Source organism: Oreochromis aureus, linkage group 23 (assembly GCF_013358895.1).
Source record: "Oreochromis aureus strain Israel breed Guangdong linkage group 23, ZZ_aureus, whole genome shotgun sequence".
NCBI lineage: Eukaryota > Metazoa > Chordata > Actinopteri > Cichliformes > Cichlidae > Oreochromis > Oreochromis aureus.
Window position 1 is genome coordinate 619,446 of NC_052963.1, and position 60,948 is coordinate 680,393.

At 39.4% G+C, this 60,948-nt stretch overlaps 1 protein-coding gene and 2 long non-coding RNA genes across 5 annotated transcripts; 2 read left to right on the plus strand and 1 right to left on the minus strand.

The window, feature by feature from the left end:
• Positions 1 to 15,062: 15,062 nt before the first annotated feature.
• LOC120436472 lies at positions 15,063 to 25,899 on the minus strand. The gene is made up of 3 exons (XR_005610468.1): positions 25,838 to 25,899; positions 16,233 to 16,679; positions 15,063 to 15,084 (listed from the first exon to the last, which is right to left on the minus strand). It is a non-coding gene; the product is annotated as an uncharacterized LOC120436472 (long non-coding RNA).
• A 24,265-nt stretch (positions 25,900 to 50,164) lies between these two features.
• urp2 (urotensin II-related peptide) lies at positions 50,165 to 53,309 on the plus strand. Its single transcript, XM_039607487.1, has 5 exons — positions 50,165 to 50,261; positions 50,551 to 50,874; positions 51,535 to 51,569; positions 52,177 to 52,333; positions 53,000 to 53,309. Exons 1-5 carry the CDS (start codon positions 50,189 to 50,191, stop codon positions 53,029 to 53,031), a joined length of 621 nt encoding a protein of 206 aa, XP_039463421.1. The 5' UTR covers positions 50,165 to 50,188; the 3' UTR covers positions 53,032 to 53,309.
• A 2,809-nt stretch (positions 53,310 to 56,118) lies between these two features.
• On the plus strand, positions 56,119 to 60,088 carry LOC120436470. 3 transcript variants are annotated; one of them, XR_005610466.1, is made up of 5 exons: positions 56,119 to 56,176; positions 57,069 to 57,180; positions 57,909 to 58,066; positions 58,503 to 58,558; positions 59,408 to 60,088. It is a non-coding gene; the product is annotated as an uncharacterized LOC120436470 (long non-coding RNA). The 3 variants fall into 3 exon arrangements; XR_005610467.1 differs by lacking the exon at positions 56,119 to 56,176 and adding an exon at positions 56,896 to 56,983; XR_005610465.1 differs by lacking the exon at positions 56,119 to 56,176 and having other exon boundaries at positions 57,000 to 57,180.
• Positions 60,089 to 60,948: the final 860 nt, after the last annotated feature.

Below are 60,948 nucleotides of genomic sequence, written 5' to 3' on the forward strand. Positions count from 1 at the left end.
ATTTTAAAGTTTGAATGGTTGTTCTACGTGAAAGTAGGAAAAAGTAGTTAAGTTTCAAAAACAAGCAAAATTTAGTAGGATTGAAGAAGTTTCCCATTCATTTCAATGGGACAAATTAAAGGAAAAAAGTGGAATATTTTAAAAAGTATAACAGTAATAAACACCAAAAGATGTAGCGATCATTAGCAGAAATAGCAGAATAGTTTAAAATTTGAACGGTGAAAATCGGCTGAAAATTGTGGAAGTAGTTAAGTGCCAAAAAAAGTGAAAAAGTGGCAACTAGAATAATAATAAAGTATAAAGAATAAAGAGAAACAGGAACTCAATAGTGTGGATGCTTAAAGCATCCACACAATAATAATAATAAAGTATAAAGAATAAAGAGAAACAGGAACTCAATAGTGTGGATGCTTAAAGCATCCACACAATAAAGAATAAAGAGAAACAGGAACTCAATAGTGTGGATGCATAAAGCATCCACACAATAAATCCGAGGAATAGTAATATGTGTGCCTCTTGTCATAGGCACACATAATAAATCCGAGGAATAGTAATATGTGTGCCTCTTGGCATAGACACACATAATAAAAGCAGTTGGACTGCTAAGTAAATAAAAGCAGTTGGACTGTTGAGTAAATAAAAAGCAGTTGGACTGCTAAGTAAATTTAAAGCAGTTGGACTGCTAAGTGAATTTAGAATAATAGGTAATTGGTCGTTTTGTGGATTACACTCCCAATTGGTTATAAGGTTGGACCTGCGTCGGTCATACACTTGTTCTGAGGTGTTGATTGTTGTTTCAAAGTATTACAAATTTCTGTAGAACGGCAGTTGGACTGTTAAGAAGCGCATTGTCGGAAGGTGACGCTTCCAATTTGTCGATGACGATCGACATCTGCCTCGGGGAGGGATAGTTCACTTGGCAAGTGTGGAGAACAACGACGCTCCAAAACAGCTACTGATTGGATCAGTTTACTGTTTGGAACGGTATTTGCGCTTTTTTGGGTAGTAAAGCTTGGAGCTTGGGCGTTGGACGCTTTTAAATTGAGTTAGGGATTTTAGAGATTAGACCAGAGACAGGTTGGACCTGATACTGGGTAATTGACAATAAAAAACTTGGAGTTTGTCCCTTGGAGGGTTAATTTAAATTTGTCAAAATTCTGTAGGTTGTGCAATTTCAGGCCTGATAATTGTTGTTATTGTAATTAAAAGACGTCTGTGTAATATAAAGGAGATTTCTGTGTGAAAGGAGTCTAAGGCAGTGCTGGTATTATTTTTAGACTGTGTGTGTGAAAATGCAAATAAGGCAGCTGCGAGGTCCCTAGAGTTTTAGGAAGTTTATAGAGACTGTTACACATTGCTGAATGCCTGTATTTAAGACGCTGGTTTTGTTTATTACAATACTGTAAGTAAAGTTTTATTTCTTGCCATGACTGTATGACTTTTTGCTGGGTTTTGAGATAGGGTACATAAACTGTTGATACTTAGGACCGTTATTTGGGGTCTGAAAACTGAAATTGACTTTGAAATAATTTCATTAATAAATATGTCTGTAAGTGATGTCTCTTTTCGTGTGTTCAAGTAAGATGTTTTAGAATTTTTAGATGGGTTTGTTTCAGTTTGAGATAATATATACAGTTACATTTGGTGTTTCTCAGGTATTGACGTAGACTTTGAGTGATAGATATAGGTGTAAGTCGTTTGATGTTTGTTGGGCAGAGGAGGACTTTAGAAGATTGTAAGTGGTTTTTCTTTTAGTCCGATAATATATAAGTAGTTAGATTTGACAGACTTGTTTACATTTTGGCTTTATGTTAATATAGGTTGCAGCGGGCACAGAGGAAACACAGCACAACATCTTAAGGGTTTAAAATAATAATAAATAAATGAATGAAGTTTCTTAAGGGTTCTTGTGTGTGTTTTTAGGGATAGTTTTTTGTGGGTTTGTAGGGGGAGTGTGTGTTTGTGGTGTTTGTGTGTGTCAAACGGAGATAACATGAAAACAGAGGAATTAGAGACTAGAATGTCCTAGAAGGCAATAAAATGCAAATTAAGAAGCTGTGAACTGCTTAAACCACAGTTGGTTTCACAAGTACTGCTGCAAACATTGTTGAATGCGTGTGTTTAAGACGCCATTTATGTTTATTAGAGGGTTATAAATAAAGTTTTGAGTTGCTGTAGTGGATGTATAGTAAGTGACTGAATTTTGATAGATGTATATATTTTGAGCCATAAAGGCTGGTGTGTTTTATTTTTCAGTTATGTGTGTGTGGTGAGAAGCTGTGTGTGTGAGAGGAAGGTGTGTGTGTGTGACTGATGATGTCAGGGGAGCACCCAGAGAAATAGGCAGACGAGTTAAATTCTAAGAAGATGAAGCGAATGCATGTTTTAAGAAAAAGTAATAAAGTAATAAAATTATATTAATTACAGGTTTTAGAAAAGAGACAGACTGAGAGAAATAAATACAGGAACTAACAATTACATTAATGAATTGAAAACGCACGTACACAAACTGTTACATGTGAAATAATAACAATTATTGTTGGAAAGTGATAGGTTTGTAGCTTGAACCTATTCGCTGGAACGTTGAAGGCAATGTGACCACACAGCAAGCAAGACACGAGTAGGCAACATTCCTTATGTTTCACGTGCACGGGAGAGAACTGGACAGGCGCCGTTCCTTCGCTTGACCTCAGTTGCTCTCATCCGCTCTCCCGTAGCACTGCTCTTTTATTGTGGTTACATGAATATGCATAGGTTCATTAACATATGACCTCTTTACATAGGTATACATGTGAACAAAGAATACCGTGTGTGTGTGTGTGTGTGTGTGTATATATGTGTGTATATTTGTGTGTGTGGGGTCAAACTGTGACCCCAGGAAGACTCCCCAGAGCCGTCCATCTAAACAAAAGGCTCTTCGACTCAAACAGATATACGTGTGTTTGCTATACCATATATCAGCAAGAGAAGATAGACCTCTCCTAGGAGGTGTGTGATCTATGCCAGAACACTCTGAAGAGGAGTGAACGCACTCCCCTCTTCATGCTACACAGAGTTGTTACAGACCTCCTAGGATGAGACATTCTTTCAATCTACAAATGATTATATACTTCTAAGCATATATGAGTAAATATCTCTAAGCATAAATGACAATCACAATACAAATCTAACAGAAAGTTTAATACACACATGAAATAAAGAAAGCAGTTTACACTCCTTTAATTTCCAGAACCAGTGTGTCCCCCAGACCTGATAACACCCTTGCCCAGTTGGCCCCCGTATCAGGCGAGCAGGGAAGGCTGGACAGCCCATGACGGGCAAGATCCCACCTCGAAACCCTGGGACAACCTAAGGCAAGGCGCAGTCACAATTGCTTGAACCTAAGTCCCGGAGTGACCTTGGAGTCACTGGAGGAGACGGGACTTAAAGGGTAAAGCCGCTGGGCACAGGCGGAGGGGAAATGTCATTAACAATGACCAGTGATGAGCCAGAGAGAGAAAACACACCCTGTCAAAAGGAGTCTGAAACACTGCAAAAGAAACATTTACAAGATCACAAAGATCACAAAGAAACATTTATAAAAATCACACATACAAACAGAAAATGCACTAACCTTACAGAAATAAGCTCATGAAGAGTAATGCATAGATAGTGATTAAAACCTGGCTAAGAACACAAACATATGTAATTAAATCAGCTTGCTAATTTCATGAGTGTTAAAATGGTGTGAATGTTGAAGAAAATACACTTAAAACACACTTGGATAAAATAGAGTTGTGGAATAACTCAAAAGAAGCTGTGTGACAAGGGAGTGAGTTATGGAAAAACAAACAAAAGAAAAGTGATTAAAGTAGTTTAAAAGGGTGACTTAGGAGTGCTTTTGCACTGATTGATCAAAGTAAGTGATTAGTATAGAAAGAAAATGAAAATAATTGAATAATGTGATAAGGTTTAAACATGTATTTTTCTTGCCAAGTTTACTTGTGGAGATATGATTCAGTATGTAAATTAGCTGGAGTGAGTGACGACAGAGGAGCTTCCTGTGTGTGTGATTGAGGCCTTAAGGAAGGGAAGCAAAGTAAACAGTTCAGAGGTGCAGATTTGGACAAGAAATTTATAATTTAGTGTTGACACATTGTTATAACATGTTTATATTTTAGGCTGAATCTAAGTATGGTGAAGTGTCAAAGGAGACATGGTTGTGTGTAAAACGGTGCAGCTTTGACGAGGTTTTCAGTGCGTTGAATGGGTGAAATTTAAGATTGCTTAAGATTTTTTGGGGCTGTTGTTTTTCATTTTAATAGAGGGAGTTTTGATAAACATGGACATATCTAAAAGGGCCCATAGTTTTTGTAACAGTGCACTTAGAAAAAAAAAAAAAAAAAAAAAACCTGTCAGGTGATTTTGTTTTGTACTTTGATGAGCTAATAATCAGCTCTCTTTTTTCTCATTTTTGCTCTAAGCAGGCCTGGAAGAAAGTGAACTGACAGCGCTGACAAATTTCCGGACAAACAAATATGAGGTGACTTTTCCAGATTTCAATGGGTGGAGGAAAGGCTACCTGTGGGGACCTGATCAGATTGAAAGTCCCTGTCTAAAAAAGATTGCCATGAGCCAATCCAGACAAAACCATAAAGAACTATTTTCTAAAAAAGAGAAAACAAAATAAAACAAATGAATGAGCTCATGTTGCTGAGAGTGAAGACTCTGATTATTCGCGAGGGAGTCCACACTATCAGCAAGACCTGATGTTAATGCATGTGAGTGAGTGTGTGACTGGACCAAGGTGGGGATGAATAAAATGTTGACAAACAGGAGGAGTGGAAGACTTAATTCTGGGGATGCTGATGTTTGCTTGGAGGGAATTTTTGTTTTATTTACTGGGGTTGGATTATGTTATTACATTATAAAATGCTAAATGCTAAAAGGGAAACATTTTTTGATATAACTCATGTTACCATTAACTGAAGAAACACATGATTGATAACTGTTCTGTTTTAAGTTTAGTCTTTGTTGTAACACAGATTGGATCATAAAGGGGGAGAGGTGAGTATGAAATGTAAAGTACAGGTTTTGTTTCCAGAAAATTCCAAGGATCCAGACTTTTGCATGGAGCAAGGACTTCGAGGAGATTTGACATAATGATTAAATTGATTTTATTCCTTAAACACAGGTTTACAGGGCTGGAGCAGATCTACCGGAGAGGAGGATTGCTGAGGTGTTTGGAGAGATGATATGACTAACTGTTTTCCTTTAATTTCTTAAGCCCGGGTGATGCATTTTGAGTTTTTGAGTTTTTATTTATTTGGACACATTTGGTGTGTCCAAATATAAAGGGGGAATTTAAGAGGTAATTTGAGATGGGTTCTAGGATCATTTTATGACTTCTGGGGTTGTTGATAATTTAGATATGGTAAAACTGAGGCAGAAATTGTTATTTTTAAAGTAAAATGAAACTCCCCTGCTTTATTTAAAATAGGCGAGGCCAAAGGCCTGTAGCTTTTAACTGTATAGCTCTTAACTTGCAGGGATGGCATGGAGTGTAATGAATGAATGCAAAACATGCTTACAGACACAAACATGACATAGATTTATTTTATAGGGCAAAGGTGGAACACATGGTGCTTTGTTTCTGTTTAGCAACTAGTGAGGCAGACGGTGTTAAAGATAAGTATGCAATAAGTGAACAGGAAACATGTGAGGGTGAGGCGGGTGAAACAAAATGTTGTAGATAATGGAAGCTTGTCTAACTGGCATTAACAGTAATTTTTGCATGTTATGTATATGCCTGAAGCAAAAAGAGGCATAAATCCTGATAGAAAGTTTGAAGCGTGCTTTCTAGCGCAGATTTAGGCTGACATGGGGATGGTGTATATTTTACCTGGGGTGTGTTTAATAAAACTAAAAGCGTTGCTCACACACATAAAGAGCATTGAGATTAAGTAAAGTTAATAAAAAGGATAAAGCCCAGAACATGATATTGTGAACCAAGTTTGAATAATTAAAGGAACATTGGATGAACACAGTAGATTAGTGAGGTGTAGCAGAGAGAGGCTTTTTGTTTTCTATCTTTTACAGGAGAAGATTTCAGGACCACAGCGACCATAGGGGGGCGAGAATCCTGGAAGCCCCAGACCGAACGGAACCAACCAGAGAAAGGAGAAGAACAGAGCACAAATACACCTAGTTGTTTATATTACAAAGAAGATCAAAAGCTTGTTAGACACAGGTTATAATGGAAGCATAAAAGGGATGAGAGGAACTTTACATAACATAGAAATCCTGCAACAATTCGTAAATTGCCCAAACACAGTGTTCAGACCGGATATGCGCTACCCGTTAAAGGGGGCGAAGAAATCAGGCCTAAGTTTGAAAAATGAAATGGGTTAACTCGATAGAGGATGAGTGGGGCTATGATTGTATGTTACAGTTAACTAGAAGTGCAGTGACTACTGGCAACTGTATTTTGTTGTCCAGACTTTTCCCTCCCATTTCAAAGCAGACAGCAGTGGGACCATTTATGCTAAAATAAGATAATTACATGTTTCAAGTTTTCTACAGATAATGAAAAGTACAAGGTGGGAGAGATCGACCCAACTAGGTGTGCGGTCACACTCACGGGACGAACCACCAGCAATGTAAGCGACTCTAGCACGATAATTGGAACATGGGCAAGAAGTGGGCTCTATTATTACTGTGGGGAAAATACTCGTGTTCCTATGGGAAGCGTAGGGACATGTGCGATGGTGCGATTGGGAGCTCCGCTCATGCTTATTGGAAACCAGGTAAAGGCTATTCCACAACATAACACGCGAACTTTAGTTGCCATACGTAAGAGATACATTTTGGCCAAAAGAGGGACCCAGGGTACCCATGGATATGATCCTCGTTTGAACTCGCCGACCTGGATAGACTCCATAGGAGTGCCCTGGGGAGTTCCTAATGAGTACAAGCTGGTAAGTCAGGTAGCTGTAGGATTGGAGAGTATATTTCTTTGGGTAACGCCTAATAGAAATGTTGGCCGAATTATGTTCATTACAACCTGCTGAGACTCTCTAACCAAACCAGGGACGCCATGATGGGGTTCGCAGAACAATTGGGTCCGAGTTCACTGACGGGAGAGCAAAATCGAATTGTCTAAAACCATGCATGAGCACTCAGGTATCGAAAATCTGCTGGCGTCCTGGATGACATCTGTGTTTGGACAATGGAAAGGTGTGGCTATGTCAGTGATGTTTTCTTTGACTGTATTTTTGGGAATACTGGTCATCGCTAGTTGTTGTATCATTCCTTGTGTCAGAGGATTGTTGGTAAAGATAATGGCAAGGGTTGCGAACCCTGGCTGGGTTGAGGGCATCTATTAGATGAACTTAGAACCCATAGAGCGGGGCAGGGAGTGATACAACATAAGGTGTGGTGACATTCCTTGTCGGAATGTCAGAAGAGGGAATGTTGGGATTCAGAAATTCTTTTATTCCTACTATATAATCTGCATTATTACGATTGCATTAAGAACATGTTTTACAGCAGTGTTTTTTATATAGTAATATTGTTTACAGGGTTCATATTGCATTGAATATGTTTGTCATCACATTCATTCTATTCACAGGTTTAGTTCATTTTATACACATTGCATATCTGTGCTTGTTTAGAGTTGATGTTCTATCCAAGAGGGTTTTAAGCTTCACTGGTGAGAGTGTCCAGGTGATACATGTTGAGGGAAGATGAGAACATAGCAGGTTAATTGCATGCATGCTTACAAAACACATAAATCTAGTAGCAGGCCTGAGCGAGGGCCCAAGTGTCTTCTGCTTCTTATTTGAGACCTGCGCCAATTCAGTTTACTTAGTGATTGATGACGAGGGTCCATTCCACTAGATTTCCACTAGAGAGGGACCCAGGAAAGGAGCAGAGACCACTTAAGCATGAAGTGTTTTCAAGTGGGAGCTGGCGTTTTATTACTGGACCACGTAGATGACATGAGGTTATTGTCTGATTTGCTGAGTCAGGGGACGGCTAGAGAGGGTCAGAGCGAAGGCAGTGGACCTGGGAATGGATGGATGCCATTAATGGATCCAGAGGTGACAGAGTGGGTCGAAGAGTGACACAAGAAAATGGTGTAGTGACGTCTCTGGAAGAGACGTCAAGAGAGGGAATTGTGGAATTACAGGGATTATTTTACATAACCATCATCTTTATCATTGCATTAATTATCATTTCATCCAAGCATTTATTGAAGTTGCTGGCATTATGTTATAATTTGTATTACAGGGGTTATCATAATCAAATATTAACATGTTTATTACAGGTGCAGTTATAACCACTTTAAATCGTTGAGTTAAATCTATAATCTTAAAAGCTTATATGCTGAGTATATTGCTACAGTAAAATAGTAGCTGAGCAAAGGCCTGAATGTATTCAGCTTCTTATTGCATTTGAGTTTGCCTAGCAACAGGTGACGCAAAGAGGAGGACAAGTCCATGGGGACCTCAAAGGCCTGAGATCATCACCATATTTGGATGGATGCCAGAAAGGGGAACTCCTGTCTCTGCATTTATCTCTTAAAATTGATCATTGTCTGTAAAAGAGGCAAATAATGTTCTTAAGATGCAAATTATGTGCTTGTAAATGCAAGAGGGGGCGTCATAATACCCTGATGTTATAAAAGCAATCTGAAGTGTATTTTTGGGTGGGGATTTACAACTGATGGTTTCCAGTGTACGTCTCCCCACGCTGCGTGTATTCATTAAAATCAGTTGTTTGATCGACCTCTTTTGGACCATCATTGTTTTACTCTCGTCCTCAATTTCGGACCCGTAACAATTCTTAAAAATTATCTTCTTGACAACACACATACTTTGTATCTTTTCTTTTAATTGTCCCACTTCTTTTTGGCCTGCAAGGGGGTTACTTTCCCTTGCAGGCCCATCTTCTCGAGAATAGTCCTGATCGCACACAAAAAAATATGATAATCCCTAAATCCAAAAGTTTTCACAGCAGATCACAAGAGGAATATCATCTGGACATCACAGGTTCTGTACAGTTATTGAAACCGTACTCAGATGAATATGACGTGTAAAGTGATTTATTCGTGTACCTCCATCCCACAGTCGCTGAATTTTTTACCCCGGTGAAGAGGTGATCGTTTTCTCCTCTAGTTTTAATGAAGTCTGCCGTTTGCTCTTTGGTCCCTATAAACATATCACAAAGAAGTTGATTGGGAAAAATGTAAGCAGCAATGAAAAACCGCGGGACCCACCATACAAGCTTTCAAACATACTGTCATACAGCCCCTCATCAAAAAGAACAACTTGGATTCTTCTGTTCTTTCTAATTTCTGGCCCATTTCTAAGCTCCCTCTTCTGTCTATGGTTTTAGAGAAGGTAGTATATACTCAACTAAACTGCATCTCCAAGAAGTCCCTCTCTGGTTTCAAATCACAGCATACTGGAGAAGGTATTAAAGGTACTGTATGCAAATGGTTCCAGTCATATCTGTCAGATAATTCAATTCAATTCAATTCAATTTTATTTATATAGCGCCAAATCACAACAAAAGTCGCCTCAAGGCGCTTTATATTGTACAATAGATCGCACAATAATAAATACAGAGAAAACCCCAACAATCATATCATATGACCCCCTATGAGCAAGCACTTTGGCGACAGTGGGAAGGAAAAACTCCCTTTTAACAGGAAGAAACCTCCGGCAGAACCAGGCTCAGGGAGGGGCGGGGCCATCTGCTGTGATTGGTTGGGGTGAAGAAGGAAAACAGGATGAAAGACATGCTGTGGAAGAGAGACAGAAATTAATAACAGATATGATTCGATGCAGAGAGGTCTGTTAACACATAGTGAGTGGCTGGAAAGGAAAAACTCAATGCATCATGGGAATCCCCGGCAGCCTACATCTATTGCAGCATAACTAAGGGAGGATTCAGAGTCACCTGATCCAGCCCTAACTATATGCTTTAGCAAAAAGGAAAGTTTGAAGCCTAATCTTGAAAGTAGAGATAGTGTCTGTCTCCCGAATCCAAACTGGAAGCTGGTTCCACAGAAGAGGGGCCTGAAAACTGAAGGCTCTGCCTCCCATTCTACTTTTAAATACTCTAGGAACAACAAGTAAGCCTGCAGTGTGAGAGCAAAGTGCTCTAATAGGGTGATATGGTACCACAAGGTCATTAAGATAAGATGAGGCCTGATTATTTACGACCTTGTATGTGAGGAGCAGGATTTTGAATTCAATTCTGGATTTAACAGGAAGCCAATGAAGGGAAGCCAAAACAGGAGAAATATGCTCTCTCTTTCTAGTCCCTGTCAGGACTCTTGCTGCAGCATTTTGGATTAGCTGAAGACTTTTCAGCGAGTTTTTAGGACATCCTGATAATAATGAATTACAGTAGTCCAGCCTGGAAGTAATGAAGGCATGAACTAGTTTTTTAGCATCACTCTGAGACAGGATATTTCTAATTTTAGAGATGTTGCGCAAATGGAAGAAAGCAGTCTTACATATTTGTTTAATATGTGCGTTAAAGGACATGTCCTGGTCAAAAATGACTCCAAGGTTCCTCACAGTGTTACTGGAGGCCAAGGTAATGCCATCCAGAGTAAGAATCTGCTTAGATACCATATTTCTAAGATTTTCAGGGCCGAGTACAATAACCTCAGTTTGATCTGAATTAAGAAGCAGAAAGTTAGCGGCCATCCAGGTCTTTATGTCTTTAAGACATTCCTGCAGTTTAACTAATTGGTGCGTGTTACCTGGCTTCATGGATAGATAGAGCTGCGTGTCATCTGCATAGCAGTGAAAATTTATGCTATGTCTTCTAATGATGCTGCCTAGGGGAAGCATGTATAATGTAAATAGAATTGGTCCTAGCACTGAACCCTGTGGAACTCCATAATTGACCTTAGTGGGTGAAGAGGACTCTCCATTTACTTGAACAAATTGGAGTCTATTAGATAGATATGATACAAACCACTGCAGCGCAGTACCTGTAATACCTACAGCATGTTCTAATCGCTCTAATAGGATATTATGGTCAACAGTATCAAACGCAGCACTAAGATAGAAGTTTCTTCGTCCATTTAGGCAGTATTCATCATCTGTGTCCCCACTTAGTTGTGGAGTACCTCAGGGTTCTCTACCTGGGCCCATTCTCTTTTCTTTATATATGTTTCCCTTAACATCTATTAGGATGGCCTGTAGTGACTAGGTTCAAATGGGAGGCTTGAGGCAGAGAAGGGATACAGACCCACCATGTTTTATTCATCAACATTTAAATTCCAAATGCATAACATAAAATAAAACAATGTAGCCCAGTGATGGGACATGGCTCCAGCAACACCCTCTGATGTTAAATGGTACCCCTTTATGGACTGCTGCTAAATGGCCCATACCATTATCTGGGGTTACGTATGAACCTAAACTACACACACATTTCTTATCTAATAACCTTTATTAATATCAAATCAATAGTGTAGGCATAATAACCGTAATTACAATTATTAAAATAAATATTTCCCACTTGGACTGCTGCCTATAATCTACAATAAACTAATCTATTCAATCCTGTCTTCAATCACTTGGTACCGCCAGGAAACTTTAAAAGGGAACTCGAGATGCCTGGGGACTCTTTTGGCTGGCACACCATCAGGAGAAACCACAGGTAAGATGATTTTGTCCAAAAGGTAAGTGTTAAAGTAATGTTTTCCACCAGCTTAAACAAACTTCCCATACTAATTGAAATTTCTTTTCTTGGGCAGACATTAAACAGTAGCCTAAAGCAGATGACTCGTAAGCTGGAGAGGAAATGGCGTGTCACAAATTTAGAGGATCATCATTTAGCCTGGAGAAATAGTTTGCTGCTTTATAAGAAAGCCCTCCGCAAAGCCAGAACATCTTACTATTCGTCACTGATTGAAGAAAATAAGAACAACCCCAGGTTTCTCTTCAGCACTGTAGCCAGGCTGACAAAAAGTCTACCTTCATTACAACATCCCTAAACATAGCATCTGTTGTCATTGCTTTGAAGATGGCCTACAGATATATTTGCCTATACAAACCAACAGATGTACAATCACGGTTGGAAATAACTGGTGGCTTGACATAAACGTCGTCAATCTGAACAAAAGTAAAAGATAAATTATTTTATTTTGGCGACCCAACCTGTTAGATGTGTATGATCGCGCCATTGGTCTTTTAGCCTCTTACTGTTGTCTGGTTACAAGGACCCTTGGTGTGACTTTTGACAAGTTTCTTTCAACTAAGGCTCCTCAGTAAGGTAAAGGCCTAGATTCTGAGATCCAGGTTTAAAAGCAGAGACAATCAAGCATTTTCAGTGGTGGCTCCTGATCTTTGGAACAACTTGCCTCTTCACATTAGTGCTGCCCGGTCTCCCAGTCATTTAACACTTTCAAAAACCTTTTTGTTCTCACTTGCTTTCAGGTCTAGTTGAGCAGAATACACTGGTGTTTTGTTTTATTTGTTTTTTACAGTTTATTTACTTGTTTTATTTGATTTTTAGTTTATATTCATTGTTAATTTAGTGACTGTTTTATATAGTGTGTATTTTGTATAAGTTGTACATACTTTGGTCCCTGGAGATTATTTAAAAATGTGCTATATAAGTAAGCTTTGACTTGACTTGATTTCTTCAGTTCAGATGAAGCTAAGACAGCCTATGTTGATTCTTACAGGTTTGTTGATGAATTGAAGAACTGTCCTTGGTCAACTGTCCTTTGCATCCAGAGGAAGCTGTGTCATTAAATAGGAATGAAGAATGGAACATTTTTTCCCTGATTCCCAGCAGTAACCCCTGGGGACCACCAGGTGTAGCCCATGCCGCAGGCCTTGGTGAACTCCCTCAGAATGGCACATACTGAGCACCAGGATATCTCTCTATTTGGGCCAGCTGGGTAAATGAATCCATAAAAGCAGTCATCATGGAGGCATTGAACAGTACTATTCTGAACAGTGAGTACATTCTTTTTCTTTGTGAGGCTTCTGGTTCTCCGTTGGCGTTGACTATCCCTTGTATTATTTGGACCATGGCAGAATTACTGGTACATGTCTCATTGTCACTTATTTTGCCTTTAGTCTGTTTTGCTTCTTGAAGATAGTGTTCCTCTTTCAGGATTTGACATCATTCCTGTTGTCTACTATGTGTCAGGGGAGTCTCCAGGAAACATTTGGCTTTGGCATTTGACTTGGGTCCAGGCAGCAGAGTTGCAGGCTTACACACCTCTGCAGCGTCTTTACTCCTGTCATTCCCCCAAACCCCATTCCCATAGAGACTTTGTCCACTCCCATGTAATCAAAAAAGAACCAAAAGGTAACAAAAAACAATTTAAGCATTAAAAAAATCACTAAGAACAATAAAGCATCATCAGCTGCACCTAAGAGTAAAATAATTAAACATTAGTTTTTTCACTTCTAAGTCTCTGTTAGTAAATGATTTATTAATTTATCAATATATTGATTTAATCTTCCACTCCAGCTTATTAATGAACCATAAACCCAGACAGATTTAATTCATTTGAAAGCCTAACTCTTAGCCTTGTCTGCCATAATTGGAAAACTCAAAAGCCAGTTATTTGTTATCTCTTAACCACGTCCACCTGGTCCCTACTCAGAGTTTCTGTCTGATTTCTCTATATTTTTTATCTGATTTAGTGCAAAGCTCAGATAAAATAATTGTTCTGGGTGATTTTAATATCCATGCTAATAATCACAGCCTCAAAACAGTAATTAATCTATTGTTTGACTACACCAGCTTCTCTCAAAATGGAAAAGAGCCCACCCATCACACTCTGGATCTTGTTCTGAGATATGGCATGGAAACCGAACATGAGGTGGCTGTGGGTCATCCGTTGAAGTTTCCAGTCTGCATTTCAAATATCGTTGGACAAGAATGTTAGATAGAAAGTGCTTGTGTTGTTTAAAGCGCTTTGAGCACTCTGGGAGAGTAGAAAAGAATTCCATGAAAACCTTCTTTTGTCTGCTCAATTGTTAATAACATTCATATTTACAATAATGGATTATGCAGTAGTGGGAACTGCATTTGATTACAGTAAATGTCTTTCTGAAAGTGCCATAATTAAGTTTAAGGATGTAATTTGTCCACTCTTCTTCAATGCCATGTGCCAACACAGTGCAGAGCAGATACCTAACCTCTTCTCCAATAGAGGCCAATTATCTCATTAATGGTGTTACATCTTCACTGCAGATGGCTATGCATACTTTTGGAGAGGAAATGTCATCTCACTAATTTAGAATTCTTGATTCGACCTGGAATAAATAAAGCCCTCCATAAAGCTAGAACATCTTACTACTCATCACTGATTGAAGAAAATAAGAACAACCCCATATTTCTCTTCTCTTCAATTCAATTCAATTTTATTTATATAGCGCCAAATCACAACAAAAGTCGCCTCAAGGCGCTTTATATTGTATAGTAGATCGCACAATAATAAATACAGAGAAAAACCCAACAATCATATGACCCCCTATGAGCAAGCACTTTGGCGACAGTGGGAAGGAAAAACTCCTTTAACAGGAAGAAACCTCCGGCAGAACCAGGCTCAGGGAGGGCGGGGCCATCTGCTGCGACCGGTTGGGGTGAGAGAAGGAAAACAGGATAAAGACATGCTGTGGAAGAGAGACAGAGATTAATAACAGATATGATTCGATGCAGAGAGGTCTATTAACACATAGTTAATAGACCTCTTCAGCACTTCAGCAATCTAACACTCTTCATTTTTTTTTTTTTTTTTTTTTTTTTTTTTAACCTGTCCCGTTTGGCTCTTTTGCCATCAGAATTATTGTCTAAAGGCGGAGAAAGATGCCCAACGGATTTACTTTTTACCAAATGGACCATCCCAGCCTTGCCGTAATGGTCCATTTGATTCACCTTTATTGTTTATTTTATTTTCACTTGCTGAATACGGGACAGACTTGACTGGTGGAAAGAAAGGGAGAAAGAAAGAGGAAAGAAAACAGCTGAGAAGAGGGACGGGGAGAAGGGCAAAACCAAAACCAACAGAATAAGCAGACAAAAAATACATATATCGATCACCTGGATCACCTGTTGAGAAAGAAAAAAAAGAAAGCAAGCAGAAGAAAACGAGAGTAATAAACAACATCACAATGATATATGGGAATATGACAGTAAATACTAAATATTAAACATTATTGTGCAGCACGTGAGATCGACAGCGCACAGTGTGCTTTGAGGTAGGAGCCAAAAAGGGTGTAGTTTGTGTGTGTGATCACCCGTGTGTGCACCTGTGAGCATGAACGCGCTTGTTTTTAAAAGGTTCCTTCATGTAATGATCTGCTAGACTGTTTGTCAGCACTGTAGCCAGGCTGACAAACAGTCAGAGCTCTACTGAGCCAACAATCCCTTTAACGTTAACTAGTAATGACTTCATGAACTTCTTCACAAATAAAATTTTAACCATTAGAGAAAAAAATGACTCATAATCATCTTAATGACTTATTATTATATACACCTACTTTCAGTCATATTTATATGTATTTAGACTCCTCTCAAATTGATCTTTCTAAGTTAACTTAAGTTAAATAAGAACTCAAGTTAACTTGTAAGTTAACTAAACTAATATCACTTCTTCTAAAACATCAGTGTGTCTATTAGACCCCCAGGATCAAAGATGTCCTGCCATTAATTAATGCTTCAATCTTAAATATGATCAACCTATTTCTGTTAATAGGCTATGTACCACAGGCCTTTAACGTGGCAGTAATTTAACCACTAATTAAAAAGCCATCACTTTGTCAAACAGCTAACAGATCATCTGCAGAGGAATGGCCTCAGCAATTGGTCAGCCACACTAGCCCACTCTCTATTGATGATACTATTTAACTCAGATCCCGTAGACCCGCTTCTTGACCTGAAACATTTCCATTTTCAACTCAATTAACACCATTTGTCCTCTCCTCACCTTCACAGAGCTCCCAGCCACTTGCCCAGTTAAACTCTCACTTCAGTTCTCAGTGCATTCAGACTCATCAAACTGTCTCACATTGTATTCTGTCGCCATAAGATTTTATCTATCCTATCAGAACAGCTGTATGATACAATCAGCTAACTCAAAACTGTCTCAGTTCACACTCGTGTAACCAGGTTAGTTCAACCCCACAACAACCTCCTCTGCAAGCTCCAACCTGGTCTCAAACCCATCATTCTCCTTTCCAGCGTCCCCCGCACCTCACCTTTTCGCTGAGAGTTGGGTCAGTGTGGCAGCTTCCTCTTGCAAAGCAATTTGTTGTTTAAAATGTGCCCACTACACTACAGGGTGGCTGTGTTGTGTGTGTATGCATGGCTGGGACTGGGGCTTGCTGGGACTTGGCCCCTGTGTAAGCTGCACCCATGTGCTTTTGGTAAATCTTCCGGTTCTTATATGGTACTTTTCTACTCTGCCTGAGCACTCAAATTAATACAACTTGCCCCATTTCACAACAGCACTTTAAAAAAACAAACATTTTCTTTATAAGTGCTTCCCAGCTAACATTAGAACACATTCATATCAGTCATCCACAATAGATGCATTAGAGAGAAAACTGGGATTAGTACCTTGCTCAAGAATATTTAAACCACCAACCTTCGAATTAGCAGACGACCTGCTCTACCTTCTGAGTTACAGCCATCATCTCTTGTTCCTGGCAGAGAGAACAGGAGTGCAACATAAGGGTTTAAAAGGAAGGTGACCCCACCCTGGTCCCCAAAGTCATACCCAGAAGCCAATTTACAAGGTAAGGTGATTTTATTACTCCCAAACTGAAAGCTTTAACTCCAGGGTGAACAAAGGCCAAAATAACAAACAAAACAAGCTTATTGAAAGAGGGAGGTGCTACCTAAACCCTGGGTGAAACAAAAACCAAACAAAAGACCAGTGCTACCCCTAACTCCCTAATTTAATAAACAAGAGAAAACAGTACTGTCAATGGAAAATTGTACTTAGTAGTCAGTATAAGCTTTTAATGATATAAGTTTAAATATGATAGAATATATGGAACGCCAGGACTGCCATAATGAATTACTTAAATACACCATTAAATAATTAATTAAATGTGGCAATAATTAATTAAAATGGGAATTAATTAATTAAATAAATAGTTATGACACATGTAATTAATTAATTATTGACACATTTTATTAATTATTTATGTATTTCACATTTTAATTAATTATTGACACATTTAATTAATTAATTATTGACACATTTAATTAATTATTTGTGTATTTCACATTCTAATTAATTATTGACACATTTAATTAATTATTTCATGATATATTTATTTATTTCATTTTGGCAGTCCTGGCGCCTGGCTCTCATCATGAAATAATTTTATCTGTCAGCCTCACCCATCAAACTCAGGGGGCGGGGTTAACGCTGATCGACTCAAAACCATTGCTTTGACCTGGTGGCCATTGTTTTTAGCCCACAACAACCGGCAGAACTGAACTTTGAAAAACCCTGTTTGTGTGTCACCAAATACAGTTTTAATATTTTTTTAGCCGAGAATGTAGTGGTTTAATCTTCATATGTCTGATCGGTTTGTCAAGATACAGCCTCTTTGCAAAAGTGCTTCGATGATTTCGGAGATGTCTGCCCAGTCTCACGGCAAAGCGTGGGATAGACCCGCTCGCCTCGCAAGCAATCGAGCTGTTGTTAACGCCGACAAAGCGCAGGCCCCGGTACACAGCTGTAATAACCCCCGCTGACACTGACTTCTTTTACTGAGGTTATATTTATCGGGGTTTTATTTCCTGATGTTCTTATGTGTCCTACGTGTTTCAGTCGCCAATTCTGAATTATAACTAACATTAAAAACATGTTTAAGGAGGAGAGAGAGCAAATAAATTCGATTAACAGCTGATCTTTGGGTTTCTGTTCAGTAATCAGCGTGACCTGCGTATAAACGCATAAAAGAGAAAACGTTGGTGTTTCCGTCATGTAGTAACTGCTGGCTTTAACTGTACAAAGGTTGTTCGACACTATGAAACACATACAGACTTCATGATGTTCGGCTAATATTTTTATATTAATCATGAGGGTGACCTGTACACCACGGAGCAAGATCAGCATCTCTCCACGATATCTTCAGATCTCTGAGTTAACACAGAGTTTCCCAGCTGACTATCTAACTGTCATCTACGAATATGTCACGGGTCATATCAATATGATTTTACAGAAAAGCATCCTTAATACTGCCAACTATTCCAGAGACGTGAAAATCTACAGCATAAAGAACACAAAAATATAGCAGTCTAACGCAACACTGTAACAGAGATGAACCGTCAGTTTGTCGCAGATCAAAGTGGAATGAAAGTGATTGGTTGAACAGGTGTTCGTGATCTGTGTTATCTGCATTTTCATCAGTGTAAGAGACTCAGCAGCAGATTAGACTAACAGTTATACATTTAATAAATCACCAAATGAATCCACGATCGAACCTGTTCCGACAATTTGAGTTTGTATTCCCTCAGCTGCAGACTCGCTGCTGTTTAAATGTTTGAGAGGAAGATTAGATATAAAGCAAACATCAAACATAGACTCAGTCTGCGGTCACATTTGATATGAGGCCAGCACGGATATTGGCTGTGTCCTGTTTTAAGATCATACATGTAAAATTGTTGTCTGACCTCCGTCGATCCAGCCGCTCAGAGTCCGTGGTTACCATGGTTACTGCATAAGCAGCTATAATGTAAACATTACGCAGCATGGGTGTTTATGTTTTCATTGCAAAAGAACTGTCTGAATGGTTAACTGACGTTAACTTGGATAAATTATAGTTAAGGAGTATCACAGATAACGCCCATGTGACCTGCTGAAATCAGTAGGCTATTACCGAAATACACGTGCTATATCATAAACTACGATATAAATAGGGAGGTCCTATTAACATGTTTAGTTTTAAAGGACACCTTCCTGCCTTTAGTCTCATTCATGAGCAGTATTAGTTTTCTTCTAACATCCAGAAGTCTGCACGATGTGTTTCATAGTTTGTAACAAACCTTTACAGTTAAACATAACATGACCGAAAAAGCAAAAAAAAAAAAAAAAAAGAGAGAGAGAGAGAGAGAATCAATCACACAAATTATATGTTAAGCTCATTTATTTTTAGTTAAGTAAACTCTAAAAATTCTAACATAGCTGGTGCTTAGAATACAGTTAAATAACTATTAAAAACAGATGATATAATATTTCTGTCCAGGTTGCAGTCTTCATCTTGAACATGCTGTTGCAAACTCTGCTCCTCTCGGTGGAAATGCGCCTTCTTTTCCTCTTTGTATAAAAACATTTTAAAAGTCAGTTTAATCTCAAAATTCACTGTTAAATCCAAAACACACCAGATAAAGAAAAGCGAATAGTTCAGTCTAACACATGTGCCAGTGAACCATTAAACGTCTGTAAAACTCTGCAGTTATGAAACATAACTTTAATTTGAGCCAAACCGATTTGCTCAGTTGTAAATAAAACAGCGAAGTAAACGTGACCCGACAGACAAAACCTGAGTGAATTAAGTCCAGCGTTTAACCACTGAGAGCTAAAACTCAGGTGAGGTTTCAAAGCTGTGTGCAGGTGATTGGACATCAGCTGCCGATGAAGTGGGTTCGCCTATAAAGTCCTCTGTAAGAAACAAGCTCCAGCAGCTCTGCGCTCGGGAAAAATACTATATTTACTTATGTTGTGCAGAAAAATGCGCTGACATTGCGTTATATCAAGCACCGGCTGCCCAGTTAAACTGTGACTATCACCAGGTAACGTGGGCGTGTTTCTTGAATTAGCAGCAGGTGTTAAACAGCTGACAGGTGAGGAGGACGCATGCAGGTAAACTGAGGGCCTGCTGAGCTGATCGCTGGTGTCCTGAGAAACATGTCAGCTCGTTCTTTATGTTACAGAAGCACAGAGACACAAGACCAGGCGGAAAGAGACGATCGTTCGGTGAAAATGCGAATCTCTGCGAATGCAACATGTGGAACACGGAGAGTGGAATATGTAAACAAACCGTTGACGTAACCCCCTCGGTGCACTCTGCATGCTGACTGTTAGCAGAGCTACTGAAATCTCTGAAAACATCTGAGCACTTTTGCAAACATGTTCTATGCTGACAACCTGACCAGACATGTGAAGATTACGGCGACATTCGCGGCTAAAACACTGTTAAAAGTGTAGTTGGTGACAGAAAACGGGGGTATTTTAAAACTACACCACCACCATTGCTGCCTGTGATTTGAAACGCATTCTGGGATACCTGGCTGCCTCAAGTCTACAGAAGCAATCGATTATCTAGGATCGACCTGTTTTGACTTACATTGCACGGCAACCAATCAAATGTTAGAGAAGCTGCATGGGCAGCGTTAACCCCGCCCCGTGAGTTTGATGGGTGAGGCTGACAGATAAAACTAGAAAAATTTGCATTTCCTGCGAAAATGCTGTGTGGATGCCTTAACGCTGAAGCTGTCTGCTGAAAAGCTGAAAAAGATGAAAAGTTGCAAAAAGTTGTATGGTGGTGAAAAAAAGAACGTCACCCTGAGCAGGATTCGAACCTGGACCTCCTGGGCGCAAGGCGGCTACTCATCTCACTGTGCCAAATTCACTCTCACAAGGTAAGAGATGGAGAGACTGACAATTATGGTGAAATGAGCAGAAACTGCTGAGAATTGCGCTGATAAGAGGTGAAATGGTTGAAAATTTTGCAGAAAAGAGGTGAATCAGCAGAATTTCTGCAGAAAAGAGGCAAAGGAGCAGAAACTTGCGCTGAAAAGAGATGAATCAGCAGAGTTTCTGCTGAAAAGAGTTTTTTTTTCTGAAAACAGCCCCAAAAAATGGAATTTGTGCTGAAAAGGGGTGAAAAAAATGAAAATTTTGCTGAAAAGGGGTGAAGAAGCTAAAGTATACCAAATCAAAGTATTTGTGCCAAAACATAGTGTTTCTGCCATATTGTGGTATTTGTGCCACAAAAGTTACTACATTACAACATGAATACGGATTAAAGATGAAAGAAACTGGCAACAAATTCCTCCACTACAAACCAGTCTGATACCACTTCTTTGCAGTGTTCATGTTTACTAAGGCACTACCCAAAAGGCGCCACAAGAGGGCACTCCAACACAAGAGATGAGGTGAATGAGCAGAATTTCTGCTGAAAAGAGGCAGAAGGTTCTGTATGTAGAAAAAAAGAAACACTGTTGAACCATGTGTGAAATAAATAAAGAAATGAAATGAAAGAACAACCTGGTTCTGCTCAAATTCACCAGTCAGAGGTACTGCCTCTGTCTGCTTCATCAGGCTGTGTACTTGTTTCTGCCATGGAGCGTTAACAAGAATCTGAGGTCCATATTAGAAAAGCTGCTAAAATCATAAAACTTTGCAGAATTGTAATAAATTAGCAATATAAATTACAGGTCTGTGATAGTGTATAAATTTGTAGTGAAAAAAAAAAAAAACGTGGACCAAGGTGGGATTGAACCCACGACCTTTGAGCTGCAGAGCCGCCGTGTCATTACTGATTGCGCCACCTGGAAAGGGGCGGCGGTCTGAAAGACAGATACTTGGGCAGTCAGAAAATAGATCGCGGTGAGAGGCGAAAAAACGCCGCTTTTTGGAGTTACAAAACGTCGTGTAACTCAAAAACTAGGAGGGCTAGCAGCATAATTCTTGTACTGGGTGAATCAGCGGACTTTGGTGTACTTTGACTGCGATTTTCATTGATCTTTGTACATCCGTTGCTGAGATATGACAGGAGAAGAAAGCGCAGACCTCAGATATGATTGGCTGGCTGGGAAGCCGTGCAGGCCCTGATTTGTAAATTTGAATGTCTCAGCCCTCAGATATGATTGGCTGGCTGGGAAGCCGTGCAGGCCCTGATATGTAAATTTGAATGCCTCAGTCCTCACAGAGGATTGGCTGCCTGGGGACCTGGCAGAAATATATAGAAATACTATGATTAAGCATAAATACTACATTTAGCATAAATACTATATTAAGCACAAATCCTATAATAAGCAGAAGTACTATATTAAGCACAAATCCTATAAAAAGCAGAAATACTATATTAAGCAATATAAATATCCTATAAAAATCGTATAAAAAGCAAAAATACTGTACTATGATTTGGTAGAAAAACTATAATTAATCAGAAATACTATATTTAGCACAAATCTTATAAAACAGCAGAAATGCTATGATTTAGCGCAATAGTAATAACTTAAACAGAAAAATTGGAAAAGCAAAATGGACAGCTGAAAAAATGCTGAACATGCTAAGGGTCCCTCAAATATACTTGTTAAATGAAAAAAATCAGCAAAAAAAAATATAACAGCCACACAATCACAAATATGGACACATATGGAAACACACATGCAAAGAGAGAGACACATTGAATTTGAATTTGAATCTTACAATGAGATCATCCCATAAAAAGGCTTTCTCTCTCTCTCTCTCTCTCTCTGTCACACAAACACACACACACACACACACACACACACACACACACACAAGATTCAATTCAGTCAACCAGTCTAAATATATTGAATTTGAATCTTACAATGAGATCATCCCATAAAAAGGCTTTATCTCTCTCTCTCTCTCTCTCTCTGTCACACACACAAACACACACACACACACACACACACACACAGGGAGAGAGAAGTAAGTTTCTAGCTCAGTCAAGCAGCCTGGGAGCTGCTGAATTAGAATCCACCAATCAGAGAGCCTGTGCACTTTTTCCCGCCAAAACAGGTGCACGCAGCACAGAGAGACACAGGATTTTTGCAGTCTATTTCTCATAATGATGACTCCCCTCAAACAAATGACCATAATTTCCTAACCGTAGGGGCTAGAACGGTCATTCTTACACCGTTTTGTTCAGAAGAGATGGGGGAATCTTCAAGTGTTGACAATGTATCATTAAAATATGAATTATTAAAGATATTTGACTTCTAATGCACCATAACTGAGTAGAGCAAAGCAAAAACTGCCTTGACTTGCCTTCAAACAACGCTTTCTAACTCTAAATCTATTTGGAGTATCAATATCATTCTTTCACCGTAAGAGACAGCAGGCTTTGGTGAACAATCATGGAAATTTTCAGGTCTCTGTGGAAATCCATCAAAAAGATATGACGAGAGAAAAAAGTGCCTCATTTCCAGAGTTTAAAATCTGAGCGAAGGACGAATTTCCTACCCTCAAACAAGTGTAACTCATTCCAGAATGGTAATAGGTGAGAAAAAAATTCTTGAATTGTGAGCGTCAGGAGTGTCTGAAGATATACCGGGACAAGCCTCATGTCTTAACGTCGCTTCGTTAAGGAGATACGACGATTCGAATATGCCTCTCATTACAGAAATCCAGCGGTGATTTTGAAGAAACTCTCCATTGACTTTCTATGGAGACTTTTCCGACTTTGTGTTGGTCTGAGGAGATTTTCCAAAATTCTATAAATCCCACAACAATGATAGTGACATTTTCTGAAAGCCAGCAAAAATACCTACGTTTTGATATATAATTTGTGGAAGTTGAGTGAAAATTGAGCAAGTAGCAAGAAGTTGTTCGGACATGAAGAGAAGACGGCAAAACCTTTAGTGGCACACTGAAAGCCAAGTGCATAGCAACCATAACAACGCATGTATTTTGTGAAAAATCACAAAAATGAAACTCAAAACTAAAAGAGGGATAAGATGAAAATGGTAACAGATATGAAAAAGCTGAATCATTAATGAATAGCCCAATAATTTGTGAACATTTTAAAGTTTGAATGGTTGTTCTAGGCAAAAGTATGAGAAAGTAGTTAAGTTTCAAAAACAAGCAAGTTTTAGCAGAATTGTGGAAGTTTCCCATTCATTTCAATGGGACAAATTAAAGGAAAAAAGCTTAATATTTTAAAAAGTATAATAGCATAAAATACCAAAAGTCATAGCCATCATTAGCAGAAATAGCAGAATAGTTTAAAATTTGAACGGTGAAAATCGGCTGAAAATTGTGAAAGTAGTTAAGTGCCAAAAAAGTACAAAAAGTGGCAACTAGAACTAGAAAGCGAAAATTTCAGAAGAAATTTTATGAGTGCCTATGCCGCTGCTATTCAGTGTAGTTTGCCATTCATACAGCTACAGAGAGCAAAACTCAGAAGAGCACCCATTCTCCACCATGAACTATGGTAAAACAAACACCGCTCACGCTTCACAGATAACAGCTTACAGTTTTGTGTAAAGATGAAGTTACTTAGACAGCGCCGATTTGCAGACGCTGTGCACACAGGTTCATGAGCAGAAGTCCCATTGTACCACGGCAGATCCGACAATGTTTGCATGAACACGCTTTGAAGCATTACGTTATGGACCACTTTTCACACATGGTTGGTGTACCCAAACAGCCGGCTGTAGCTTTTCAACTCACAGCCCGACACACACCCAAAAACAGCCGAGAGAGCACAGACTACGCCCGAGAGGCGTGATTGCAGGTGCCGCTCAGGTGGGTCCACCTCCCTGCAGCGGCACTGCAGACCACGCCCGCCCACACACATCAAACACGTAAAATAAATATTTATGCACTTTTGCATTCACTTTTTGTTTTTGTTATTTTTACACAGTGTTCTGAATGATGAACAATGGTCTACAGCCAATCTTGTGTATTATTATACAAACTTTGGTTGTAAGTTTTAGATAACTATTTAATAAAAGCTAAATATTTTATATGAGAGTAAGAAAGAAAAGTATATCTTTGTGTCCACCTTTCTCTGTTAATGCCCTACCTGGCCCCCTGGCAAAAGCTTTGCTAGATCCGCCCCTGCACAGTTACCAGCTGTCAGCTACACAAAAAAGGAGCTTGGTGTATATTTGTCTGTCAGAAACAGTTCATAACTTCCTTCAACTCATTCATGTCACCTAAGGGTAAACCTGTTTCTCCATCACCAGTTCAGCTCTGATGATTCAGTAAGGACATCTCCTGATTTCATCTTCATGCTCCAGCAAACATCAGCTGATACTAGAAATTAAAATCAAAAGAATTCTAACAACAGCTGATCAAGCTTAAACGTGCTGCTGTTGTTTAGCGCGATAAACAAACAAGAGAGAAAAAGCCGATCATTGATCAGTTTCATGACTGAAGTTTCAACAGGCGAGAGAAATGACAGGGAGGCTGTCATAAAGTTCAACATCGGTAACATCGGTAACTTAGCGCGCACACAGCTGTATACAAACTCCGTGGTGCTAGCTAGCACGCAGTACGAGTTATTGTAAGTGATTGAAAAAGTCAGCACAACGAAAATAAACTACACCTAAACTCGGTTTATATCTGACCCAAATAGAGTGCAGGTCATAACTTCTTACCTGAAATTCAGTTCACCTCACGCTCCTGCCTTCGCTTTCCTGATCCACGATTGACCTCCGCGTTAGCAACGCCGGTCGATCGGCGGTAGCCTCACCGCCTTGTATGTCTCGTTCATGGCATGTCCTTTCTGTCACACACCGTGGATAGCTGCCCTCTGTTGTAGCTCCACCACCAAACAACTCAGTTATTTTTTCCACATCGACCAGCATCATCGGCCCATATAAACGAAAAATAAGTCCAGCTAAGACACAGACCCTTGCCGAGCGATCGGGCGATTAAACAAATTTTAGCCACCTCACTATCAGCCAAGCCTGGGTGGTTTTTCACGAAGGGTCGCTAGCACGCTAGCTAGCTAAGCTAGCGGCGCTAGCTAGCTAGCCAGCCGGCTATCAGCAACAACACGAAGAGAACTGTTGCTAAATAAAGTACACCTAAACTCGGTTTATATCTGACCCAAATAGAGTGCAGGTCATAACTTCTTACCTGAAATTCAGTTCACCTCACGCTCCTGCCTTCGCTTTCCCTGATCCACGATTGACCTCCGCGTTAGCAAACACCGGACGATCGGCGGTAGCCTCACCGCCTTGTATGTCTCGTTCGCGGCATGTCCTTTCTGTCACACACCGGTGGATAGCTGCCCTCTGTTGTAGCTCCACCACCAAACAACTCAGTTATTTTTTCCACATCGACCAGCATCATCGGCCCATATAAACGAAAAATAAGTCCACCTAAAACAGACTGTTGGCGAGCGATCGGGTGGTGAAACGTTTCAGGTGCCTCACTGCAAGACAAGTCCGGGTTCTTTTTCACGAAGGGTCGCTAGTGGCGCTAGCTAGCTAGCTACGCTAACGGCGCTAGCTAGCTAGCCGGCTATCAAGACATGGGATGTCTTCATAAAACGAGCAGATATTTGAAGTTTACACACCTACATTCTCGCCTGAAAATATCTTAAAAGTGTATTTTGTGACCTAGAAAAACGAATAAAAGACGTTTAAAACGAAGTGGTGTCCGCCATTGTTTAACTCCGCAGAGGGGTGCTATGAATTATGGGATATGGAGTTTTGTAACAAGCATACAGATTTTCAGCCGTACTACTCCCGGTATACCACTAGAGAGAGCCAACCCACCACAAATAAAGTCTGTTTCTATGGAAATTGGCCTAAATTTGCACTAAAATCTAAATATTTCAAAAACTATAAAAGTCATAAACACCAAAAGTGTATACCATACTAGTCCAGCTCCAGCCGCACAAAATGATGTAACATATGTAACCCTATTGTCAAAACTGTTCGGCAGAGGAGCGCGGGAAAATTTTCACTAAAATATTAATATTTCAAAAACTATAATAGTCATAAACACCAAAAGTCATAGCACACCATTCCAGATCCAGCCGCACAAAATGAGGTAACATATATGAAGCTTTTCTCAAACCTGCGGGGCGTGATACGTGCCGAAATTTAGGCGGAAGATGGAGAATAATAATAATAAGAAGAATAATAAGAACTAGAAAGCGAAAATTTCAGAAGAAATTTTATGTGTGCCTATGCCGCTGCTAATCAGTGTAGTTTGCCATTCATACGGCTACAGAGAGCAAAACTCAGCAGAGCAGCCATTCTCCACCATGAATTATGATAAAAACAAACACCGCTCGCGCCTCACAGATGACAGCTTACAGTTTTGGGTAAAGATGAGGTGACTTCAGTACAGCCCCGATTTGCAGACGCTGTGCACAGAGGTTCATGAGCAGAAGTCCCATTGTATCACGGCAGACCCGACAATGTTTGCATGAACATGCTTTGAAGCATTACGTTATGGACCACTTTTCACACATGGTTGGTGTACCCACACAGGCAGCCGTAGCTTTTCAACTCATAGCCCAACACACACCCAAAAACAGCCAAGAGAGCACAGACTTTACACCTGTGGGTCCACCTCCCCTGCAGCGGCACTGCAGACCACGCCCGACACACATCAAACACATAAAATAAATATGTATGCACTTTCGCATTCACTTTTTGTTTTTGTTATTTTTACATAGTGTTCTGAATGATGAACAATGGTCTACAGCCAATCTTGTGTATTATTATACAAACTTTGGTTGTAAGATTCAGATAACTATTTAATAAAAGCTAAATATTTTATACAGGGAGTGCAGAATTATTAGGCAAATGAGTATTTTGTCCACATCATCCTCTTCATGCATGTTGTCTTACTCCAAGCTGTATAGGCTCGAAAGCCTACTACCAATTAAGCATATTAGGTGATGTGCATCTCTGTAATGAGAAGGGGTATGGTCTAATGACATCAACACCCTATATCAGGTGTGCATAATTATTAGGCAACTTCCTTTCCTTTGGCAAAATGGGTCAAAAGAAGGACTTGACAGGCTCAGAAAAGTCAAAAATAGTGAGATATCTTGCAGAGGCATGCAGCAGTCTTAAAATCGCAAAGCTTCTGAAGCGTGATCATCGAACAATCAAGCCTTTCATTCAAAATAGTCAACAGGGTCGCAAGAAGCGTGTGGAAAAACCAAGGCGCAAAATAACTGCCCATGAACTGAGAAAAGTCAAGCGTGCAGCTGCCAAGATGCCACTTGCCACCAGTTTGGCCATATTTCAGAGCTGCAACATCACTGGGTGCCCAAAAGCACAAGGTGTGCAATACTCAGAGACATGGCCAAGGTAAGAAAGGCTGAAAGACGACCACCACTGAACAAGACACACAAGCTGAAACGTCAAGACTGGGCCAAGAAATATCTCAAGACTGATTTTTCTAAGGTTTTATGGACTGATGAAATGAGAGTGAGTCTTGATGGGCCAGATGGATGGGCCCGTGGCTGGATTGGTAAAGGGCAGAGAGCTCCAGTCCCACTCAGACGCCAGCAAGGTGGAGGTGGAGTACTGGTTTGGGCTGGTATCATCAAAGGTGAGCTTGTGGGGCCTTTTCGGGTTGAGGATGGCGTCAAGCTCAACTCCCAGTCCTACTGCAAGTTTCTGGAAGACACCTTCTTCAAGCAGTGGTACAGGAAAAAGTCTGCATCCTTCAAGAAAAACATGATTTTCATGCAGGACAATGCTCCATCACACGCGTCCAAGTACTCCACAGCGTGGCTGGCAAGAAAGGGTTTAAAAGAAGAAAACTAATGACATGGCCTCCTTGTTCACCTGATCTGAACCCCATTGAGAACCTGTGGTCCATCATCAAATGTGAGATTTACAAGGAGGGAAAACAGTACACCTCTCTGAACAGTGTCTGGGAGGCTGTGGTTGCTGCTGCACGCAATGTTGATGGTGAACAGATCAAAACACTGACAGAATCCATGGATGGCAGGCTTTTGAGTGTCCTTGCAAAGAAAGGTGGCTATATTGGTCGCTGATTTGTTTTTGTTTTGTTTTTGAATGTCAGAAATGTATATTTGTGAATGTGGAGATGTTATATTGGTTTCACTGGTAAAAATAAATAATTGAAATGGGTATATATTTGTTTTTGTTAAGTTGCCTAATAATTATGCACAGTAATAGTCACCTGCACACACAGATATCCCCCTAAAATAGCTAAAACTAAACACAAACTAAAAACTACTTCCGAAAACATTCAGCTTTGATATTAATGTGTTTTTTGGGTTCATTGAGAACATGGTTGTTGTTCAATAATAAAATTATTCCTCAAAAATACAACTTGCCTAATAATTCTGCACTCCTGTATGAGAGTAAGAAAGAAAAGTATATCTTTGTGTCCACCTTTCTCTGTTAATGCCCTACCTGGCCCCTGGCAAAAGCTTTGCTAGATCCGCCCCTGCACAGTTACCAGCTGTCAGCTAAATAAAAAAGGAGCTTGGTGTTTATTTCTCTCAGAAACAGTTCATAACTTCCTTCAACTCATTCATGTCACCTAAAAAAAAGGTAAACCTGTTTCTCCATCACCAGTTCAGCTCTGATGATTCAGTAAGGTCATCTCCTGGTTTCGACCAGCCGCTTCTACAGCTGTGGCTCCAGCAAACATCAGCTGATACTAGGAATTAAAATCAAATGAATTCTAACAACAGCTGATCAAGCTTAAACGTGCTGCTGTTGTTTAGCGCGATAAACAAACAAGAGAGAAAAGCCGATCATTGATCAGTTTCATGACTGAAGTTTGAACAGGCGAGAGAATGACAGGGAGGCTGTCATAAACTCCATCGTGCTAGCTACCACGCAGTACGAGTTATTATAACTGATTGTAAAAGGTCAGCACAACAAAAATAAACTACACCTAAACTCGGTTTATATCTGACCCAAATAGAGTGCAGGTCATAACTTCTTACCTGAAATTCAGTTCACCTCACGCTCCGACCGCAGCCGCCTGCTTCTCCTGCCTTCGGTTTCCTGATCCACGATCTACCACACGTCGATCGGTGATGCGCCTCGCCGCCTCGTTCCCGCATGTTCTTTCTGACACACACGGTGGATAGCTGCCCTCAGTTGTAGCTCCGTCAGCGACTACCAAACAACTCAGTTATTTTTTCCACATCGACCAGCATCTGGACAATCCACCGCCTTTCACTGTTTGTACCGTTACTAAAAAAAACCCTCATCGGCTCATAAAAACGAAAAATAAGTCCAGCTATGACCCTGAGTCAAAAAGACAGCCAGCTCGGGTTAGCTAGCTACCTGTCTAGCTCTTTGCAGGCACCGAAAACATCAGAGCTAATATGGGATGTCTTGGTAACACGAGCAGATATTTGAAGTTTACATCTGGCCAATCCACCACCTTTCACTGTTTATACCATTACTAAAATGAATAAATAAATAAATCATCGGTCCATATAAACGAAAAATAAGTCCAGCTAAAACATACTGTCGGCGAAGCGACCGGGTGCTGACACGAGTTTCACCCGCCTCAATATAAGCCAAGCCTGGGTGCTTTTTCACGAAAGGGTCGCTAGCGGTGCTAGCTAACTATGCTAGCGGCACTAGCTAGCTAGCCGACTATCAGCAACACATAAGAGAACTGCTGCTAAATAAACTACACCTAAACTCGGTTTATATCTGACCCAAATAGAGTGCAGGTCATAACTTCTTACCTGAAATTCAGTTCACCTCACGCTCCTGCCTTCGCTTTCCCTGATCCACGATTGACCTCCGCGTTAGCAAACACCGGTCGATCGGCGGTCGCGGCATGTCCTTTCTGTCATACACGTGGATAGCTGCCCACTGTTGTAGCTCCGCGTTATAGCACCACCAAACAACTCAGTTATTTTTTCCACATCCAGCTGTAACTCCGATTCTGTGCGAGCATTTGCGAGAGACCGGGAGGTGAAACGACAGAGAGTCCCTCGCTATCCATTTGCAGCCAAGTGCGGCAGCTAGCTAGGTAGCCGGCTAGCTGTCAGGCAGGACCGACGTCGTCAGAGCACTGTCGCTAAATATGGGATGTCTTGATAAAACAAGCAGATATTTGAAGTTTACACACCTACATTCTCGCCTGAAAATATCTTAAAAGTTTATTTTGTGACCTAGAAACACGAATAAAAGACATATAAAACGAAGTGGTGGCCGCCATTGTTCACTCTGTAGAGGCGTGCTATGAATTGTGGGATATGGAGTTTTCAACACAAGGATAAATCTTTTCGGCTGTACTACTCCCGGTATACCACTAGAGAGAGCCAAGACACCACAAATGAAGTCTGTTTATTTGGCGCCAAAAGATGAATTGGCCTAAATTTGTACTAAAATATTAATATTTAAAAACTATAAAAGTCATAAACACCAAAAGTCACAACATAATAGTCCAGCTCCAGCCGCACAAAATGATCTAACATATGTAATCCTAATGTCAAAACTGTTTGGCAGAGGAGCGCGGAAAATTTTCACTAAAATATTAATATTTAAAAACTATAAAATTCATAAACACCAAAAGTCATAGCACACCATTCCAGATCCGGCCGCACAAAATGAGGTAACATATATGAAGCTTGTCTCAAAACTGCGGGCGTGATACGTGCGAAATTTAGGCGGAAGATGGAGAATAATAATAATAATAACTAGAAAGCTTAAAATTTCAGAAGAAATTTTATGTGTGCCTATGCCGCTGCTAATCACTGTAGTTTGCCATTCATACGGCTACAGAGAGCAAAACTCAGAAGAGCAGCCATTCTCCACCATGAACTATGGTAAAACAAACACCGCTCACGCTTCACAGATGACAGCTTACAGTTTTGTGTAAAGATGAAGTTACTTTGTACAGCGCCGATTTGCAGACGCTGTGCACACAGGTTCATGAGCAGAAGTCCCATTGTACCACGGCAGACCCGACAATGTTTGCATGAACACACTTTGAAGCATTACATTATAGACCACTTTTCACACATGCATTCACTTTTTGTTTTTGTTATTTTTACACAGTGTTCTGAATTATGAACAATGGTCTACAGCAGGGGTGGGCAATTCCAGGCCCCGAGGGCGGTGTCCTGCAGGTTTTAGATCTCACCTTGGGTCAACACACCTGAATCACATGATTAGTTCGTTATCAGGCCTTTGGAGAACAGGACATGTTGAGGAGCTAATTTAGCCATTTAAATCAGCTGTGTTGGTTCAAGGACACATCTAAAACCTGCAGGGACACCGCCCTCGGGCCTGGAATTGCCCACCCCTGGTCTACAGCCAATCCTGTGTATTATTATACAAACTTTGGTTGTGAGATTCAGATAACTATTTAATAAAAGCTAAATATTTTATATGAGAGTAAGAAAGAAAAGTATATCTTTGTGTCCACCTTTCTCTGTTAATGCCCCCCTAAAAGCTTTGCTAGATCCGCCCCTGCACAGTTACCAGCTGTCAGCTACACAAAAAGGAGCTTGGTCTTTGTCTCTCAGAAACAACTCATAACTTCCCTTCAACTCATTCATGTCACCTAAAGTGTAAACCTGTTTCTCCATCACCAGTTCAGCTCTGATGATTCAGTAAGGACATCTCCTGATTTCATCTTCATGCTCCAGCAAACATCAGCTGATACTAGAAATTAAAATCAAAAGAATTCTAACAACAGCTGATCAAGCTTAAACGTGCTGCTGTTGTTTAGCGCGATAAATAAGAGCGAACAGCCGATCATTGATCAGTTTCATGATTGACGTTTCAACACGCGAGAGAATGACAGGGAGGCTTCGTAACGACAGAATAAATCATAATGTTTTCTCTGAATGTGGGACGATTCCGCTTTGTACAGCACGGCAACTCTATGAACTAACCCTAATGAATAAAATAAAGTCCAACGTCAGTAACTTAGTGCGCACACAGCTGTATATAAACTCCCGTGGCATTACGATTGTAAAGGTCAACGAAAATGAATTACACCTAAACTCGGTTTATATCTGACCCAAATAGAGAGCGACCGGTGCTGACACGAGTTTCACCCGCCTCAATATAAGCCAAGCCTGGGTGCTTTTTCACGAAGGGTTGCTAGCGGCGCGAGCTAACTATGCTAGCGGCGCTAGCTAGCTAGCCGGACTATCAGCAACACATAAGAGAACTGCTGCTAAATAAACTACACCTAAACTCGGTTTATATCTGACCCAAATAGAGAGCGACCGGTGCTGACACGAGTTTCACCCGCCTCAATATAAGCCAAGCCTGGGTGCTTTTTCACCAAGGGTTGCTAGCGGCGCTAGCTAACTATGCTAGCGGCGCTAGCTAGCTAGCCGGCTATCAGCAACACATAAGAGAACTGCTGCTAAATAAACTACACCTAAACTCGGTTTATATCTGACCCAAATAGAGTGCAGGTCATAACTTCTTACCTGAAATTCAGTTCACCTCACGCTCCTGCCTTCGCTTTCCCTGATCCACGATTGACCTCCGCGTTAGCAAACACCGGTCGATCGGCGGTAGCCTCACCGCCTTTTATGTCTCGTTCGCGGCATGTCCTTTCTGTCACACACCGGTGGATAGCTGCCCTCTGTTGTAGCTCCACCACCAAACAACTCAGTTATTTTTTCCACATCGACATCAGCTGATACTAGAAATTAGAAGCAAATGAATTCTAACAACAGCTGATCAAGCTTAAACGTGCAGCTGTTGTTTAGGCGATAAACAAACAAGAGCGAAAAGCCGATCATTGATCAGTTTCATGATTGAAGTTGCAACAGGCAGAGAATGACAGGGGAGGCTTCGTAACGACAGAATAAATCGTAATATTTTCTGTGAATGTGGCACGATTCCGTTTGTACGGCAACTCTACTAACTAACCATTATGAATAAAATAAAGTCCAACGTCAGTAACTTAGCGCGCACACAGCTGTATATAAACTCCCGTCGTGCTAGCTAGCGAGAGAGAGAGTCCCTCGCTATCCATTTGCAGCCAAGTCGCGGCAGCTAGCTAGGTAGCCGGACTAGCTGTCAGGCAGGACCGACGTCGTCAGAGCACTGTCGCTAAATATGGGATGTCTTGATAAAACAAGCAGATATTTGAAGTTTACACACCTACATTCTCGCCTGAAAATATCTTAAAAGCTTATTTTGTGACCTAGAAACACGAATAAAAGACATATAAAACGAAGTGGTGGCCGCCATTGTTCACTCTGTAGAGGCGCTATGAATTGTGGGATATTGAGTTTTCCACCAAGCATTACCGTAACTTTTGAATGATTTGCGCAACCTTAAAAATTCCAATGGCTCCTGAAAGCAGCGACGCTGTGCGCACCGTTGAAATTGTCATCATTACGGTAATCCAAATAAGGGTAGACAGGCTGTACCACTCCCGGCATACCACTAGAGAGAGCCAACACACCACAAATGAAGTCTGTTTATTTGGCGCCAAAAGATGAATTGGCCCAAATTTGCACTAAAATCTAAATATTTCAAAAACTATAAAAGTTATAAACACCAAAAGTCAGACCATACTAGTCCAGCTTCAGCCGCACAAAATGATGTAACATATGTAACCCTATTGTCAAAGCTGTTTGGCAGAGAGGCGCGGGAAAATTTTCACTAAAATATTAATATTTAAAAACTATAAAATTCATAAACACCAAAAGTCATAGCACACCATTCCAGATCCAGCCGCACAAAATGAGGTAACATATATGAAGCTTGTCTCAAAACTGCGGGTCGAGATACACTGCAAAATTTCAGGCGGAAAAAGGAAAATAATAATAATAATAAGAATAATAAATCCGAGGAATAGTAATATGTGTGCCTCTTGGCATAGGCACACATAATAAGAATAATAAATCCGACGAATAGTAATATGTGTGCCTCTTGGCATAGGCACACATAACTAGAAAAATTTGCATTTCCTGCGAAAATGCTGTGTGGATGCCTTAACGCTGAAGCTGTCTGCTGAAAAGCTGAAAAAGATGAAAAGTTGCAAAAAGTTGTATGGTGGTGAAAAAAAACATGTCACCCTAAGCAGGATTCGAACCTGGCCCTCCTGGTCTCAAGGCAGCTACTCATCTCACTGAACTAAACTCATTCTCTCAAGAAGCGGAGGAGAGACCGACAATTCTGCTAAAATGAGCAGAAGCTGCTGAGAATTGTGCTGAGAAGAGGTGAAAAGGCTGAAAATTTTGCAGAAAAGAGGTAAATCAGCAGAATTTCTGCAGAAAAGAGGCAAAGGAGCAGAAACTTGCGCTGAAAAGAGGTGAATCAGCAGAGTTTCTGCTGAAAAGAGTTTTTTTTTCTGAAAACAGCCCAAAAAAAAATGGAATTTGTGCTGCTGAAAGGGGTGAAAGAAATGAAAATTTTGCTGAAAAGGGGTGAAGAAGCTAAAGTATACCAAATCAAAGTATTTGTGCCAAAACATAGTGTTTCTGCCATATTGTGGTATTTGTGCCACAAAAGTTACTACATTACAACATGAATACGGATTAACGATGAAAGAAACTGGCAACAAATTCCTCCACTACAAACCAGTCTGATACCACTTCTTTGCAGTGTTCACGTTTACTAAGGCACTACCCAAAAGGCGCCACAAGAGGGCACTCCAACACAAGAGAAGAGGTGAATGAGCAGAATTTCTGCTGAAAAGAGGCAGAAGGTTCTGTATGTAGAAAAAGAAACACTGTTGAACCATGTGTGAAATAAATAAAGAAATGAAATGAAAGAACAACCTGGTTCTGCTCAAATTTACCAATCAGAGGTACTGCCTCAGTCTGCTTCATCAGGCTGTGTACTTGTTTCTGCCATGGAACGTTAACAAGAATCTGAGGTCCATATTAGAGAAAGCTGCTAAAATCATAAAACTTTGCAGAATTGTAATAAATTAGCAATATAAATTACAGGTCTGTGATAGTGTATAAATTTGTAGTGAAAAAAAACACGTGGACCAAGGTGGGATTGAACCCACGACCTTTGAGCTGCAGAGCCGTGTCATTACTGATTGCGCCACCTGGAAAGGGGCGGCGGTCTGAAAGACAGATACTTGGGCAGTCAGAAAATAGATCGCGGTGAGAGGCAAAAAACGCCGTTTTTGGAGTTACAAAACGTCGTGTAACTCAAAAACTAGGAGGGCTAGCAGCATAACTCTTGTACTGGGTGAATCAGCGGACTTTGGTGTATTTTGACTGCGATTTTCATAGCTCGTTCTACCTCCGTCGCGGAGATATGACGAGAGAAGAAACGGCTTCATTTCCAGAGTTTGAAGACTGAGAGAAGGACAGATTTCCACCCCTCAAACAAACGTAATTCATTGCTCAACGGTAAGATAATTGTAAAAACTGCTTGCACTGTGAGTGTCAGCAGTGTCTGAAGATATATTGGCACAAGCCTCATGTCCTAACTTTGCTTTGTTAAAGAGATATGGCAATTTGAAAATGCCTCCGTTACAGAATTTCAGCTCTGAATTTCAAAACCTCCCCATAGACTTTGAATGGGGACTTGTCAGACCTTGTGTCACTCCGAGGCAAATTATGAAAAAACGGTAAACCTCACAATAAAGATAGTGACATTGTCTGAAAGCCAGCAAAAGTACCTACGTTTTGATGTATAATTTGTGGGGATTGAGTGGAAATTGAGTGAGTAGCAAGAAGTTGTTTAGACATGAAGAGAAAATTCAGAACGGACCAGCACTCACTCTGACTTAATTGCATAGCAACCATAGCAACGCATGTATTTTCTGAAAAATCACAATTTTGGAACTGAAAACTTAAAGAGAGATAAGATTAAAACGGTAGAAGATCTGAAAAAGCTGAATCAGACAGGAATAGCCCAATAATCTGAGAACATTTTAAAGTTTGAATGGAGTTTCTAGGTGAAAGTATGACAAAGTAGTTAAGTTTCAAAGACAAGCAAGTTTTAGCAGAATTGTGGAAGTTTCCCATTCATTTCAATGGGACAAATTAAAGGAAAAAAGTGTAATTTTTAAAAAGTATAACAGTAATAAACACCAAAAGTCATAGCCATCATTAGCAGAAAGAGCAGAACAGTATAGAGTTTGAACTGAGAAAATCAGCTGAAAACTGAGAAAGTAGTTAAGTGCCAAAAAGTGTACGGAAGCAACTAGAGGAATAATAAAGAATAAAGAGAAACAGGAACTCAATAGTGTGGAAGCCCTTTTAGGGCATCCACACAATAAAGAGAAACAGGAAAACAATAGTGTGGATGCCTCCAGCATCCACACAATTTGCATTCCTGCGAAAATGCTGTGTGGATGGCTTAACGCTGAAGTTGCCTGCTGAAAATGACTGAAAAGATGAAAAGCTGCAAAAATTGTATGGCGGTAAAGAAACTGAAAAATTATGCTGAAAACAAGTGAAAAACAGAAACTTTTGCTGAAAAGAGGTGAAAAGGCAAAGATTCTGCTTCAAAGGGGTACAGAAGTTCAAATTTCTACTGAAAAGAGGTGAAATGGTTTCCTCTGAAATGAGCAGAAGATACTGAGATTTGTATTGATAAGAGGTGAAAGGCTGAAAATTCTGCTTAAAATAGGTGAATCAGCAGAATTTCTACTGAAAAGAGGTAAAGAAGTAGAACGTTGCACTGAAAACAGGTGAATCAGCAGAATGTCTGCTAAAAAAGAGATTTCTGTTGAAAACACCTGAAAAAGCTGGGATTTGTGCTGAAAAGGGGTGAAAACACTCACAATTCTGCTGAAACTGGGTGAAGAAGAGGTGTTGGGCTGTTGAGAAGAGTTAAATAAGCTGAACTGATATGTTTGAGTACAAATACTATGATTTGGCAATAATACTGCGTTTTAGCACAACTCCTGAGAATACTATGAAATTGCAGTAATACTATGATTTTGAAGGAATTCTATGATTTGTTAGAAATACTATGCATTAGTATGTCTGTGAAGGTTCTCAGTCATCCAGGTCATCGTAGTCAAAGGAATTTGCAAAGGAAAGCGTCTGGACTTCTTTGAGTTGCTTGAAGACGTTTCACCTCTCATCCGAGAAGCTTCTTCAGTTCTAAGGTCAAATGGCCGAGAGTCCCAGATTTAAACCCAGTGGGGGCAACCATCTTTGAACAGAGGTGGTGGTTTACGACACCAACTGTCTGCCATCTATAATCCAGTTTTGAGTTCCCTCCCCAGACGCCTTAACGCCCACTCACATCCTGGGCCATCTGACCTCAGGAATTCACATGACAAGGTGGGGCCAGGTTTCACAATGAGCTCACCCGAAACCCTGGCTGATTAGGTACCACACCCGCTTTCTCACACCTTGGCTCATGTGATTAGAGGATCACCAGGGGTCCTTTGTCCCTCTTTGGGGGATACTCCCACTGGGTTTAAATCTGGGACTCTCGGCCATTTGACCTTAGAACTGAAGAAGCTTCTCGGATGAGAGGTGAAACGTCTTCAAGCAACTCAAAGAAGTCCAGACGCTTTTCTTTGCAAATTCCTTTGACTATGCATTAGTAGTAATACTATAACATAACACATATATGATGATTTTGCAGACATTCTGGTTTTACACAAATACTATAATGTGGCAGTATACTATGTGTTAGCACAAATACTATGATTTGCTATAAATACTATGATTTGGCACATATACTATATTCAGCAGAGATACTATAACAAAACAGAAAGTCTACGACTTAGTAGTAATACTATAACATAATAGATAGACTGTCTGCAAAATCATAGTATATCTATTATGTTATAGTATTACTACTAAGGCATAGTATTTCTGCAAATAAGAGTATTTGTATTAAATCATAGTAGTTGTGCCAAATCACAGTATTTCAGCCACATTGTGCTAGTTGTGCAAAAACATAGACTGTCTGCAAAATCATAGTATATGTTTTTGCACAACTAGCACAATGTGGCTGAAATACTGTGATTTGGCACAACTACTATGATTTAATACAAATACTCTTATTTGCAGAAATACTATGCCTTAGTAGTAATACTATAACATAACAGATATACTATGATTTTGCAGACAGTCTATGTTTTTGCACAACTAGCACAATGTGGCTGAAATACTGTGATTTGGCACAACTACTATGATTTAATACAAATACTCTTATTTGCAGAAATACTATGCCTTAGTAGTAATACTATAACATAACAGATATACTGTGATTTTGCAGACATAGTATGTTTTTTCACAAATACTACGATTTCGCTCAAATACTATGAATTTGCAGTAATACTATGATTTGGTAGAAATGCTATGGCTTAGTAGTAATACTATAACATAACAGAAATTTTAATTGGGCACAAATACTCTAATTTGGCACAAATACCATGATTTGGCACAAATACGATGATATGGCAGAAATACTATGATTGGGTACAAATACTATGAATAGGCACAAGCACTATGATTTAGCAGAAATACTATGTTTTAACATAACTAATATCTTTTGACAGAAATTTCTGCTAAAAGGTACTAGTTCTGCTTTTTAGCAGAAATACTGTAAAATACTATGATTCGGGATAAATACTATGATTTGGCAGATATACTGTAATCAGCACATATACTATAACATGACAGAAATTCCTCCACTTATTAGTAATACTATAGCTTAACAGAAATGTTATGTTTTGGCACAAAAACCATGATTTGGCAAAATACTATGATTTAGCAGAAATACTATGATTGAGCAGAAGTACTAAGATGTAGTAGAAGTACTTTGATTTAACAGAAATACTATTATGGAGTAGTAATACTTTCTGCAATCAGAGGTACTGCTTCTGTCTGCTTCATCAGGCTGTGTACTTGTATGTATTTCTGCCATGGAGCGTTAACAAGAATCTGAGGTCCGTATTAGACAAACTGCTAACATCATAAAACTTTGCAGAATTGTAATAAATTAGCAATATAAATTACAGGTCTGTGATAGTATATAAATTTGTAGTGAAAAAAAAACCATGTGGACCAAGGTGGAATTGAACCCACGACCTTTGGGCTGCAGACCCGTGTCATTACCAAATGCGCCACCGGCAAAGAGAGCCAGTGCCTGGAAAACAGGGAGATGAGCAGTCAGAATTAGATCGCGGTGAGAGGCGTAAAGCCCGCTTTCTGGAGTTACAAAATGTCGTGTAACTCAAAAACTAGGTGGGATAGAAGCACAATTCCTTTACTGGGTGAATCAGCAGAATTTCATGAACTTTGACTGCGATAGCTCTTTGTACCTCCGTCGCGGAGATATGACGAGAGAAGAAAAGCGGCTTCATTTTAAGAGTTTGAAAACAAACGTAATTTATGGCTCAAGAGTTTGAAAACAAACATAATTTATGGCTCGACAGTAAAAACTGCTCCAACCGTGAGTGTCAGCAGTGTCTGAAGATGAATTGGCACAAGCCTCTCATCTTAACTTTGCTTTATTAAAATTATTGTGGCATGCAGATTAATCTTGCAAAGAAGCTCACAGGGAGAGATTGAGCCTGTATTTCCACCCCAAGCTGGTAGGGGAGTTTTTATTGAACATACTTGCTTGTGCCACAATGTGCTTCAAGGGTCAATAACAGCATAACAGAACTCACCTATGGTACTGCATTCTTCCTATAAAACAATAACTGTCAGTGACTTTGTACCGTAGTATAAACACAACATTGAAGACAACAGTTAAAAGTAACGTAACCATAAACAATGAAACAAGAACATCTAAAATGCAGCACATGTCCCAAGGCATGATGGGAGAGAACTAGCTGTTCCCCAACACGCCACATTATTTATGATTTATGATTTGGCAGAAACACTGGGACTTGGTATAAATACTATGATTTACATGAAATACTTTGACTTAGCAGAAATTCTGTAATCTAGCAAAAAGCACTTCAGCATAGCAGAAATTCTATGATTGAGCAGAATTACTAGGATTTAGCACAAACACTATGATTTGTCTAAAAAAAAAACCTTTATTTTGCAGTTATATTGTGATTTGGCAGAAATACTATGCTTTGGAACAAATACCAAGATTTTGCAGAAATACTATGAGCAGTAATAATATAACATAGCAGAAATACTGTTATTTTGTGGAAATACTATGCTTTGGCACAAATACCATGATTTGGCCAAAATAGTATGATTTAGCAGAAATACTAAGATGTAGTAGAAGTACTTTGATTTAACAGAAATACTATTATGGAGGAGTAATACTTTAACATGGGAGAAATATTGATACAGACACACAAACATACACATACACAGAGCCTAAAGGGAACTGTGGCTGTTAAGAGTCTGGGCTTGGTATATCTAGGTCAGTTAAATTAGCTGCACCTGCTGTAATCAGCCCTTACACACACAGACACAGAGAGAGGTATAAGTTTTCTGCAGTGTATTTCTCACATTCACATTCAGGATTCCCCTCGAACCTCCTGGTCTCAAGGCAGCTACTCATCTCACTGAGCCAAACTCATTCTCACAAAAAGAGAGGTAGATAGACTGACAATTGTGCTGAAATTATCAGAAGCTGCTGAGAACTGTGCTGATAAGAGGCAAAAGGATGAAAATTTTGCAGAAAAGAGGTGAATCAGCAGAATTTCTGCAGAAAAGAGGCAAAGAAGCAGAACGCGTTGCGCTGAAAAGAGGTGAATCAGCAGAGTTTCTGCTGAAAAGAGTTTTTTTTCTGAAAACCGCCAAAAAGCTGGAATTTGTGCTGAAAAGGGGTGAAAAAGATGAAAATTTTGCTGAAAAGGGGTGAAGAAGCTAAAGTATACCAAATCAAAGTATTTGTGCCAAAACATGGTATTTCTGCCATATTGTGGTATTTACGCCACAAAAGTTACTACATTACAACATGAATACGGATTAAAGATGAAAGAAACTGGCAACAAATTCCTCCACTACAAACCAGTCTGATACCACTTCTTTGCAGTGTTCACGCTTTACTAAGGCACTACCCAAAAGGCGCCACAAGAGGGCACTCCAACACAAGAGATGACCTATGTACACTGATGCACTTAGTAACAGTCAGCCTCCTACTTAGCCACTACGTAATACAGCAATATTACAGTGTACAAATTCACATAAATTTGCAGGGGAACAAACAAAGCAGGAACAAGCCCAAAATAATCAAATAACTGTGCTGCCATAGCTATCGCTAACTAGCACATACGCTAAAGGTAACTAAAACCAATACACACAAGTAGCAGGGTAAACATCTTAAGCATGGAACATTAACTCACGTTTATGTGACACACACCATCCCCAACAAATACAGGATGGGCTATTTGCCCCCCTTCCCAGCAGCTCTCTCCTCAATCGTTAGCCCAGGAACAAAGGAAGACCATCTAGCTCAGAAGTCCCATGAATTCCCTCACTGCTCAGAGGCTGCTGGGTAATGTAGCTCACACTAACACAGGTTTTTCTACAAGCACAAATACTATAACATAGCAGAAATGCTGTGATTTTGTGGAAATACTATGCTTTAGGACAAATACTATGATTTGGCAGAAATACTATGTTTTAGGACATATACTATGATTTGGCTCAAATACTATGATATAGCAGCAATACTATGTTTTGGTACAAATGCTCGCTTAGGCACAAATATTATGATTTGGCAGACACTATGATTTAGCAGAGATAATATGATTTGGCAGAAATACTAAACTTTGGCACAAATACTATAATTGAGTGCAAGTACTTTAAGATAACAGAAATACTATGATTTAGCAGAAATACAATGTTTTTGCAGAAACACTGTAATTTCACTCAAATACTTTGAAATAGCCGTAATACTATGATTTGGCAGAACATAACAGAAATTCTACGACTTAGTAGTAATACTATAACATAACAGAAATATTAATTGGGCACAAATACTATAATTTCAAGACAAGTACCATGTTTTGGCAAAATCCCATAATTTGGCACAAATACTATGATTTGGCAGACACTATGATTTAGCAGAGATAATATCATTTGGCAGAAATACTAAACTTTGGCACAAATACAATAATTGAGTACTTTAAGATGAGAGAAATACTATGATTTTGCAGAAATACAATGTTTTGCAGAAACACTGTAATTTCACTCAAATACTATGACTTAGAAGTAATACTATGATTTGGCAGAAATACTATGTTTCAGTACAAATACTATGACAAAGCAGAAATACTATGACTTAGAAGTAATACTATAACAAAAGGGATTCCTCAAAATACTATGAAATTGCAGTAATTCTATGATTTGGCAGAAATACTGAACTTCGTACAAATACAATGCTTTGGTACAAATACTATATTTTGATTTCAATACTATGATTTGGCACGAGTAGTATGATTTAGTACAAATACTACGAATTGGCAGAAATACTGTGACTTAGTAGTAATACTATAACATAACAGATATACTATGATTTTGCAGACAGTCTATGTTTTTGCACAACTAGCACAATATGGCAGAAATACTATGATTTGGCACAAGTACTATGATTTAGTACAAATACTCTTATTGGCACAAATACTATGTTTCAGTACAAATACTACGATTTGGCAATAATACTGGGTTTTAGCACAACTACTGAGATTTGGGTGAAATACTATGATTTAGAAGAAATACTATGACTTCATTACAAATACAATGTTTTGGTTCAAATAATATGATTTGCAAAAATACTATGATTTGGTACAAGTACCATGATTTAGTACAAATACTACGATTTGGCAATAATACTGGGTTTTAGCACAACTACTGAGATTTGGGTGAAATACTATGATTTAGAAGAAATACTATGACTTCATTACAAATACAATGTTTTGGTTCAAATAATATGATTTGCAAAAATACTATGATTTGGTACAAGTACCATGATTTAGTACAAATACTACAATTTCGCTCCAATACTATGAAATTGCAGTGATACTATGATTTTGAAGGAATACTATGATTTGGTAGAAATACTATGCCTTAGTAGTAATACTATAACATAGCAGATATAATGTGATTTTGCAGACATAGTATGGTTTTGCACAAATACTACGATTTCGCTCAAATACTATGGAATTGCAGTAATACTATGATTTGGAATACTATGATTTGGTAGGAATACTATGCCTTAGTAGTAATACTATAACATAACAGATATACTATGATTTTGCAGAAATTCTATGTTTTTGCACAAATACTACAACAACTACTACTACAAATACTACAAGAAATATTTGGGCAGTAATACTATGATTTGCTATAAATACTATTATTTGGCACATATACTATAATCAGCAGATATACTATAACATAACAGAAATTCTACGACTTAGTAGTAACACTATAATATAACAGAAATTTTAACTGGGCACAAATAACATGATTTGGCACAAATACCATGATTTGGCAAAAAGATACCATGATTTGGCACAAATACGATCATATTGCAGAAATACTATGATTGGGTACAAATACTATGATTTGGCACAAGTACTATGAATAAGTACAAATACTATGATTTGGCAGAAATACTATGATTTAGCAGAAATACTATGTTTTAACATAAATAATATCTTTTGACACAAATTTCTGCTAAAGGTACTATTTCTGCTTTTTAGCAGAAATACTGTAATTTTGCATAAACACTATGATTTGGGATAAATACTATGATTTGGCAGATATACTATATTCAGCAAATATACTATAACATAACACACATTCCTCCACTTAGTAGTAATACTATAACATAAAATAAATATTATGGTTTTGCCCCAAAACCATGATTTGGCACAAACACCATGATTTTTCAAAAATACTATGATTTAGCAGAAATACTATGATTGAGCAGAAGTACTAAGATGTAGTAGAAGTACTTTGATTTAGCACAAATACTATTATGGAGGAGTAATACTTTAACATGGGAGAAATATTGATACTCACACACGCATACACAGAGAGCAAAGTGTACAGGGGCTGTTGAGAGTCTGGGCTTGGTATATCTAGGTCAGCTAAATTAGCTGCACCTGCTGTAATCAGCACTTACACACACAGACACAGAGAGCTATGGGTTTTCTTCAGTGTATTTCTCACATTAAGGATTCCCCTCGAACAAATGGCCATAATTTCCTAACCGTAGGAGCTAGAACGGTCATTCTGACACCGTTTTGTTCAGAAGAGATGGGGAATCTGCAGGTCTTCATAATTCAGAGAAAAAATATAAATTATTGAAGATATATGACTTGTAACACACTGTAACTGAGTAGAGGCAAAGCAAAACTGCCTTGACTTGCCCTCAAACAACGTTTTGTAACTCTAAATCTATATGGAGCATCAAAATCATTCTTTCACCGTAAAGAAACAGCAGGCTTTGGTGAACAGTCATGGAAATTTTCAGGTCTCTGTTGAAATCCATCAAAAAGATATGACGAGAGAAAAAAGTGCCTCATTTCCAGAGTTTGAAATCTGAAGAGATCTGAGCAAGGCACGAATTTCCTACCCTCAAACAAGTGTAACTCATCTCAAAACGGTAATAGGTGGGAAAAAATTCTTGAATTGTGAGCATCAGGGATGTCTGAAGATATATGGGCACAAGCCTCATGTCTCAACTTTGTTTCGTTAAGGAGATATGACGATTTGAAAATGCCTCTCATTAGAGAATTCCAGCGCTGATTTTGAAGAAACTCTCCATTGAGTTTCTATGGAGAGTTTTGAGACTTTATGTTACTCTGAGGAGATTTGCAAAAATCTATAAGTCCCACAACAATGATGGTGACATTTTCTGAAAGCCAGCAAAAATACGTACGTTTTGATGTATAATTTGTGGGGTTAAGTGGAAATTGAGCGAGTAGCAAGAAGTCGTTCAGACATGAAGAGAAAATTCAGAAAGGACGAGTGCACACTCTGAGTTAATTGCATAGCAACCATAACAACGCATGTATTTTCTGAAAAATCCCAATTTTGCAACTGAAAACTTAAAGAGGTATAAAATTAAAACGGTAGAAGATCTGAAAAAGCTGAATCACACAGCAATAGCCCAATAGTCTGAGAACATTTTAAAGTTTGAATGGAGTTTCTAGGTGAAAGTATGACAAAGTAGTTAAGTTTCAAAAACAAGCAAGTTTTAGCAGAATTTCTGAAGATTTCCATTCATTTCAATGGGACAAATTAAAGGAAAAAGTGTAATATTTTAAAAAGTATAACAGTAATAAACACCAAAAGTCATAGCAAACATTAGCAGAAAGAGCAGAACAGTATAGAGTTTGAACGGAGAAAATCGGCTGAAAACTGAGGCAGTAGTTAAACGGCAAAAAAACGTGGAAGAAGCAACTTGAAGAATAATAATAAAGAAGAAAGAGAAACAGGATCTCAATAGTGTGGAAGCCCTTTAGGGCATCCACACAATAAAGAATAAAGAGAAACAGGAAAACAATAGTGTGGAAGCCCTTTTAGGGCATCCACACAATAATAATAAAGAATAAAGAGAAACAGGAAAACAATAGTGTGGATGCCTTAAAGCATCCACACAATAAAGAGAAACAGGAACTCAATAGTGTGGATGCATAAAGCATCCACACAATAAAGTAGGATAATAATAAAGATAAAGAATAATAAAGATAAACAGGAACTCAATAGTGTGGATGCCTTAAAGCATCCACACAATAAAGAGAAACAGGAACTCAATAGTGTGGAAGCCCTTGCGGGCTTCCACACAATTAATTCATGATGAGAGCCATGCGCCAGGACTGCCAAAATGAAATAAATAAATATATCATTAAATAATTAATTAAATGTGTCAATAATTAATTAAAATGTGAAATACATAAATAATTAATTAAATGTGTCAATAATTAATTAATTACATGTGTCATAACTATTTATTTAATTAATTAATTCCCATTTTAATTAATTATTGCCACATTTAATTAATTATTTAATGGTGTATTTAAGTAATTCATTATGGCAGTCCTGGCGTTCCATAAGAATACTGCATAATAACCTTTTTGATGTCTTAGACTGTTGTTACTTGTTCTTTTCTCTTTTATCAGTTCTCACAGCGATAGTACAGAGCTGAACAAGCAGTTCTGACTCCCTACAAGGAAAAGGAGCTGCTTCACACACACACACACACACACACACACACACACACACACACACACACACACACACATTCCACTAAACAAATGTATTCATTATTGTATTACTTTTCTTGTGTATAAATAAAGACAAGTGCAAGAACAGAGCGCACATCACAGGGCCCCCACTCTGGTGTGAGCGTTCTGTGATCGCCCTTGCAAGTAAAAACTGCAGCGTGTGTGTCTTCACTCTTAGACTCTCAGCTGAAGAAGTGTCTTTTAGAATAAATCTCTTGACAAGTACAGAAAATAATAAGGCAGTTCACCCCTTCTGCTTCAGTGCCTATTTACAAGTGAAACGTATGTGCACACTATATACAAAGCTCAGTAATTCTCAGAAAAAACACACACAAAGGTTTCTCAACAATTGGTTTGGAGGCCAAGGATGGGTCTGCTGCTGCTGTCAGTTGCTGCCGAGGGACAACTGCCAGAGAGAGTTTTTAAAACAGCCACTTGAGGATGGAATGGCCAATCATGGCTCAAGAGTTGGCAATTCGTCTTGTAATCGGAAAGTTGCCGCTTCGAGCCCCGGCTTGAACAGTCTCGGTCGTTGTGTCCTTGAGCAAGACACTTCACCCGTTGCCTACTGGTGGTGGTCAGAGGGCCCGGTGGCACCAGTGTCCGGCAGCCTCACCTCTGTCAGTGCGCCCCAGGGTGGCTGTGGCTACAATGTAGCTGCCATCACCAGTGTGTGAATGGCTGAATGTAGTGTAAAGCGCTTTGGGGTCCTTAGGGACTAAGTAAAGCGCTATACAAATACAGGCCATTTACCATGGAACCAATCAGCAGCCGCCAGCTCTCCAATCAGGAAGGACCTGCAGAGACTCTTAAAGGCACAGGACACACACAGAACAAGATCCAGCTATTGTGATCCAACAGCCAGGTACCTACAAACATGTTAATTTATTTATAACATGCTGGAATAACTGTAATTTCCCAGTTCTACAGAAAAACTGGTTTTGGTTTTACAAGTGATGGTAAATCTAATATTATCCTTAATTAAACAAGCAGAGTTTCCTCATTCCAAAAGCATGGCTGGTTTCAGAAGACGAACTACAAGGAACCAGGGGAGACTTACTGGGAGTGGTGAGGCAAGAGGAAGGGGCATATCCTGCTGTCCACAATGGAAAGCCACAGCTGAAACACATGTTGTGCCCTTAAACACAGACTATCATGAAGGGAAATGAATGATGACATCAATACACACTCTTGTGTTCACTTCTTTTCTCAGGGCTGCGTTCTCAGCCCCCTACTGTACGCCCTGTAGGCCTATGACTCTACACCAATTTACCCAACCAACATCATCGTCTAGTATCCCGATGACACCGCTGTGGTTGGGCTCATCTCTGATGGTGATGAGACAGCATACAGGTGCTCAGAAAATAACCTGAAACTGAATGTCCTTGAAACAAAAGAACTTATCATGGACTTGAAGGGCAGGGACAGGTCCACTCTCCTCACATTATAAATGGAGAATGGGTGGGTGGTGCCTCTGCACAGTTGGGTCTTGTATACTATTCAAAACCAGGTACCAAAATTACACTGAAGCAGATTATGGGACATGACTATTGGTTGAGTTTTGGTACCATCCTGGGTATCAGTAACTAGTCATCATTAGTAGTAGGTTTGAATCTCACCTCTACCTATCCAGTGTAACGTATTTTTGTTTCATTGGCTGCTTCAAATTGCAGTGGGTCATATGTGTTGACTTTCACATCTTAACATCAAGGCTCCATTTTTATATCTCATCTATAGCACCTTTGTGAGCCTGTCTCAGAGTACCTGAAATCTCAAAACAGAGCGAGAGCAAGAGAGAAAGACACAAAGGGGAAAAAATCAAGCTACTACTATCTTCTACTATGTCATGGTTATTAATTGCCAGAGACTTTCACCAGCTGAAAAACTGCATGAAAACTTACTAGAAAGTAATATAGTCAGATTCTGATATTCCCGTTTTTGTTTTGATTTTTAAAGAATGAAATGAATGAAAAAATGTGCAAACACGCATCCTGTAAGTGTCTATAAGAGGAGAAACTAAAGGCTTCTACAGAAACTGGAAGAAGAAAGCATTCCTTTTATATTTCCCTTAAACTTTCAAACTCATTCACTTTTTGTCTCTGTCACATGTGGACACACACAGCGTGTTAATGTCAAAGCTAGGCAGAAAGATTGAGACAATGAGTGAATGTTTTTAAACTAAATTCTTTTCACCCAGCAACTCTCCCTGTCTCTCTCTTGGTCTCTCTCACCCTTCTTATCATTCTATCTCTTTGCAAAGTTCAATATTTCCCCCCATCGTGTCCTTCCACCATCACACGGATTAATGAGGTTTATGGGTGTATATTTGTAGCTGTCACTAAGGTGTCAGCTTTCTGTCTGAAGGTTTAGCCATTCCAATGAACAACAACTGAAAAGCCCTTTTTGGACATGAATTCCCAGCCTTCATGTGCACTTTGATGTGCATCCCACACTTGTTTTCATAGTTCATTTGTATGTGTGTGTGTGTGTGTGTCTAGTGTATTCTTGTGTGTGTGTGTGTGTGTGTGTGTGTGTGTGTGTGTGTGTGTGTGTGTGTGTGTGTGCGCGCAGTCGGAGGCTCCAAGCCCTCATGCGTCAGAATTCTTTTCTTTTTCTGTGGCCCCTGAGCAAACATATTAAGAACTACCTTATCACTGCTTATACAGCCATGTCCACATACACAAGACACACATATTAAACACAAGCCTAAGCACACACACACAGACACCAGATTCACAAAACAATACAGCTGACACCAAACACACAAAGCTTGCCGCCAAACTCTCCAAATGTCACCGACCCATTGAGGAGGAAGGGCTGGGCTAGATGGCCTTTCAGGTCAGTCATTGGTTGATGCTGAGAAATAAGCCTGATGCTCTGGGACAAACCAAGGATTATAAAAGCGAGGTACGTTGACTGTGTCCGAAAAAGCAACACACTCTTGACAAGCCTTCTTTGAGAGGTGCATCCATGGATTATGAAAAGAAAAACTTTCTCTGTTTCACAGATGAAACTGATGCTGAAGTGTAGATTTTTTTAGAGAAGTTGTGGAGATTTAATTGACAAATACCAATTTAGGTACTGTATCACACCTGAAGATAACGCTGATTATCTCTTTGAGTAAACTGGAAACGACAGAATCTCCAAAGACAAGTCACTGAAAGAACCCAAAAAATCTCCAGAGCTCATTTTTTGGATAATTTGAGCATCAGGAGAAACAATACAGACTGAGAACTTGTAGAACAAAAACACTGTGGGAAAAAGATTCCTAGTCCAAGTTTGAAACTTTGAGAAAAAGTAAATTCATATAGACTGCAGGCCTGAGCATCATCTTTTTTTTCTTTTTCAACTAAAGCCACATTGCTAAACAGAGCAGCAGTTTTGATGGGGATGGCGTTAGTCCTGCTCGTTCTGATGATTCTAGGGATGCAAGTGGAAGCAGCAGCTGATGAAAGAGGTAAAAAAAACATGTTAATAATGCAAGACTGCCTAATTCTCATAGCTGGCATTTCCTTATTCTTGAAGAGTTAATGGTTAAAGGTTTGTTTGTGTTTAAAAAACTGTGCTTTCATTTAAAGCACATCACAGTTTTTAAAAAGTCATTGAGTCTTCAGCCATGGTCTTTGCATCAATCATTTCAAAAGAAGGTGTATGATGGATGGAACCTAATAGCAGCTTCTTGTGCTTCTGTGCACGCTCTTCATGGAAAAGTCAGCCTAATCACTTTATTGTTATTTGTTTTGTAGGCTTTGTGAAACAACCACGTTCCCTTCGTAGTCTTTTTCATGTCTCAGCTGTTCCACAGAAGACCTTAGCATTCAATTCAAACCAATACCTGAAGCACTGGCTCCTCAAAAGCACAGCAGCTCAACATGATGGTACAGCACAAACCACTGACCAAAGTGCTACAAGAACTATTGCAGATACCAAGTCCAAGCAACCAAGAGTCAACAGCAACACAGCTGGTGCTGGTACACAAGCCAAGCTGCAGAAGATGGTCTCAGCCCTGGAGGAATTTCACCGGGCATTTAACAGAACCCGGAGCTCACAGCTTACCATCATGCCACGAGGTAATACCACTCTTCTTTTAACTTTTTTATTCATTTCATTCTTCATTGTAATATAAAATTTATTACTCTTTAAGGTTCCAGCATTAGCAGAAAGAAAACGCCAAGAGAAAGGTCTCAACATAAAGAATATCTCTCCCACATTAAGACACTGTATCTGGGATATTTTCTGCCATTGGCCTTTATCACAGCACGAAGGAGGAGAGAGTCTCATGGCTGGAAACACCTGTTTTGTTTAAACTGAGGGTCTGCCTGAGTAGAGTCTGCATACACATCATGCCCACTTGCTGACTGTGAATGACAGTTACCTGCACATATTGACTCCAGTGATGCAGCTCAGTGGATCTGCTACTAATCAGAGCATCAGTTAATCACCTGCCCCTCCCTATGTACCTTGATGTCTCCATCAGAATGAAATAATATGCATTTGTGAATATGTTTTTTAAAGTTCTTTGAGTACTTCTTTGAGTACTAGAAAAATACTAGTTCATTTCCAAACACTTTGTACTTACGACTATTTAACATCACATCAGACTAATTCAAACATGCAGCTCCTTAGGTAACGTCTGGAGAGATTCAGGACTGCACAGTATTTACAGGCTTAGCCTAAACCAAGAAGTGACCACTGCTTTCCTGACATTTTTGTTTTGTTTTTCATTACAGTAAGCAGCAGAAATTCTGGGGGAAAAGATAAAGTGGTAAGTTAGACCCAAAGTCTAAAGATCTGAGTTAAAGAAAGTGCTGCATGAATGTATGAATAAATGTCACTAAGTAGGGCCCGCATTCTGAAGCGGTTTAAGTGGTCAGTAAGATTAGAAACATGCAAAATAACTGCATAAAGAAAACAGATACATGAATCGGTTGACAAGAAATGAGAATTTTTGTACTCCCTTCATTATTCACTTGCTTGAGTAGTCTTTGGTTGCATGCAGGTTAATAGTCTATCTGAAGAGAAAAATGGCTTGTTGTTTAGTTTAATTCAAAACACTGGTCTTTGTCCCAAAAGTGGGCAGTTCTAATGAAGTGCTGGTTGCATTTTGAACATGACTTCTTAAATCCAGCAATAAAGAACTTTGACCAAAGGATGAAATGAAACACAGAGTGTGACAAGGTGCAGAAATGAGGATGTCTGGAAATCCAAGCAAAGCCACTATGTAACAATTTCCACATATAGGAGTATAAAAAAGCCAATGATGTTTGTGTGGTTGCATTCCTAAAAGGGGTAGAAGGAAAGTATCCAGTTGATAACTCGTGCTTTGATTGCTGACAGCCAGTTTAATCTTTTTGTTACCATTGTGATGGAAGCGCACTGCTGCTGAAGGAGCGGTGAATCCCACCACTGCGTGCCCAGTACTACTTGACAGCACTGCATCCAAAGCCAGTGCAGACATCATCCCAAGCCTGACTGGTCGAAACTTTAGGAAGTCCTTCCCACCACAGACCAAGAAGTCCAACAAAAGAGGTGAGGAAAGTTTGTATATATCTTCTGACAGGTGGTGTATTTGGTTGACAGACCATAATAATAAACAGGTCAAACCTATTTATTTATTAACCCTTGTATGGTGTTCGTATTTTTGTTACTCAGCCAGTGTTCATGGGTCTGGTGGACCCGCTAGAGTTTTGGCTTTGGCTTAACACTATCAAACAATTTTATGTTAAATTACTCAACAGATGTTTACTTTATCCCAATTACGAGCCATGTGAACAGCAAACATGGTTAATTTTTTCCTTTAACCTTTGTTCGATCACATTTATGAATTAATGTGCTTCTCGTTTTTTGTCAATAAAATGTTATAAAAAAAAATAAAATCAGTTCTAATCAAGTGTACATATCTTTATACCATATTTTGCAGGTTTTGATGGTATATACTGCCTAAAGGGGCAACGGCCTCACAGACCCAAACACCATACAAGGGTTAAGCCAAGCTGTTTTCATTCAGCTTTGATTAATGCAGCAAATTTGCAGAGCAGCAATTATTGGGGACTGGAGTGCATAATTATGTGTGTGAATGCAATTTTTAATGTGCATGAATTTATCATTACTCTTTGAGGTGTTGTCACAGCTTTTTCACCAGCATTTCTTCAGACTGATTTATAACCACGTGTTCCTTCTTTGCTTCTTCCACAGTGTGTTTCTGGAAGTATTGCTCTCAGAAATGACAGCTTTTCAGCCGCGGCTCACTTTTGTGTCTCATCTTCTTCCTTTCGCTCATCTCCCCTTCCATCTACCCAAGCATGTGTCTCCATTTTTTATTCATCCTCATCCTCTTCTGTATCTCCTGCCTGACTTCTGAGTGCTAAGAAACTGTGGCTATGACAACAGAAAGATCTTCATGCTGAACCAGGCCGGCGCCAGCCTTTACTTGGACCTTTTCATTCATGCATCAACTAACAAGACAGACCAGTCAAAGCAAACCTTGTGCGCCCTTGGTCAAGACACACACACACTTGTTAACCCTTACGCTCCTTTATAAGACAGACACGCGTCAGTTTTTCAATGTGTGTGCCATATTTTAAATAAAGTTTATCATTTGCATAGCAAATACTGACTGTGACAACAAAGGCTGACATTTTATTTTCTACAGTCAGAGAGATCTGAAACAGTAACTTCACTTTGTGGTTTTTCTTTGATTACACGGTTTGTATTTAAAGGATTTTGTTACACTGGTTGTTAAGCTGAAATCAAATACAGCACTTTATTTAGATACAGCTTCAGTAGCAGTATGTTACAATCTGACACTAAATCATCATCAGAATTAATAGCATTTGATGAGTGACACCAGCTAGCCTCAGTAGTCAAACCAGCCTATGTCCAGACCAGCAGTGAATTCTTCAACTGGGCGTTTCTGGGGAAACTGAAGGAAGTGACCCAGAATTTACATACCCAGACACCAAATACTCACAGTTCAAAGGGTTTCTGCAGAAGGCAGCGTCATTGTCATCCAGCTGGTGATTGTGTCTAAGTCTGTGTGTTAAATGTGCTTGACCTTGCAATCACAATCATTTTGTCTATTTTTATTTACCACAATGATTCAAGCATACACTGTTTTGGAAAGTCAAAAGTCTAGCACAGGACCAAGAGCAGGCTATTATATCAAACATCACACCATTGTTTGAGCACATGATGAACATAGACAGTTGGTTAGGTTGTGGATTGCAGCAGTGACGTAGCAGGAAAATATCTAAAAAATAGTCTATCCTCGCATGTCAATAATTTGTGCATCTAGCCTTTACACTGCTGCCTTCTTGTGGCCACAGTTAGCTACAGTCTGCTGCGCTTGTTTCAATTTCATAAGAGAATGCAACCCTCGCTGTTTTGAAGGTGTGTCAGTATCCCGTTAGCAATTACTTTAGTGGGCAAGATGAGAGGTCAGGAGGTTTTTCTGATGGTTTGTGCATACGCATTGTGGATAAACCACCGGTCTTTGACTATAAACTGATTAGAGACCAGCATGTGACACAAGCTACCACTGACTGACCTTTCACTGTTCTGAGATCACTTACTAATATGAGTTTCCTCTTTGCACCTACTTTGGCTAACATGTGGGATGGAGAGAAGATGGAGTATGAAAAAGCTGTTAATAACTTTTATTTTTATTCCCCCTGTAGATATTAACAGTTAAAGTGTTTGCTTAAGCCTTTAATTCAGCTGATTTTTTTAATTATTAACTTATATAATGTGCTTTAAAAAATCAAAATGAAGGCCTGTATTTGTGAGCTCACCCTTTTTTCAGAGATAGGTGGTCCTCACAGGACAGCAACTACAAACATATGATTTATTTTATAAACCATGTTGCTGGGCACTAAACTGTATATATACAGTGTGAACAGTGTCCTCCCAATAGTCTCTCAGTTTCCCTGGGCCTCCTCCTGGTGTCAGGTTTTTGACCAGAACTCTCTCACCAGGTTGTAACACAGAACTCCTTACTTTTGTGTCATAGTGTCTTTTGCTCTTTTCAGCAGCTTTCTTCATTCTCGTTTGCTATAAAGCATGCTTGTTCCATGCCCTTTCTCCATTTTTCAGCATAGTCTCTGTGGTCACTAAAATCTGTGTCTGAGTTCAGTCCAAAGAGCATATCTACTGGTAGCCTGGGTGACCGTCCAAACAGTAGGTAAAATGGGGAGTAGCCAGTGACTTCACAACGTGTGCAGTTATATGCATACATTAGCTTATTGATAGATTCCTTCCAGTTTGACTTTTGTGTTTCAGTTAGTGTTCTAAGCATTTGCAACAATGTCCTGTTCATACGTTCAACTTGACCGTTCCCCATTGGGTGATAGGGTGTTGTCCTGGAACCGGGCATGCTACAGAGTTTCTTGAGCTGACTGAATAGCTGATTTTCAAATTCACCTCCTTGGTCATGGTGAATGCGACAGGGGAAGCCAAACTTTAGGGCATAGTCATTGAATATCAGGTTTGCAGCAGTTTTGCCTGACTTTGAGGTGGTGGCATAAGCTTGCGCAAAACGTGAAGTGGTCAGTTATCACTAGAATATATTCATAACGGCCTTTGCATTTTTCAAGATGGAGGAAGTCTATGCACACCAGCTCAAAGGGCTGCACAGTTACAATGTTTGTTAAAGGGGCTCTTGTTTCATGGCTGGGCTTTTTCTGCTTTACACAGGAACTAACGTTGGTCACATAATGCTCGATGTCTGCCTGCATGTGTGGCCAAAAGAAACGTTCACGTATCAAAGACACTGTGCGGTCAACACCTTGATGGCCTATATTATTGTGCAACACGTTCTCAGTCCCAACTCGTCAAATGTGTGACGCATGGTCAGGCTCCCTCTGCTTCACTTATCGACGCGCAGGGTACCTCCCTCGCGTCGAGAATTGACATGCAGGGTCCTCTTATTGAATACTATAGAGCTCCCTAAACGTTGTTTATTGACGACAAGAGATTGCCGCGGAAGAGCCTGTTGTCCGTATATTTATATATTTCCGAAATCACATTGTAGTGACGTGTACTGAACACAATATATGAGAAACAGCAGATACAGCAGATAAATTAATTATAGGCTATTACTTTTGTATCGTTTATTGCATTTATGGAGGGAGTGATGTATGCTGGGTAATGGCACAGCTAGCGACTGGGTGACTTTATTCACCCGCTTCGGCTGTTATCAGTCCATACAATGGGCGTTATTAGCAGAAATCAGTCCCATAGATATGGACCATCTCCACCTGCTAGATTGTTCAGAAGGTTGGCATCATCCATCCAGATGGAGGATCACTAACAGGAGCGTGGGAAGACTCCAGAATCCACTCTGGCTGGAATCCGGTGGATACAGCAGTGTTACAGGTAAGACCATTTAACCGGACAGCATTTATAGAATGACTATTAAAAGTCAGCGAGTGTCAATAATGTTAATGTGGTTATGTTAGTAATACACCGAGTGCTAATATAACAGCTTTAAGATGCATTTGTAGATATTATTACGTGTTTTACCGTCTTTATGGTGCTAGCTTAAAGTTACGGTGTAAACGTTAGCTTATATTGTAGTAAAGCTGTTACTGTTTAATCCTGCAGGACAAACCTCAGGATGCAGGTTATTATTACTCTTTCCTGCTGGCACACCTGTCACACCTGAGAGTCAGCTAGAAACTTACAGTGACGTGGACATCATGCAAAGACTGCCAGACTCTGTAATACTGTAAATGATCAGTGACTCAGGTTAACACTAAACCTTAAACAGTCCCTCTGTGTCTCTGTGTGTGCTAAACATGTAGGACTGAGTCAGGCTGCATTGACTGTGGGACTTTTCTGTGTTAAAAGCAGGTTGAAGACGCTCAGAAACATTTGAAGATTAAAATTTAGCATTATGGCTGCTGGTGGTGTGTAAAGCTTCTACTCAGGTGTATTTTTGGTACTAATTTATGTTTGTTGTTGCTTAACACAGATTTCAGAAGAGCAAAGATGAGCACTGTTGCTTAATCCTTAATACTTTAAATCAGAACTGGATTGGAAATCCAAAAATCCAGATTCTTCTTCCACAGAAGTTTCATTTGTCAGTGTGGATCTGCTGAGTCACCTGAAGAACTCATTTCATTCATTCTCCACGATGTTGATTTACAGAAATGTTTCACAGGAACTGATTCCTCCCAAAGGGTGAACCAGTGTGTTTCCATAGATTATCTCTGTATGAATGTACTTCTTAAATGAAGGCAAGTGTTTGTCCTGTTTTGTTCCTCAGGTACAGTACGTGATATTAAGGGCAGGCGGTCATCACCGGGGGAAGACAAGAAGCAGACGTACTTCCAAGAGGGAGCTGCAGTGAGGACACAGCCTGGTCACTGAGGTCAGAGGTCAGAATCTGAAACAGCTCAGGTTCTAGGGGTTATAAAAAAATCAAAATGTATTTATAAAGAAACCTTTAAATAATAGTCATAATTATGATTATTATTAGAAATATCAAACATCTAAGTGGATTTTCTGTTACACGTATTGTCTTAGCCCTGCGATAAACTGGCAGCCTGTCTTTGTCCTGTATCAGCTGGGATAGGCTTCATCCTCCCACGACCTTGAATTGGATACATGAATTGTATTGAATTGTATCCCAATTATGTAATCTGATCATTTACAAACTCAAGGTATCCAATCAAAATGTAAGTAATAATGCTAAAAATGGGAAAGCAGAAATAAGTGTGACATGAATGTAAATGTGTTAGCTGACATAGAGGACAGCTACATGTAGTCTGCAAATCCTTTGTTGTCAAGTTTGCAGGTCCATCAGCACGAGACATTCTTACATAGAAGAGACTGTTAAAGTCTAACTCAGTGAAGCATTATTGGTCGCGTCTGTTTGGATAAATATAGTAAGCTGATGTATTTATTGACACATTTTCTTAAGTGCTTATCCAGTTCAGGATCACAGTGGAGCTGCAGCTGGATATGTTCAGTAAAGAAACCTTACAAAAGTTAACAATAAACCTGCATCTCTGTACGTTGTTGTCCACAGGATGAGAAAATCGAACTGGAAGACTGTGGAACATGTTAATAAATGTTTGTGTGTTTATTCCTGTGTCTTTCACAGGAGGCGCTGAAAGGTTTCCCTAATAGTTCCTGGTGAATCAAAGCAGAACTGTAAAGGTTGCTGGACTGCATGATGGCCTTACCCCTGAGAAGTCATCCTGTTAAAGGAGGAACCAGTTAGAAGCTGTTTTCAAAGTAGCTGAGCAGATTTCATCTCAAGTAAGCGATTAACTGTTTGTTTGTTTGTTCTGTCACTTAAAGAGCATTTAAGGACGTCTTTTGAGTGTCTAGTTGAATTAATTCTACTGGCTCTCATGGTCATTTGTGATTATGGACATATTTTTCATGTTCATCCAGTTATTTAGTAAATTCTATCTATTTAGTAATATCTGTCAGCTATAAAATATAATATAAATATAAAAATATCTAAATATCTCCTGCTCCTTATATTTTAATGATGTAAGACCAGACGTCTGTTATCCTGTTACATTAGCATTCCTCACATATGAATGAGATGCTGTACAGTACAATCCTACTGACACAGCAGAGGGATAACAGCGGCTATTCAACATCGTTACATGACACAGTCGAGCTGCATGATGCAGACAAAGTGACTAAATCATCTTTTTGTGGTTTATTGTCTTCAAACCAGCAGACAAAGCCGATGGCAGAAGATGTTTGGAGAAGAACTTCAGGTCGTGGACTGAAAAGGTATTTTTTTTCTTGTTATCAAAAGACATTTGGAGTGACGGCTTCTACAACTGTGTTGATGTAAAGCTTACTGTCTAAGAAATCACAGTGTTGATATTCAGCACAAAGAGAAAAGCTCACTAGTTTGAATTTATTTACAATCATAGTTTTTATAAATTCTGACTGTAAACAGCTTTTACAGCTTTGATATTGTTTGACACTCGATGTCAGGTGATGGTATTTAATTTAAAGGTTTCTGTGTCCCAATGAGCCATTTACACTGACCAGTTCAGTTTAACTGTAACACATTCATTATTTAGATCCAACATTTCTAAGAGAAATAACTGAATGTAAAAAATGGCAGCCCTCAGGCCAGGTTTAATTGATAGAGATGTCTGCATGCATTATGAAATTTATGTATCCCAGATCATTGTTATTCATCTAGTCATGGCAGACACTCCCCCCCCCCCCCCGCACAGCTACAGATGTGCTAGAAGCTATAAGACTTAGAAGCTCTGCTTATGGAGAAACTTTCTAAGTCTAACAGGGGACAGGTACTCCTGCCCAAATAACATGATATAACCCCACATACAGCCCAGACATGAAGTGAACCAAGTCATTTGGTTAAAGACAATGGATGTAACCAGCCTGCACCAACCTGACATTTCTTCCTCCTGAATTAAATGGATGAATTAAATGACTACAAACCTAAAGCCGCTAGTTCCCACACTGGAGTTCCCTGACACTGTGTTTTAACTATATTTAGCTTGTATCAACAGTTGTAACAGGCTAAGCTACCTGAGAGACTGCATTGAATGATTGTTTCTATCTGAATGGTTTCAGCTCAGATGTTCTGCTTTTTCCTTTCAGTAGATCAAAGCAGCTCGTGCTCTGTCTGCTTCCATTCTGATGGCAAGAAGAAGAAGAAGGAGAAGACTTCAGCGAAGTGGCGTTCATGGTCTCAGTGGACAGTCATGGTCACACACTGCATGTGGTTTTAAATGCAATATTGTTCACCACAACAATGGAGATGTGTAATATCAGTGCAGCTACGGTTTGTTCTTGAACATCAGTTCTGTTTTCTACTTTGACCACTTAGACCAAAAAAAGTGTTGTTTTCAGATTCTTTCTTTTTAAATCTATGAAGCACCTGTTCATTTTTTATTACAATTAGTTTCACATAAATGTTAGTGTTTCCTTTATGATCTTTTAATGCTTACGCTACACTGTACACGTCTACATTAGAGACATTTCTGTTACCTATTTATGAGACTGGGCTGCTTGACTACAATTTGGAAATGGATGCAAAATCACACGGATCGTGCTATTGTTTGTTTTTTAATATGATGGACTGAACACAGGAGGTATCTGACTAAGCAAAGATTAGTCCGATCCCATTTCTACCTGTCTCTGCTGTTTCAACTGTAACTGTCAGGATATATATTTATTCCAGCTCTCATAGGGCAAAGAAATGACTCAGACTTGTCAAATGTTCTTTGATTTGATACACAATATCAAGTTCACAATTTTCTTACAAATAAAACTATAATGACAAACATGAACAGCTGTGCTTATTTCTGAGACATGAGTTTTTTGAACGTGTTCACATTTAGACAGTGTGCATCTGTATGCTGAAACCTTAATGGTGAACCTGAGGTGATGGTCAACAGAAGGCAAATATATATAAATATAAAACAATATTGAAGTAATGTCTTTACCCTCTGCAGCGTGTGGACGCTGTGCACACAATCACCTTATTCACTGTAGTAAACATGCACCGCTAGCTCACGTGACTGACTGTGTCCATGGTTACATCGTATATTATTAGCTATGTAAACAGCTTCCAAAGATACCGCCATAGCTCTCTGCAGCTGTAACACTTTCACGCTTTGCAAATCATTTCACGTTTTTGATATTTATGAATAAAGAATATGATTTTAAAGACATGCTAGGCGGTTGCTATGGTGGTTGCTGTGGACTAGGGTGGACCGCGCGTTTGATTCCTGTTATTAGCTGTCCGACGTAGGAAGGCTGCGTTCCGTTTAGAAGTAGCGTCAGTTACGTACAGCACAAGTGCCAAGGCGCACATGTGTATTTGTTTTTGCAGCCGTGCAGCCCGGGGGTCCGTTCTTCGTACCTCGCTAAGTAAGTTAGCCGGATTTGATTGTTGACGATTTCGCGTGATCTTGGATCGTTCAGTTCTCCGAAGCTCATCCGGGACTTGCTGCCATAGCAACAGATCCGTAAGCGTAAACCTGCTTGGGAGCAGGTTTACTTTATGTAAACAGGATTAGATCGCGGCCACTCAGGTATGTCCGCTTCATTTATACGAAGCAACAGCGATATTTCTCCACTGTTTTTCCATAAATAAATATTAGCAATGTAACTAAAGATAATGCAGTATTCGATTC

Excerpts from the sequence above, each read along its gene's own strand:
- urp2 (XM_039607487.1), top strand. The coding sequence starts at position 50,189 with ATGGGGATGGCGTTAGTCCTGCTCGTTCTGATGATTCTAGGGATGCAA. Across the intron at positions 51,570-52,176 it reads CTGGGGGAAAAGATAAAGTG|CGCACTGCTGCTGAAGGAGC; the intron begins GTAAGTTAGACC and ends TTGTGATGGAAG. Across the intron at positions 52,334-52,999 it reads CAAGAAGTCCAACAAAAGAG|TGTGTTTCTGGAAGTATTGC; the intron begins GTGAGGAAAGTT and ends CTTCTTCCACAG.